The sequence below is a fragment of the Nuphar pumila genome, chromosome 17 (assembly GCF_984573655.1).
Source record: "Nuphar pumila chromosome 17, dmNupPumi1.hap1.1, whole genome shotgun sequence".
NCBI classification, from domain to species: Eukaryota; Viridiplantae; Streptophyta; class Magnoliopsida; order Nymphaeales; family Nymphaeaceae; genus Nuphar; species Nuphar pumila.
In genome coordinates this window covers 76592879-76664967 of record NC_143265.1, presented here as the reverse complement: position 1 = coordinate 76664967, position 72089 = coordinate 76592879, and the positions used below count along the sequence as shown (strand labels likewise).

At 38.5% G+C, this 72089-nt stretch overlaps 3 protein-coding genes across 5 annotated transcripts in view; 1 reads left to right on the top strand and 2 right to left on the bottom strand.

Annotated features, from left to right (window-relative positions):
• Positions 1 to 27300: 27300 nt before the first annotated feature.
• LOC149812297 (ABC transporter G family member 1-like) lies at positions 27301 to 54349 on the bottom strand. Its single transcript, XM_089993024.1, has 7 exons — positions 53851 to 54349; positions 46453 to 46544; positions 41507 to 41593; positions 41280 to 41408; positions 40995 to 41189; positions 40805 to 40891; positions 27301 to 27897 (listed from the first exon to the last, which is right to left on the bottom strand). Exons 1-7 carry the CDS (start codon positions 54347 to 54349, stop codon positions 27301 to 27303), a joined length of 1686 nt encoding a protein of 561 aa, XP_089849150.1.
• An 8432-nt stretch (positions 54350 to 62781) lies between these two features.
• Positions 62782 to 65556, top strand: LOC149812296 (ras-related protein Rab11D-like). 2 transcript variants are annotated; one of them, XM_089992593.1, is made up of 3 exons: positions 62782 to 63123; positions 64670 to 65109; positions 65314 to 65556. In XM_089992593.1, exons 1-3 carry the CDS (start codon positions 62894 to 62896, stop codon positions 65334 to 65336), a joined length of 693 nt encoding a protein of 230 aa, XP_089848719.1. In that variant the 5' UTR covers positions 62782 to 62893; the 3' UTR covers positions 65337 to 65556. The 2 variants fall into 2 exon arrangements, with proteins under 2 accessions (XP_089848719.1, XP_089848720.1); XM_089992594.1 differs by having other exon boundaries at positions 64670 to 65556.
• Positions 65557 to 68809: 3253 nt separating this feature from the next.
• LOC149812294 (uncharacterized) overlaps positions 68810 to 72089 on the bottom strand; it is a 50948-nt gene continuing 47668 nt past the window's right edge. For both annotated transcript variants that reach the window (XM_089992635.1, XM_089992636.1), the window contains exons 13-15: positions 71119 to 71684; positions 69674 to 69905; positions 68810 to 69189 (exon numbers count right to left, since the gene is read on the bottom strand). In XM_089992635.1, the coding sequence (XP_089848761.1) occupies positions 68996 to 69189; positions 69674 to 69905; positions 71119 to 71684 (992 nt within the window). In that variant the 3' untranslated portion in view covers positions 68810 to 68995. The remainder of the gene's footprint in view (positions 69190 to 69673; positions 69906 to 71118; positions 71685 to 72089) is intronic.

The window sequence follows — 72089 nt, the reverse complement described above, 5'->3', positions numbered from 1 at the left end:
ATAATATTTAAAAAATAATTTTAAGCATTTTTTTATATTTATTAAAAAATAGCCGATTTAGGTTAGTATCATATCGATTTTCTGCTGATTCGTAAGACAACATTGGTTAACTACTGCATGGTTTTATACGTTACGTCTTTATCAGTTTAATTACTGACATTGCAGTAGATGACACTAAAAGACATTTGATTTTTCAGGCCAGAACTTAGAAAAGTGATTTTGATTAAGGCGCTTAATTTTTTAGGTGATAAAAGAGCAAAACTATCAAGAAAAAATCAATTATACAGATTTGCCATATTTTTTAATATGCGGCCGATCTCGTATTGTGTCCAAAAGCAGTCCTTTAATTAACTAAATTGCCATTAGTGTAAAATTAAAAAGACCCTACCATGATACAAGATGAGTCGTTTTGCAAGAAATGACAAAAAAATATTATAAACTTCAGACGGATATTTGAAATGCATCATATAAAATAGGCAGTTAAATGCAATAATCCAAACATTGTGCTACCTCTTGTCAACAACTGATATGTTGGACAGCTTTTTGTAATTACTGTAAAAAGTATTTGCATGGTTCAGTCGACAGTAATAGATACCAACAACAGCTTCAATTTCAAAAGAGTCGACATGCAGCTACCAGATTTCTAAATTATGTTTGATTGAACAATAATAGGATAATGGATGGACATGCAGCTACCTCAAGAGTCATTGCTTCCCAAGACTATGTGGCCTCTCCCACACAAGAATTTGCAAACTAAACAAGAAACAAAACGATAGAAAATAAGAGAAGCTTAAGAATCAGAAAATCTGATGATCAGCAAGTTAAAAATGAAGAACTTTTATAAACTTAGGAAGACTCAACGTTTTTTTGGTGATAAATAATTTTAAATAGCCATAAATCCAACATTCTTAAATTTGAACGAACATGACCCTGAAACAGTCATTTGCTTTTGGCCAACGGTCAAGGACCTCCAAAACCACCCAACCATCACAAAGGTTCATAAACACCTTTTAAATAGGACAAGCTAATGTGTGAAAATTGAAAGTCAAAATAGTCAAAGGTAGTTAGATCAATTTTTTCATGGTAAGCTTGGATCAGTAAAATGGATCTAGGCACCTCTGACCCGTCACCGTGAGCATGTGTGTAAGTGCAAAGTGTGCCATCAAAGTGACACATTGCACATCAAACACCCCGAAACACTTGCACATGTGAACGCGTGCGTGGTTAGCGCATCCATTCCTACATGTTGCGTAACAATTAATGTCTCCAAGCCATCCTAAGACATAAGGGTTTTCAAAGTATAAGAATATAGAAAAAGTCTCAATTTAAACCCCTAAATTTTTTTCTCCCCTCTTAGATATGAGATTTAACAATTTTCAAAAGTATTTTGGAGAAAAACAATAAATGAACCATAAATTTTATAAAAGAACATGTGATTTTGTACTTTACCATCATAGAAAAGGTATATTTTGATACTTTTTTCCACAATCTCCTACTTGTTTCAAAATTTTGGTTGGCTTGTCTAGAAAACCTATGAATTAGTAAAATCCTACTTAGCGAAAGAAAATCTAAATTAAGCAAGGTGCCAATTGAAATTACCTTGAACTTAGCTTCTTATATTGTTATATGAATTTTCATTACTATAGGTTTTCAAAGTTTGAATTTATGGATTTTAAGTTAGTACATTTGGAACTGTATGCTTTTCATTGCCAATTCTTATGAGAAGTAGCTCACACTTCTATACTCACATAGGTGAGTCTATATAAGTGTCTTGCAAAACACACACTTGCCATAAAAAGTACAAACACATTAAGAGTTATAAGCTCAGCCGTCATAGTTGTCACAACTCATGAGCATACATCGGGAATGAGTTTCACATAAATGTACACAATACTTGACATTCATAAATTTGTTTTCCATTGAACCTAAGTAAGTGAGATATCCATCGCTCTAGGTTGGGTACCCTTGAATGATGATTTAATTAGCTTAATTTCCATTTTCCTTCATCTTTTGATGATGTATCTCAAAAGCCCTTTTTTGTTAATAGGTTTGTCAAATTTTGGCATGACCTCACAAATTTTAAAGATATAACATTGTCATCAATCATTTATTAGCTAAAATAATATCATAGACTAGTGTGTCTAGACTTTCCATTATATTAAGACAATGTCATAGACTAATGTGTCTAGACTTTTCATTATATTTCAAATTACTTGCTTTACATCTAGTTGATTGACTATTATAGAATATTGAAATAACAAATATAGGCTTCCTCTCTAATGAGATGTCTACTAACATATTTTTAAGTAACTTAGCTGTTTTGCACACATGTTTGTCTCTTAGACCCCATACAACAACTCCTCCACCAAGGATGAAAACCCAGCCATAGTTGATTTATAATACTCAAATTCAGTTTTAACATATGTTATAGTCTAAGTATGCATAAGATATTTAAATACCCAATGCACATCATCCCAATGTTGATGTTTATAATTATTAGTTGTGAATCACAAAATCTTTTAAACCAAAATGAGGGTATTTTGAAAAAAAGAGTTGGATTGAAAAATCAGATCCAAATTTAAGACGAGCCACTCTTTAAGTAGCATACTATTTTTTCTCCAATCAGCAGGAACCAACCACTTCAAGAACTTCAAAATCGTCCAATTGCCATTAGACTCATGTTGAAAAGACTCTTGAAAAATGTCAAGTTTTTTAATTTTTTAATATTTTTTCATTTTTTGAATAAAGATGAGAATCATCAACAAAAATAGTAGAATTGACACAAACTCCTAGATTCCTATCCTTTGACATAAGAAAGTTCTAGAACAAGGAGAAGTTATGGCATTCTTAGATAAAAAACAAGCAGACATATATTTGGGTTTTTCAATTTTTAATCTTTTATATTTTTTAATGGTAATGTACAAGCCTCATGTCAGATTCACTTAACTCGGGTTTTGGGTATTACTACCCAATTTGACTTCTTGGTTGGACTCATGATCAACCCGTGATAGTTCTTTAGCTTTAGAAGAAGGACCCACATCAAATGACACACTAGAGAACAAAATATACAATCTTAAGGTTTCAGATTTTGAATCCAAAGTAGAATGACCCACATCAAGCACGAGGTTAAGACAGAATGAGGACTATCATAGTCATTCTCAAATGGATGTCTCTTAAGTTAGGGCCCAAATTGGTTGGATCTGGCATGGATCAGTCTTTTGGTGTAGTGGACGATGTCCTGATAACACTTGAAGCATATTTGGCATTGTGAGTTCGGATCCCAATTTGATATTAGCATGGTACCACTACCAAGCCAAACAACAGTGTTCAGAAACAAGGTTTCTGCACCACCCGATGGATCTGACCCTTATCCAGCTCAAAAAAACATTTTGAATTTGGTTCCATTCAATAGATATTCATTCAGTCATATGAATCAATATCCAGCCCAAAAGTGCAAATTACCTTTTTATTTTTCAGAATTCTTGTCATAAATCATATTGGGAGATAGCCAGTGTTGAACTGGATCCAATGCATTACTTTTCACCCTAATTCTTGGTTGTCAATGCAGTTCAACTAGAGGCAGATAGGCCCTGCTCAATTAATGCACTATGGACATAGAATCTCATTATCCACTCACATGATCAGATCCGGTCTGTCAATATAGTCTAAGTTGGGGCGGCCATGTGGGCTGGGTTTGCCTGGGTGCAGGTTAGGGCAGCACCATGCATGGTCAGGCATTCTTGACTTGGCCAAGCCCATTTGATTGGGGCTAGATCCAGTCAAACATTGTAGGTCAAAACCGAGTGGGTCAAACTGGGTCCATTCAAATTGATTTCAGAATAGGTGAACTTTCGACAGGTTAATTTAAACCTTGAGAGTTGGGGCCTAAAATAGGTCCCTTCAAACTTTTGAATATTACACGAACATGATAATAGCTCTTAGCATTGCCTAGTTGTGATGCTTGAATATTGGAACTTGAACGCCCACTACGTACATTGGAAAAAGATTGTTTGTGAAATAAATGTAGGAAATAAGGAATTCAAATTCCACAAAAAGGAAAAGGCCACCCCAAATTGTCAAGGAAAAAGCCTCATTACTGACCAACGGGGGCTCTGCTTGTCCGGTAGAAGCTACTAGTGCACGTCATCTTGTGTTGGGACGTTGCAGGATCAAAACCCAATGGTATAGTTGTATTACTAGTAAGGGTCTGCCTAACCCCAATTTGCCTTTACAAAAAAGAAAAGCAACATTACTTACTGCATATTGGCCGTCTTCTAGACTTCTAGTAGGTAATTTTTTTTTTTTTGAGATTCTCCCATCTATTGAGGGTATGTTTGATGGCTCATCCCATGCATCACACAGAACGAAAAAGACATCAAGAACAACATTATAACAAACATTGGATGCGGCAGACGATGTTTCGCGCATCCGTCGTATTCATTAACGTATGCTATTTATGATCCACCTCCCCTCCTGTTACAAAAAGAATAGGAACGAAGGGAACAATTACACTCTCTGTCCACAGTGAGAGTGGAGAGTGTAGCAGTGTGTGTGTGATTCCTTCCATGACAGAGCTTCGCCATTGGTCTTCCAGCGTCCATGCCTCCAATTCAGAGCCGGACCTGTAAAGAGGCCAATGAGGCTTGGGCCTCAGGGCCCCTAGGCCCAAAACAATTTTAGGGGCCCATTTTTAAGACCCGAGCTCCCCATTTGTTTAGAAAAAGTTTGGGTAAAGGATCAAACCCGAATCCTTTACCCGACCCGGATCTGATTAAACATTAAAAACCCATGCACCCCCTCATCTTCTTCAATCTAAAACCCCTGCGCCCTCTCATCTTTTTCAAGAAAAAATCAGTATATTTGAAGTTTCAGAAACGTGGGCCCATATTTAAAATTAGGGGTAAAAAAGTTGGGCCCATTTCAGCACGGTGTAGTCAGGGATACATTGAAAGCCAAGTTCTCGACCCTAAGCGTCTCTTCCAAAAGGAAGCTATCGTTGGTGATCTTCTCTATCTCCTCCTCCAACCATCTCCTGCTCTCTCTCTCTTTCTCTCTCTCTCTCTCTCTAGAGCGGCCATAGCGTTGAAGCGGTGTCTCCCCTCTCAACCGTCCTTCACAAAGATGGTGCTTCCTTGTAATAGCTCTCGATCAGGAAGAATTGTGATGACAATCATTGTGCCTCCCAAATCCAAGTGAGTTTGCATGTTTTGAATGTTGTGTGAGTTTTTTCGTTTTTTTCTCTCCTTTGGAAGGGGTGATGCAAATCATGTGAATTTGTACTAGATGTGTTTGTTTCCACATGAATCCATTTGGGGGGTTTTGGTTTGGGATTCATTTTTTTACTGCCCAAAAGAAGGTCGATGCATTTTCTGGGGAATTTTGTGGTGGGGTGTGATGAAAGTTGTGATTGTGTGATGTATTTTGCTTTTCGGTGCCTATTTCATGAGATTGGTTTCTTGGATTTCTGATTTTTTTTCGACGCCTGCATTTTCAATTTGGGCTCCTCATTTGCTTTCCAGAATTTGAGGTGCACTTTATGAAATCTCCCAAGAAATTGAAATTTGATACTTTTGTATGTTAATTGCTCATTAATTTTTAGGTCGTTAATTATAGGTATTTTTGTTAAATTCTGATTTCTAATTTGTAATTTGTTAATTACAAGTATTCGTGATTTGTGATTTGTTAATTATAATCAACAAATAATGCCTCCTAAGCATAAATCTGGTGCTCAAAAGAGGAAAAGAAAGGGAAGCAATATTAATTCAAAGTCAAACCGAAGCTATCAACAAATATTTTAATGAAATTGTGGAACCAAATGAGGAAGCCCATGAAATCGTGGATCTAAATGAAAATGAGGAAGCTCATGAATTCATGGATCTGAATGAAAATGAGGAAGTCTATGAAACTATGCATTTGAATGAAAATGAGGAAGTAAATGAAATTATGGACTTGAATGAAATGAGGAAGTGGATGACATCTTGTTTCAAGAAACTGAAGATGAAACTCGAACTAAAGAGATTAAAGAATTTGAAGATTCAACTACGAATTTAGGGGATTGTGCAAATTGGAATAACATCGATATGAAACTCCAAGATTTTTTAGTAGAAATGGGTCCAATAAGAGTGGATGACATCTTATTTTTTAAAGATAGAAACAATAGGCATTTTGATTCATCACATTATACACGTGTACTAACAAATGGGCAGACATCTGATAGAAGATGGCTAATATATTCTATTTCTTTAGATAAAATATTTTGCTTCTACTGCAAGTTGTTCAAAACACCACAAATGATGAGCAGAATGGGGCAATTGGGCAATCATGGATACAACGATTAGCATAATACGCATAGAAGTCTTAGAAATCCTGAAGCTAGTAAAGATCATATGGAATGCATGTTTTCTTTGGATTGATTTAGAAAAGAGACTCAAAACAAACCAAACAATTGATCAGAGTGTGCAAGTTCAAATCAACAAAGAGAGGCAACATTGGAGGCAAGTTTTGACAAGAATAATCTCCATTGTGAAAAGACTTTCCAAAAACACTTTAGCATTTCGAGGAGATAATGAGAAACTCTATGGTGAGAACAATGGCCTATTTTTGCAAATAATAGAAATGGTTGCTGAATTTGATCCAGTAATGGAGGAGCACGTTCGGCGTGCTCAAGCACGAGAAATTCAGTATACATACCTTGGACCCAAAATTCAAAACGAGTTAATTTTGACATTAGCCAACGAAGTGAGAAGTGCAATCATTGCGAAAGTTAAACATGCAAAATATTTTTCAGTAATTCTTGATTGTACTCCTGACGCGAGTCATGAAGAACAAATGTCTCTAGTACTACGATGTGTTGATGATTCGATAGACACACCAAAAATAGAAGAATATTGGATTGAATTTTTGAAGGTGGATGATACATCAGGACTTGAATTGTTAACTGAATTGAAAAATGTGCTAACTACACTTGGGCTTGATATTGATGGTATGACAACGACGCTAACATGAGTGGAAGACACAAAACTATCCAAAAAAGAATACTTGAAATGAATCCTAGAGCTTTCTACACTCCATGTGGTTGTCATAGTCTTAATTTGACGATTGTGGATATGGTGGAATGTTGTCCTAAAGCTAAATCATTCTTTGGAGTAGTGCAATGCATCTACACATTGTTTTCTTCTTCTCCAAGGAGATGATTTTTTTTTAAAGATATGGTACTTAGTCTGACTCTGAAGCCATTGTCACAAACACGGTGGGAAAGTCATGTTGAGAGTGTAAAAGCTATAAAAGATCAAACTACACAAATAAGAGATGCTTTGCTTGAATTGGCTGAAAAAGTGAAGATTCCAAAACAAGGAGTGAGGCCGAGACCTTAGCAATTTTTGATTTGGAGAATTTTGAGTTCTTACTTGGAATGGTGATTTGGTACAAATTGTTATATGCAATTAATAATGTCAGTAAGTTTATTCAGTCTGAAAGTATGAATATTGGCATTGCAGTCAACCTCTTACAAGGACTTATTGTATTTCTTGTTTGATGAAAGTGGCAGTGGTGTGAGTTTTATGAAAACCCTTTTTAAAACAATATTTTTAATGAAAATCCGGTGAAAGCCAGACACCAAAAATATAAAAACCGGCTCGCACAAGTGGTGGAGTCCGGGTCGATCTCAGGGAACGGAAAATACTTCGTATTCAAACACACAATCTAACTACTCTTTATTGCCAAAATAAAAAGAATTAATTAAATAATTAACTACGAGAGTACGGCCCTACACAGAGGGCTTAAACAAAATAAATAAATGGTTTTATTACAGACCCAATTAATAAAATAAAATAAAACCCTAATCTAAAAAGAAAAGAAAGGCTTCAGTGCTTCGAGTCTTCTTGTCCCTTCTTGAGGTAATGTATGTTTTCTTGAACTTTTGCTTTTCTAAGGGCTCTCTGAGGACCTTTCTGAGGGTCTAAGGGTCACTTGAGGGGACCTCAGAGGGGTCTTTAGAAGCTCGAGATCAATTCTCTCGCACATCCAAACGCTTTCCTGCAAAACACAAAAACAAAACAAAAAGCAGTACGAGGAAGACTAACTAGGAATTTCCTAACAAATGACAAAAAAATTTAACACAAACAGGATTTGACTTAACTAAACTAAACTAAACATGAACTGAACTATGAACGAACATGTAACAACCTACACTAAAAGCCAGAGTAGCAAAACTACCTAACTAACTAAAAAAAAATCAAGAAAACAATTGTAGTAGCTAAACTTAACTAATTCAAGAAGCAATAGATTAACTAAAGTGAATTAAAAAAAAATCAAGAAGGTAATCAGCTGAACCTATTAACTAATATTAACAAGTAATGACATGAATGAGAACTAAAAATTGGCTGAAGGTAAATTACCCTAATTGGCTAATCCCGAATTGATTAAAACTACTTATTAACTATGTGCAAGATAACAAAAATTATTAACTAACTAATGAATGACAAAATAAACTAATTCAGTCTAAATTCTATGTTGTAAGGAAGATGAATATAAACTAATAGAATCTGGAAATAAAACACAAATATATGTTTGACCCAACTATGCTAAAACATATGTCAATGCAATGATAACATAGCAATCAGCTACCCTGTTTTTTACTACATATGCATGCTCAATAACCCTACAACAAATCACGTGAGTTCAATGTAATATAAACTAACTAAATAAAACTACCCTAAGCTATCGCTACAGGCAATGCACTAGTTGACAAAACAAAACCCGTTAATAGGAAGCAACAAAAAGAAGGCTAAAACATTACTTGAATCTGCCTAAAGTATGATTCACTAACCTATGTAAAAATCAAATAACCTTACCTACATAAAAATCTGTTAACTGCAATTGCTTAAAACGTTGGTTAAGGAATAAATGGCTGAAACATATAACTAATGAAATTAAAAGCTAAGGCACTTAAGCATGTATCGACTAAACTATGTTATTGACTTAAGAAAATGCTGATGTTAAACTGAATCACGCTGTAAAACAAAGATGCTGAACCTACAGAAACAAAAACGTTGAACAAGAATGAATAAAACAAACACAATGAAGCAAAATAAACTACCGGCCCAAAAAATATTGCTGAACCTAACACTATATGCACAGACTGAGCCGACCGTTGAGAAGGAATCAAAATAAAAGATCAAACACGTTGCTACCCTTTTTTTCTCTCTTTTTTTAAATTTTGACAGACAAAAAACAAAGAAACTGTATACCATGTAGATCTAACTATACGATACACACCACACACATTAACCCTAAAGACAAAAGAAGGAAACAATTTACGCAGAATTTAGGATATGATTTTTTTTATTCTTTTCAGCAAAAAAAAAAAATAAGAAACTATTCTGAACACGTAAAAAAAAAAGAGGGGAGAAGAAGTTACCGAGTGGATCGGCTGGACTGGTTGAGGGAAGAACAATCTCTCCCTATATCAGATTTTCACGTTGCCTCCCTTTTGCTGAAGGAAGAAGAGGAACCCGCTGGCTAGAAAGAAGAAGAAGAAGAAGAAGAAGAAGAAGAAGAAGAAGAAGAAGAAGAAGAAGAAGAAGAAAAAGAAAAACCGGCTGAAGGTAGAGAGAGAGAGAGAGAGAGAGAGAGAGAGAGAGAGAGAGAGAGAGAGAGAGAGAGAGAGAGAGAGAGAGAGAGAGAGAGAGAGAGGCGTCAATCCCAAAGAGAGAGGCGTCTTTTTTTTTTGGCTGTAGAAGATTACTTATAATACTAAATTAGGGTAAAAGAAAAATTTCAAAACAAGTCCACAATTTTCCATATTTTTCAAAAGACCAATTTTAGTAAAACAACTTTTATTGTCTAAAAACAAACAAACAAACTTCCTAAAAATTAAAAAACCTAAGCAAACTAAACTATGATTAAAACATTCTAACTATAATAGAAACACTAAAGAAAATATATGCAGGGAAAGCTTTGAAAAATACAAATTTCTGATAAAATTCAATTCAATGCAATTTCTCAGAACTAACAATAAAAATGGTTTTTTAGATCGATTTTAACACGGATCATGCATAAATAATGATTAATAAAATGCAAGTATTATGCATGATCAAATACCCCCATGCTTATCGTTTGGTAGTCCTCGGGCAAACTGAAGCAAAAACAAAAATACTAAACTAGACACACAATAAATACCTAACTCACTTTCGTAGGAATCACGGTTCCATTTAGCATATGCAACAAGCCCTTTCAACCCCTGATTTACCCCAGTGGACGAGTAAGGTCTCGTGAGGGTTTGCAGAGATGCTACCCACAAACATCTGTGTCAAGTATGCATAAGAATTTTAAAACACAAAGCATTAGGCAGTTAAGGAGTTCGTTTCCACAAATATTTCATGCCATTGCATCATCAAAACATGATTAGAGTCATCTACTTGCCACCACAGAATAAAATATTTTCTTTCACTTTTCTAAATAGCATATTCATTTATGTTTCGTCCTTAGAAATTCAAATACATACATATCATTATTTACTTATCCTCACTCAGATGTGTTCTGCACAGGTTTTCTCAATATTTGCTTTTAAGCAATGAACTTTTCTCTTTTACGCTCTTTTCTCTTTCTTGATTTTTAATTTTCCATATTTTTCAATCAAATTTTTTTCTGAGCACTATACCCAATTTCCAGTTTTTGTGACCCGTGTAGCGAGCTTTGGGTCAGTGACTCCCAGGCCAGACGACCTTAGGGCACCAGATACAAAGTATCCCTCAGACTTAATTGCTCGAGTCACTAGACCTTCAATTTTCTATAGTTTACGTATAGTCTACTTCTCTGTCATGTGCAATGTCAATATCTATTAGGCTCTCTATAAAGTCCATGTAACGAGCTTTCGGGCCGATGACTCCGAAACCAGATGGCTTTAGGGCACCAGGTGTAAACACCCCTCAGGCTCTACTTGCTCGAACAAAATAGGCCACAGATATCAACGTAGACAAAGAATTGACTTCCTTCGTTATCCTTTTCAACATGGACTCAAACACTTCAACTTGTGTCTAAGCCCAGCTACTAGGGAGTACGAAGATGTCAAACAACTAAACGTATGCTCGTTTCACTTTTTGAGCTCTTTTGCAACGTTGTTCATTTGCTTAGTTTTCAAAAATAAAACTGTGCATATTCATACTTGTGATTCAAAATAAACTCTAACATGCATCCATAATCATTTCTTTGAAATCCACATAAACAACCATGGTTTTCTAGATTCGTGTTAGAAAAAGTTTTTCGTGGGGCTTAAAAATTCGCTAAAAATATTAGATGTTGCAAAGCAGTCATATAAGTTCAAACTCATTCCCTAAAAGCCTAATTTTAATGAGTTGACATAAAAAATGCAAGTATAAAGACATGAAAAGTTTAGGTGTGCAAACTACACCCTCCCCCATGCTTGAATGACACTGTCCTCAGTGACACTCCCCCATGCTTGTATGAAACTAAGAGGCTGTACTTGAGAACAAAATAATTGGGAGAAAAGAGCAGAAGTCACCTGAGATGACATATGAATGCATGTCCTACGATTACACAAGAATGCATACCTGATCTAACAAAACACTCATGAGATACAAGAAAGCAAAGCAAAATAACGAAAAACCATCTATGATATTTACTAGATCCTACTAAAAATACAACATACAAACCTGTGCTCCCCCTCATGCATCCACGAGGTTAATAGCCTCAATGTCTTGCTGCACCACCATATCAGAAATGTAGGGCTTCAATCACTGCCCATTAACTTTGAAAATGCTACCCGTTCGAGGGTCCAAAAGATCTATCGCTCCATGTGGAAAAACTCTATGGACTATGAATGGTCCATCCCATCTGGACTTCAGCTTCCCTGGAAAAAGATGGAGACGTGAATGATAAAGCCACACCTTTTGACGAGGCTCGAACTGCTTCCTCACAATATGTTGATCATGGAAATGCTTGGTTCAAGCCTTGTATATTTTGGCACTCTCGTAGGCTTCATTGCGCAACTCCTCAAGCTCACTCAACTGCAACTTCCTCTCAGCGCCAGCTTGGGCCATATCAAAATTGAACTTCTTGATAGCCCAATATGCCCTATGCTCCAATTCAACAAGAAGGTGGCATGGTTTCCCAAAAACCAATCGGTATGGGGACATGCCAATCGGAGTCTTGAAAGCAGTCCTATAGGCCCAAAGGGCATCATCAAGGCGCTGAGACCAGTCCTTGCGGTCTGGCCGGACTGTTTTTTCAAGAATCCGCTTGATCTTCCTATTGGAGACCTCGACTTGGCCACTAGTCTGTGGGTGGTACGGTGTGGCAATCCAATGATGTACCGAGTATTTCCTAAGTAAGGAAGCTACTTGTACATTATGAAAGTGCGTACCACCATCACTAATGATCGCTCTAGGGACTCCGAACCGACTAAAAATGTTGTGCTTGATAAATCGAAGCACCTCCTTATGATCATTGGTTCGGGTGGCCACGGCCTCGACCCATTTTGAGACATAATCAACCGCCACTAGAATATAAATAAATCCAAACGAAGGCGGGAAAGGACCCATAAAATCAATGCCCCACACATCAAAAATCTCAACAATCAAAATAGGAAGGAGGGGCATCATATCACGCTTGGCGATGCGTCCTGTCTGCTGACAGCGCAAGCACCTCCTACAAAAATCATGGGCATCTCTATGCAGTGTCGGCCACCAAAATCCTGACTGGAGGACCTTCGCGGCGGTCTTTCGACTAGAAAAATGGCCTCCACAAGCCAAGGAATGACAAAATGATAGAATGGAGTCATACTCCTCCTCAGAAACACACCTCCGAATCATCTGATCTGGGCATAATCGAAACAACTCTGGTTCCTCCCAAAAATAGTGCTTTACCTGCGAGAAAAATCGATCTCTCTCATTGCGGTTCCAGTGCGCAGGGTACTCTCCAGTCACCAGAAAGTTGATGATATGTGCAAACCAAGGCAGATGCTTGACATGAAAGAGCTGCTCATCCGGAAATGAATTATCAATCTGCCCCTGATCAGTAGATGTCTCCATTGTCAGTCTGGATAAATGATCTGCTACAAGATTCTCACATCCCCTTTTATCACGAATCTCAAGATCAAATTCTTGTAACAGAAGGATCCATCGAATGAGACGCGGTTTGGCATCCTTTTTACTCATTAAATATCGCAATGCTGCATGATCTGAGTAAATGATGACCTTGGAGCCTAACAAATATGAGCGGAACTTCTCGAGAGCAAAAACTACGGCTAGTAATTCCTTCTCTGTGGTGGTATAGTGCATTTGTGCATCAGAGAGGGTCCTACTAGCATAATAAATTACATGAGATCGTCGCAATCTTCTGACCGAGAATCGCACCAACCGCGTAATCTGACGCGTCACACATAATCTCAAATGGCACAGACCACTCAGGAGATCGAAGAATAGGAGCAGTAGTCAGAGCCTCCTTCAGGGCCAAGAATGCCTTCAGACATGCATCATCAAACACAAACGACTGATCTTTTATTAGCAGGTTGCACAACGGTCGAGAAATCTGGCTAAAGTCCTTAATGAACCTTCTATAAAAACCTGCGTGCCCTAGAAATGATCGCACCTGCCGCACAGAGGTTGGTGGGGCTAATTTTTCAATGGTCTCCACCTTGACCTTATCAACCTCGATCCCTTTCTCAGACACAATATGTCCAAGAACAATCCCTTGTCTCACCATGAAATGACTCTTTTCCCAACTAAGAACCAGATTTGTCTCCCTACAACGCTGAAGCACACACGATAACTTTTGGAGACAATCGTCAAATGAAGAGCCATAGACCGAGAAATCGTCCATGAAGATCTCAAGGACATCATCCATCATATGTGAGAAGATCGCCATCATGCACCGCTGAAATGTTGCCGGGGCATTGCAGAGCCCAAACAACATTCTCCTATAAGCAAAAGTGCCATATGGACAGGTGAACGTCGTTTTCTTCTGGTCCTCGGGATGAACGACCACCTGATTGTATCCTGAATAACCATCCAGGAAACAAAAATACTGCTGACCCGCGAGTTTCTCCAAGATCTGGTCGATGAACGGCAGAGGGAAGTGATCCTTCCTAGTTGCACTGTTCAACTTTCTATAATCTATGCATACTCGCCATCCCGTGGTAGTTCTCATGGGGACACTCTCTCCTTTTTCATTCATCTCTACAGTGAGCCCAGACTTCTTGGGGACAACCTGGGTAGGGCTCACCCACTGGCTTTCGGAGATGGGATAAATGATCCCAGCATCCAACCATTTGACTACCTCCTTCTTTACCACCTCCTTCATATGGGGATTTAGTTTCCTTTGCGCCTCTCTTGAGGGTTTAGCCCCCTCATCCATGATAATCCGATGCATGCAAAAGGAGGGGTCTATCCCCTTCAGATCTGCCACCGACCATCCAATCGCCTCTTTATGCTCGTGCAAGACTTGTAAAAGCTGACACTCCTGTGTGTCAGTCAGGTCTGCAGAAATAATGACGGGGAGAGTCTGGTCCTTGCCTAGGAAGGCATACTTGAGTGTGGCCGGTAAGGGCTTCAACTCAAGCTCAGGCGGACTCTCTATGGATGGTCGGGCCGACTTTTCTGCCAATTCAGGAAGCGACTCGAAGTGCCAGGTCCAACTCAGCTCACCTGTCTGACTCTCTATTGACCCATGAAAATCTTCTTCGAGTGATTCATCAACCTCCTCCTGAGGTGGTTCACTCAATAACCAGGTATGCTCTGCTTCTACCAGGTCCTGAATGAAGTCGACCTCGAAAGAAGCCTCATCGCCGGCAGGTCCCATCGCCGCATGAAAAATGTTCAGCCTCATCTTCCTGTTGCCAAATGAGACATCCATCGCACCTGTGCGGCAATTAATGCACGCATTGGTAGTGGCCAGAAAGGGGCGTCCAAGAATAATGGGGGTCTGTCGCATATCATTAACTCCCTCCATATCTAAAATAATGAAGTCGACAGGGAAGTAGAAGTCCTCTACCTTGACTAAAACATCTTCCAAAATCCCTCGCGGGACCTTGATTGATCTATCTGCAAGCTGCAGGGTCATAGGTGTTGGCTTCATCTCCTTTAATCCAAATTTGTCATAAAAGAAACCCGGCAAGATATTGACACTTGCCCCAAGGTCGAGCAATGCACACTCGACAGTGATGTCTCCTATGACACACGAAATAATTGGAGTCCCTGGGTCCTTAAGCTTTGGTGGGGTTTGGTGTTGCAGCACCGCACTCACCTGCTCAGTCAAGTATATCTTCTTCGGCACTTGTGACTTCAACTTTCTTTTCTGCGTACAAATCTCCTTTAGAAACTTTGCGTATGCAGGGACTTGTTGAATGGCATCAAGCAAGGGGAGGTTTATCTGGACGTGCTTGAATATCTCAAGCATCTCCTGCATGTTCACTCCATGCTTGCCTAATGACTTCGGTCTCTCTAGCGTCTCAGGAAAGGGGGCTTTGGGAGTATAGGACTTTGAAGGCTCAGTTGGTAGAGCCCTTTCGCTTTCCTAAGGTGGGATGGTAGGGACAGGCTGCTTCTCACTCGTTCTCTCTCTTTCTTCTGCAGCCTCCCTCGCTTGGTATTGCTTCCCATTCCTAAGGGTTATTAACGCTTGAACTTGCTCTTGATGGGCATCTGTCATGTGCAAGCCATGCATCGGCTCCTTACCCCTAGGGTTCACCACAGGTTGGCTAGGTAAAGCCCCCTCACTCCGCCTGCTAAGCGCCTCGGCGAGTTGTCCCATCTGCGTCTCAAGCTTCGCAATATAATGTGTATGAGAGCTCAGGTTTGCCTTGATATCCGAGAAGGCTTGCAGCATCTTATCCTCAAAGGACTGGCTGGATGAAGGCTCCTGAGACTGGGGTTGATTATAAGTAGGCTGAGCTGAAGGGTAGCTAGTTCTCTGAAATCCAGGCGCATAACCGCCTTGCCTGGGTTGGCTTTGGGAAGGGTTGAGAGGTTGGGCTTGTGGATTTCTCCATGAAAAATTAGGATGATTCCGCCAGCCCGGGTTATATGTACTGGAATATGGATTGGGTGCGGGCCTAGCGAAACTCTGCGCCATCTGAGCTTGCTCCTGGACAAACTCAGGTTACTGTGGTGCAACGGGGCAATCAAAAACATGGTGTGCAGGGCTAGCACACAACGCACACACCTGTAGGACTGGAGAAGGACCCGACAACAACTGATCTAATTTCTGAGACAGTTGGTCGACCTTGTTTTGCAACTCAAGGTGCGTCCCTATCTCGAATATACCAGCCTTCTTCGCACCATCTTGCACAGGTGTGGCCCTCTCAGATCGTGAAGCAGAAGCATGGTGCATGGAGTTCTCGCTTAAGGTCTCAAAAAGGGCCCATGCTTCATCTTCACTTTTGAGCATAAAAGTGCCCCCACAGGCAGCGTCAACCATTTGACGGTTCTTCTCAGTGAGACCATCATAAAAATATTGCACCAGTTGTCAGCGGGGCACCTGGTGGTGGGGACACTTGCGAAGAAGATCTTTCATCCTCTCCCACGTTTCATGAAACATTTCTCCCTCGATCTGTGAAAACCTAGTGATGGCTTTTCGATACTGGTTCGTCTTACCAATTGGAAAATATTTCTTTAAAAACTCCCTTTGCATATGTTCCCAAGTGCTAATTTGAACTGTATCGAGGGCCTTCAGCCAATGCTTGGCTTTATCCTTAAGGGAGAAGGGGAATAACGTCAACCTTAACGCGTCATCTCCAAAATTGTTGATTCGCACCGTAGAGCAGATCTCGAGAAATTCGTCGAGATGACGGTATGGGTCTTCGTTGCTAAGGCCATAAAAGAAGGGTAACATCTGGATGACACTGGCCTTGATTTCAAAATGGTTCGCTCCCACATCAGGTCTTGTGATGCAGGAGGCAGGAGTGTATGTGTTGGGCATGAAGTACTCCCTAAGAGGACGGATCAACTGCTGATCTTCAGCCATGGGGCTGGATTGATGGGCTCTCCTAAAGAAAGATTCGGGATCCTCAACAAATTCGGCAAGCTCAGGTTCAAGCGAACGTCGCCCGTGCATGCACCAAAGGGTAGACCGGTGCAGCAACCGTCCTAAATTGGGGTTTTCTACCTAACTAACGCGCTAGCAGCCAAACCACACAAACCACAAAACGAGTAACAAAAACAATTACTGAAAACAAGAAATAACAAGCACCACGCAGTTGCATTCAGTAGAGAATTTATGAAAATGAAATCTATGTGCACGGTACCAATCGTACACAGTCACTTCTACGGGGATCCTAATGGGTGAGCTGTGCAGAAAAGTAAGCTTGTCTCTACGGTATGCAAACACGTGGTTCTAAGCCTAAATGCGAAAAGCAACTAAACAATTCTAATTAAAGAACTGAATTAAACTAACAACCTATAAATACGAGAACAAACACAAGGCAATAAAGTGAATACTAGTATTTCGCCATTCCCCGGCAACGGCGCCAAAATTTGGTGTGAGTTTTATGAAAACCCTTTTTAAAACAATATTTTTAATGAAAATCCGGTGAAAGCCAGACACCAAAAATATAAAAACCGGCTCGCACAAGTGGTGGAGTCCGGGTCGATCTCAGGGAACGGAAAATACTTTGTATTCAAACACACAATCTAACTACTCTTTATTGCCAAAATAAAAAGAATTAATTAAATAATTAACTACGAGAGTACGGCCCTACACAGAGGGCTTAAACAAAATAAATAAATGGTTTTATTACAAACCCAATTAATAAAATAAAATAAAACCCTAATCTAAAAAGAAAAGAAAGGCTTCAGTGCTTCGAGTCTTCTTGTCCCTTCTTGAGGTAATGTATGTTTTCTTGAACTTTTGCTTTTCTAAGGGCTCTCTGAGGACCTTTCTGAGGGTCTAAGGGTCACTTGAGGGGACCTCAGAGGGGTCTTTAGAAGCTCGAGATCACTTCTCTCTCACGTCCAAACGCTTTCCTGCAAAACACAAAAACAAAACCAAAAGCAGTACGAGGAAGACTAACTAGGAATTTCCTAACAAATGACAAAAAAATTTAACACAAATAGGATTTGACTTAACTAAACTAAACTAAACATGAACTGAACTATGAACGAACATGTAACAACCTACACTAAAAGCCAGAGTAGCAAAACTACCTAACTAACTAAAAAAAAATCAAGAAAACAATTGTAGTAGCTAAACTTAACTAATTCAAGAAGCAATAGATTAACTAAAGTGAATTAAAAAAAAATCAAGAAGGTAATCAGCTGAACCTATTAACTAATATTAACAAGTAATGACATGAATGAGAACTAAAAATTGGCTGAAGGTAAATTACCCTAATTGGCTAATCCCGAATTGATTAAAACTACTTATTAACTATGTGCAAGATAACAAAAATTATTAACTAACTAATGAATGACAAAATAAACTAATTCAGTCTAAATTCTACGTTGTAAGGAAGATGAATATAAACTAATAGAATCTGGAAATAAAACACAAATATATGTTTGACCCAACTATGCTAAAACATATGTCAATGCAATGATAACATAGCAATCAGCTACCCTGTTTTTGACTACATATGCATGCTCAATAACCCTACAACAAATCACGTGAGTTCAATGTAATATAAACTAACTAAATAAAACTACCCTAAGCTATCGCTACAGGCAATGCACTAGTTGACAAAACAAAACCCGTTAATAGGAAGCAACAAAAAGAAGGCTAAAACGTTACTTGAATCTGCCTAAAGTATGATTCACTAACCTATGTAAAAATCAAATAACCTTACCTACATAAAAATCTATTAACTGCAATTGCTTAAAACGTTGGTTAAGGAATAAATGGCTGAAACATATAACTAATGAAATTAAAAGCTAAGGCACTTAAGCATGTATCGACTAAACTATGTTATTGACTTAAGAAAATGCTGATGTTAAACTGAATCACGCTGTAAAACAAAGATGCTGAACCTACAAAAACAAAAACGTTGAACAAGAATGAATAAAACAAACACAATGAAGCAAAATAAACTACCGGCCCAAAAAATATTGCTGAACCTAACACTATATGCACAGACTGAGCCGACCGTTGAGAAGGAATCAAAATAAAAGATCAAACACGTTGCTACCCTTTTTTTTCTCTCTTTTTTTAAATTTTGACAGACAAAAAACAAAGAAACTGTATACCATGTAGATCTAACTATACGGTACACACCACACACATTAACCCTAAAGACAAAAGAAGGAAACAATTTACGCAGAATTTAGGATATGATTTTTTTTTATTCTTTTCAGCAAAAAAAAAAAAAAGAAACTATTCTGAACACGTAAAAAAAAAAGAGGGGAGAAGAAGTTACCGAGTGGATCGGCTGGACTGGTTGAGGGAAGAACAGTGTCTCCCTATATCAGATTTTCACGTTGCCTCCCTTTTGCTGGAGGAAGAAGAAGAACCCGCTGGCTAGAAAGAAGAAGAAGAAGAAGAAGAAGAAGAAGAAGAAGAAGAAGAAGAAGAAGAAGAAGAAGAAGAAAAAGAAAAACCGGCTGAAGGTAGAGAGAGAGAGAGAGAGAGAGAGAGAGAGAGAGAGAGAGAGGCGTCAATCCCAAAGAGAGAGACATCTTTTTTTTTTGGCTGTAGAAGATTACTTATAATACTAAATTAGGGTAAAAGAAAAATTTCAAAATAAGTCCACAATTTTCCATATTTTTCAAAAGACCCATTTTAGTAAAAAAACTTTTATTGTCTAAAAACAAACAAACAAACTTCCTAAAAATTAAAAAACCTAAGCAAACTAAACTATGATTAAAACATTCTAACTATAATAGAAACACTAAAGAAAATATATGCAGGGAAAGCTTTGAAAAATACGAATTTATGATAAAATTCAATTCAATGCAATTTCTCAGAACTAACAATAAAAATGGTTTTTTAGATTGATTTTAACACGGATCATGCATAAATAATGATTAATAAAATGCAAGTATTATGCATGATCAGGCAGTGACGATGCAACACTATCAAGTAAAGAATCTTTTAGAGTAGAATATTTTCTGTTTATAATTGATCAAGCTTGATCTTCTCTTCAACTACGGTTTGAACAATTTAAACAATATGAAGAGACTTTTGGATTTTGGTTAAACTTAGAGAAGTTGAAGATTGAAGTTGATCCCTTAAATAGCTTAAAGAAGTATTGTGAGAAGATGAAGAAATTTTTAAGTCATGATGGACGTTCAGATATTGATGGTTATGATTTATCTACAGAGTTGATGACCCTGAGGTGTTATTTAACCACTGAAAGAACAACAATTGATGTACTACATTATTTGGTGAAACTGAATGGTTTATTCCAAAATGCATATATAGCTTATAAGATTTTGCTAACAATACCAATTACCGTTGCATCAGCAGAAAGAAGTTTCTCAAAATTGAAGTTAATAAAGAATTATCTTAGATCAACTATGTCTCAGGACAGATTGAATGGATTAGCTATGTTGTCAATTGAGAAAGAAATGGTTGAACAACTTGATTATACTGATTTGATAAATATTTTTGCATCTAAAACAACTAGACGAGTAGTATTTAAGTAGTTTATATAAATATTTTAGACATTGTTATTTAATATAATATAAATATTTAAAATATCATATTTGTTTAGTAAAAATATAAATCTTATCGTTATTTGAATGATGATACTATCAGGTTGTGTTTTATTCTCTTGACTTTCTTATTTCACTGTAATTTTTGATTTCTAATTTCTAATTTCTAATTTCTGTTAGTAGTTAATTTTTGTTAGTTAATTACTATTAATTATTGTTAGTTAATTTCTGCTAATTGATGTTATTGCTAGTTAAATCTAAAAATAATATAAATATTTGTATTAGTTAATCTCTGTTAGTTAATGTTGAACAACTTGATTAAACTGATTTGATAACTATTTTTGCCTCTAAAACAATCAGAGGTAGTTTATATAAATATTTTATACATTTTTATTTAATATAATATAAATATTTGGAATATTATATTTGTTTAATGTGAATGAAAATTTTATTGTTATTTTGATTCTTTAAAAAAAATTTGGAGGCTTTTCCCCCGAACTCCTACTATTAATAGGGGGCTCATTTTTTCCCTCCGCCTCAGGCCCCATAAAACACAGGTATGGCTCTGCTCCAATTCCACCATGAAAAGCGGTGATGACACCAAGGCCAAGGAGGAGGACAAGCCCGAGCCCGAGCCCTACCACTGCTTTTGGGAGCAGACCCGCTCCTTCGTCTCCTCACTGCCCTACGGCTCCTCTGGGTTCTTCTTCAAGCTATGGCTCCCCCTTGTCTTTGTCATCATTTTCTTCGCCTTCGTCTCTGTCCCCATCATCTGGAACTGCCTCGTGACCCCTCGTTCTTTCTTTCTTTCTCACTTTGCATGATTCATGGAATAAAAAATCAGAACGGATCTGATTGTTTCTTCTCACTTTCTTTGTGAATTCTTGTTTTTTTTTTATTTTTTTGTTGTGATTTATTGATCATTCTTTGAGGTTTAAGGATCAGATTCTTTGTGCATTGCATTTTTGCTCGACAAGATTGTGAGAGATCTTAGTGATTTTTTCTTTTTTGTTAGCGCTTTCTTGTTATTGATGAATGATTTGTACCACCTTGTTGGGTGATCTATATGCTTATTTCTTTATACTTGAAAAAAAAAATAGTTTCATTATTCTTTTGAATATTTTCATGCTTGTGTGATTATTTATTGTTTTGATTCTTTTCTTTTCTTTTTACTATGTGTAAGATGTTTGGTAGGTGGCTTGTTGCTGAAGTGGATGCTATTGGATGGCTTTAATCTTGGTTCTTCCAGCGATTATGTTATTCATAATCACTCATTTTGTTTTCGATTGCTAGTATACAAGCATATTAATTAAAATTATTGTTTAATTAAAATCATTGCTTGTATACAAGCGTTTGATAAGAAATGCAACTTCACTCGATGGTTATTCTATTCCTCAAATCCAAATCCATATTTAGGGCAAAAATTCATGATTTTAGACATAATTTCGTAATTTGATTCATATCCAGGCAAAAAACCATAATAAACTTGTTAAAACATGTAAAATGGTGGATGAATAAGGTCATACGATCCAAAATGAAGTATTTTGACCCATTATTCATGGTTGTCCAAGTTGTCTGCACATCATTATCAAACAATAAACATTTAGTACATATCATTTGAGTACGGTCCAAACAAACGTTGAACTCGGAACCGTTGTGACAGAATGAACAAAACCAATATTATGTTCCATCTTTTTTGTTCATTTCGTCCAACCCTGGGCAAACCATCAAACATACCCTAAGGGTACACCCAACCTCAAGCCTTCAACCTTGTGAAAAGAACACCATGGTGGTTTTCAAATTGTGGTTGTCCCCAGTGTTGTCAGTATCGATGCGTATCAGTCGATACATATCATATTGCCAGAAAATTGATACGATACTGACTTGAATCGGCTATTTTTTAATAAATGTAAAAAATAGCTTAAAATCAAAATTGTAATAGTATTTTAATTGCTTTATCAATGATTTCACATGTACATTTGGCTGATAATCAAGGGATCTTGATAATCCAGGGATCACGATGGTTATGGTTTCACATGTACATTTGGTCGATAATCAAGGGATCTCGATAATCCAGGGATCACGATGGTTATGGTTTCACGTGGTCGATAATTAAGGGATCACAATGGTTTCACATGTACATTTGGTCGATATTTAAGGGATCATGCGGGGATCACAACGACTATCAAGGAAATATCATCATGCATGTATCACAATGACTATCAAGGAAATATCGAGCGTACAATGCCGATAATCAAAGAATCACAACAGAAATTAAGAGAACGATATCTAAAGCATTCGGTTATTGTAAAATGTCCATGTAAATCTATAAATGTATCGTCTACTCCTAGTTAAAAACAAAAAATAAAAAGAGAAAAGAAGGATATTTCTCTCGTATCCCCAGTTACATTTTTTTTATGGTATCAGAGCACTTAGGTGGCATCTCAACATGATGGATAGCGGAAATGAAAATGCATCAAGCCAGAATCCTAAAGAAATTGAGAGCCCATTTTCCCTTCATCACTCAGACAATCTTGGCATGACACTAGTATCACAACCATTAACCGACGATAATTATACTAAATGGTGTCGTGCTATGACTATGACACTATCTGCGAATAATAAGTTTGGATTCGTAGATGGATCCATAAAAAAAATTGTCTTATCTCTTAAAATTTGTTGTTGCCTAAGAATGATGCAACAACATGATTCTGTCATAGCTCCTCAACTCATTGCATCCAAATCTATCCTCAAGCGTCATCTACGCTGAAACCTCTACTGAAGTATGAGCCAAACTCCGCGATCGATTCTCCCAATTGAATGATCCACACATATATCAAATTCAGCAAAAAATCATAAATCCCAAGCAAATGCAAACCTCTATGGCAACCTATTACACAAAAATGAAAGGCCTATGGGGACGACCTGTCCACATACATGACTAGTCCATCGTGCACATGCGGAATAATGAAGGCCATTCATGAACAACAAGACTTGGAAAAACTCATACAATTCTTAATGGGCTTGAATGAGAGCTACAGTGCCATAAGAAATCAATTGCTCTTGATGACACCATTGTTGAATATATCTAAAGCCTTCACACTACTTGTGCAGGAAGAAAGGTAACATAATCTTATGGTGAAAACAAATCAAGAACTGGTGGCAGCTATCATAAACGGATCCAATGCTCAGATTAACATGGATCCAAATATAAATCAACAAAATCATATTCGTCCAAAATGCAATCACTGTGAAAAACTTGGGCATGTGAAAACCAAATATTTTTACCTCTATAAGTTTCCAAATCGATCTGGTACATGCTCCAATGCCTGTCAATGGAGTCAGGCTAGCGCCAACTCTGTGTCTTCCAAAGGCAACAAGTTAGTGTTCGTCCAAAGCACCCAACAACTTACTCAGGAATAACTTGACCAAATACTAGCTGAAATAAATTTAGGTAATCCTAAACCAACACCTGTGGTCAACCTAACAGGTAATCTTGATGCTTCTTTTGTTTGCTCCATATCGTCCAAAAATTGGATCATAGACACGGGTGCGACATACCATATTACTAATTCATTGTCAAATCTAATTTTTTTAAGGCCCACTATTTTTTCTTTTATTATATTACCAAATGGATCATCTTCACATGCGACTCATATGGGTAGTGTTCGATTGATGCCAAAATTTCTTCTCTCAAATGTCCTTTTTTTTCTAGAATTCAGATTCAATTTTATTTCTATGAGTAAATTAATCCAAGATCTGAAATGTGATGTTTTCTTTTATCATGATCATTGTGTTTTTTAGGACCATCTCTCTCTAAGAAGATTGGAGTAGGTAAGCGACATGGTGAACTTTATGTTTTTGAGATTGGTGATAATTTTTTCTTGAGTAGTTTGTCCTTTGATTCTAATATCTAGCACTTAAGACTAGGACATCTTTCGAATACTAGAATGTAAACTCTTATAAATGATAATAGATTATGTGGTTGTGTTCCTCACAATCATTGTGATATTTGTCATATGGCGAAACAAACTCGCCTTCCTTTTTCTAGCGGGTCAATTTTTTTGTCAAAACCTTTTCAATTAATCTATTATGACATATGGGGAGGATATCAAACCACTTTGTTATCCGGAGTACAATATTTCTTGACCATAGTGGACAATTATTCCAGAACCACATGGGTTCATCTCATGTGGCATAAATCTGAAACCATAGTCTAGATCAAAAATTTCTTTTTACTTGTTGAAAATTAATTTAATAGAAAGATTTTGAGTCTCAGATCTGATAATGGAATTGAATTTCTCTCAAATAACATGCAAAAGTTTTTTAAAAAAAAGGGTGTTGAACACCAACATAGTTGTGTTGTGACCCCTCAACAAAACGTTGTGGTCGAGCGTAAGGACAAAGATTTACTCAATGTTGCGAGGGCCTTGAGATATCAAGATTTTTTACCTATTAAGTTTTGGGAAGAATGCGTTTTAACAGCTGCATATATCATTAATTGCATTCCTTCCAAAGCGTTAATGGGCAAAATGCCATACGAGTTACTTCATGGGAAGAACCCTGTTTATGATCATTTTCATATTTTTGGATGCGTGTTATGCCCACAACATACATAACTCTTATAAATTTGATAATCGAGCATTCAAAGGAGTTTTCATAGGGTATACATATGGTCAAGTCAGTTATCGTGTATATGATCTTGAAACAAAAAAGGTTTTTGTTAGTCAAGATGTAAAGTTTTATGAAAAAAATGTGTTTCCTTTTCAAGATCATATCAATCTAGACAAAGGCTAAGGGTGTATCCTACCCATCTCTATATTCAAGCTTCAACCTTATGAGATTAAAAAATCCAATGATATTCAAGTCAATGAGATCACTAACCCTGGTCACCTTGATCCAAATCCTGAATCTCCGAATCATCGAACTCTTGAACCAACTCAAGTTCATCTTCGAAGATCCGAAAGAACCCATCAACCACCACCACATCTCAAAGACTACAATTGTTACACGGTCACTCCCATACTCTAATCGACCGACGCGAGAGAGGAGGTTCACAACAAGGATCATTAGTTATCCAAAGTCATATGTTATAATCACTTTTCCAAAGGACGCCGTGTTTTCTTAAGTGCCATTTCCCAACACTTAGAACCCAAAACTTTTTCCCATGTCATAAAGTTCTAATATTGGTGTGATGCTATAACTTTAGAGATTAGGGCATTGGAAGAGAACAACACTTGGTCGATTGTAGATCTACCCATGGATAAACACCCCATTGGTTGCAAATGAGTGTATAAAATTAAACATCATTCTGATGGCTCCATTGAAAGATATAAAGCTCGACTCGTGGCTAATGGCTATACCTAAATTGAAGGATTAGATTATAATGAGACATTTGCACCTGTTGCTAAGTTGGTAATAGTGCGATGCTTGATAGCTATTGCAATAATAAAGAATTAACATCTATATCAAATAGATGTTAACAATGCCTTTCTTCACGAGGACCTTAATGAAAAAGTATATATATACTTACCGCCATATTTTTCTGTTCAGAGAGAGCGTAAAGTTTGTAAGTTGCACAAATTACTGTATTGACTAAAACAGTTCTCTAGAAACTAGTTTGCCAAGCTTTCACACTATCTACTTCAAGAAGAATTCACACAATCTAAAGTTGATTATTCATTTTTTTTTCAAAGCTATTAATGTGGTACATATTTTTGTTCTAGTTTATGTGGATGACATTATCATTGCAGGAGATGATATTACATACATCGAGAAACTTAAGTCTCACATCAATCAGTAATTCTGATTGATAGACCTTGGAAGACTAAAATATTTTCTCGGCATTGAAGTTGTAAGATCTAAAAGTGGTATTTGCTTATCTCAGTTAAAATATGTTCTCAATATCCTATAGAACATGGGTTACCTTGGAGCCAAGCCAAGTCAATTTCTCATAGAACTACATACCATACTCAGTAATGAAGATGGAGTTTTGTTGGAGGACCTAGGATCGTATGGGCGCCTAGTGGGTCGGTTGTTATATCTTACTATAACATGACCTGATATTGTTTTCGTGGTTAATACTCCAAGTTAGTTCAGTAGCCAACTACGACAACCTCATATGGACGTTGCCATGTAGGTCCTTTAATATATTAAGAGTTTTCCAGGACAAGGAATTCTCATGTCATCCACGAGCAAGATTCAAGTAGTTGGTTACTGTGATTCAGACTGGGCCTCCTGCCCAATGACTCATCGCTCTACATCTTGTTATTGTATCATGATTGGGGACAATCCTGTTTCTTGAAAGACTAAAAAACAGTCTACTATGTCACAATCATCGGTCAAGGTCAAATATCGATCCATGACCCTAGCATGTTGTGAACTCACATGTATCAAATACCCGCTGTTCGACTTCAGGATTGATCACTCTCAACCCATGACACTCCATTGCGATATAATCAAGCAACTCTTCACATTGTCGTCAATCCAGTCTATCACGAGCGTATCAAACATATCGAGATTGATTGCCACCTCGTGTGAGAAAAAATTCAAAGCGGCTTAATTCAAACATGATGCATTCCCACACATTCTTAGTATGCGGATCTATTTACCAATGTACTTGGCACCGATCACTTCTTTCACCTCAAAATCAAGTTGGGTGTACTCAATCCACATGCTCCAACTTGAGGAGTCACAGATTTCACATATTCATCTTCTCTGTGAGCTTGACTATGGTCAAGAACATGACCCTGTAAATGATGACCATCCCAAAGAGAATAGCAAGATCCACCCATTTGGAGTAACCCATCTCCACTTGCCACGTGTTCCTCAGTATCTCCTCACCAGTGATGGTGGGTGGGCCCCCTGCTAAGTTGTTGGAGAAGGTCAGCCCCTCAAACTCATTCTTGTAGAACCCTTGGTTGGCATACCTATGGAAGGCTATGTAGTACATTGGGTACCTCCAGAATGGCTTGGGAAGATCTCCAGGCAACCTAAAGAACCCTCCATTTAGCATCATGATGCCCTGTATCCCTGCTCCAGTGATGATGCCCATCAAGAAATCCGGCACAATGCTGGCCACAATCATCATCAAGCTCTCTACAACCATCAAACACACAAACAGCAGCAGTGCAAAGTAGACAAAATGCTCTACTCCACTCTGGAGACCAACCAAGTAGTAAGCAATGGCTCCCGGGAGCACAGAGATCAAAAGTAGATAAGGGATTGATGAGAGTGTATTCCCTATCACGAATGCAGTGACTCCATAATGCCCATTCAGCCTCTCACGACCAAAAATCTGGAATAACTACAAGGTTAGCTGGCTTACACACACACACACATATATGTATATATAGTCACTAGAATATGAGAAATAGAAATATGGGAATTTCCAACACTTTTTTTGCAAATCCAACCATGGGGATGTGCTTGGCATGGTGAATTTGCTAGGAACCAACCATTGAATGGTGTATTTTCGATGAATATGCATCAAAATCGGATGATTCAAGAGTCTGTTCTTATAAGACCACACATGTAGATCACATCGGTACAGTTAGATTCAAGAACAAAAAATTCATAAAAATCGTGGCACATATTCATTCTTATATTTTCAGTTCTCATATTCTAGTAACTCTCTCTCTATATATACAGAGAGAGAGAGAGAGAGTTGGGATTATATGCAGACAGAATTAGATGCAAACTGCAAACAAACAGGACATTTCCAATGTGTTCAATTCACAACTATGACCCTATAGATGTGTTGGACATGGTCCATTAATTGCTAGGCATCAACACTTGAAAATATATTTTTTTTGTGCCTTGAATATTTATTAAAAATTTTGAGTTGTTGATTTTGAAACCCTATAAAACCTACCCACACGTGACAAATAAATAAACTATAAGCTGATTCCTATAAAATCAAGCATGTATATCACCTGTACGATTAGTTTTTTAAAAAAGTGCAAGACCCCAAAAACACCAATTATTCATTGTTTGCACATATGCCCTACTTTCTATGTCTACTTTTTTGATAAAGTAGATGACATATGTAGGGTCAGATTTGCCAAAAAATAAAAAATACACGAGGGACATTTGCTTTAGTCACAAGTGAAATGATTATTCACGTCCTACCTCTCGAACAGCTTGGTGCCTAGGTTGTGAATTGCCTGACCGATGCACCACAAATACAATCCTCTGTTTAACAATAGACTAACAAGTGAATTTCTCAGGCTTATCAACCTGCTTAACTACGAGAAAATGGGCTTGAAGCTCTCCCCTTACCAACGAGTCGACTTTGGGTTCTTTCCTCCCAGGTAATCTCACTTCAATCTTAAACTTTGCCTTTATATGCTTTAGCATGCATATCAACCAGCCCGAGTCAGTGCTTCTTTCAGGTTGCCTAACAGTCTGAGGCCTCTCGTCTTTCCTCAACAAACAAGAAGAAAGAACTCAAAGCAACCAACTCAAAACAAAACATGCATCCTTGCCTGATCGGTTGGTTGGGTCACCCGACCCCACCTCCCTTGCTTCCATTCGAGCTACAAGTCAAAGAAGACAATTCCATAAACCGGTTTCACTCGAACAGTTGAAACACATGATGCTGCATTTGCTCCATCGATCGGGCTTGCTCTTCCATGGGAGCAATCCCTCACTTCCAAAGTAGGAGAGCAGCAAAAAACCATTATCTTTCTCCTCTCCTGTCGAAAGAAAAAAGCTAGAACCTATAGCCCCTCCCTCCGTCAGAAAGAAAATTGACTTTTTCCGGCGAGTCCCGTATTACATATTCAGACGCCACTCCAACTCCGAGGGCCCTTTCTACCTTTCCTCGAAATTGAATCATCTTATCAAGGGAGTCCACCTGCTTCGGAAGTCTTCTCCAGCTCCTCTTCCCTCAGAGCACCTCACTAGCCCCGGCTACCCCTTCTATGTTTTTTTATTGTCTTTCCCGATAAGCAAGGAGCTGTTAGAATGCGTTTTGCAAGTGAATCAGAAAAGAAAGAATGCCTCATTTTCTTTCTTATGGGAAAATCCGACACGACAGATCAAGACCCATAAAGGATTTGGGCCGATGGTGGGATCCCATATGAGATAATTTATTCTACTGGGTCTGGCTCCTATTTTGGCAAACAAAAGGGTTTGTGCTGATCCTCAATCTCATCTGAGCAGAATTAGAATCAAGATGGTTGTCATCCCTAGCTTGATGTTAGACCCCATACCAATCTGGTATTATCCCTGGGGCGTAAAAAAAGGAAAATTCGCTAAACAACTCGACAATCAAAAGATATTGTCAACCATAGGAACTTTTGCAATTATTTTATTTGAATCAGCCATTGCCATTTATAGAAAGAAAAATAGATTGTTAGTTGCGTACCAGCAGTGAGAGTACAATGTACTTATGCTTGCGAGCCATATGGATCAAGGGCTAGGCTTATAGATAAGTTGATTAGATCAGTGGATGGGCAACCCGTCACACTCCTTTCTATTCGAGAACAATCCCTTCCTATTCATTTTGGTAGGATTCAAGGTTGATGCTTCTCCCAGTAGTAGATCCAGCTCTCAGATGTATCTATTGAAGCAACACAGGCAAACATGGAGTTGTTGCTTGGATCATAGAAAAGAAAGAAAGAAGATCCATCTTATGAACAAACAAAGACAGATGCGAGGTGAGGGAGCAACTTTTCAGGTCTTGTGGTACACTCACTCTCGACCCCAGGGTTGGCAAAATATAGAAAGGATGGCTGATGAGCTAAAAAAGGAAAAGTCGAGACGAGCCATCTTCCCCTCTCACCATTTCAAACCAGAAGTGATGCCACAAAGAAATTCCTCGCAGAAGAAGTGAGGAGATTCTTGATCGAGGAAAATGATCCAATTCCTTCAAAAGAATTGAATGAGGAGCCGTGTGAGGTGAAAATCTTATGTACGGTTTTATAGAGTGACAGTAATAGTGGATTATTTTTCAATTTTTTCGCTATCTCCTTTTGGGCGTGGGCAAGCTTCGTCGTTTGTCGATGATGGCATTTGCCCAACAACTATAGTCTAAGTCAAGTCTTTCCATGTCTAGGATGTGAACAATTTCTGCAAAACAAACACAGAAAGTGTACCTGTATTCGCCATAGAGCGCGTGCAGGGTATTTGGCATTCTCCTCGATCGATCGACGCCCACGATGAGCCCAGGCCTTAGGTCGGCGGTGAGCAAGACCCTGTACCACGTAAACTGGATGTGGAATTTGGGTAGACTTATAGCTATGAATCTCTCATCATCTTTGTAGCAGCCTACCCCCTTATATAATGGGAGAAATAGGCAGTTACGTGAATGTGGTCTCTTCACATTCACGTAACTCCCACCCACTAACCCCATTATGTGGCCCACTAATGGCTATCAAACCGGGTCACCCAGCGGGTTGGACCCAAACTCATTATGTCCAACATTCTCGCACTTGACCCATTGACACCAAAAGTGTATTAAATCGAGGTGTATACCGTTATCTCGATTTAATTCTTCACGTGGGTTCATATGCCACCCTTTATCACAAGGATGAATCATATGAGTCATGAAGATGAACACTCCTTTATGAAATGTCATATTCACATGTACTACATAATAATTTACCTTCAATGCTTAGGCATGTAGAAATTACCTTTATGAATGAGTTGGTCTCTTACCTATTCTGTTGGTCATTTAATATTGTTATTCTGCTATTCTTTCTAACCCATATGAGAGATTCTTTATGCAAAATCAATAATTTACAAAGCTATAGATAATCAAATACACACAAATGTGATCATAAAATGTATTGCCATACATCAGAAGGAATAAAAAAGGGCTCATCCCCTTTACATGTTGGGAATACAATCCTAATGCTAGCCCTTTAGTAAAAGGATCCACAATCATTTCTTTCATCCCAATTGTATCAATACATATCAGATGATTCTCAGTCATTTCTTCAACAATAAAATATTTTAACTCCATATGTCGGCACAATGTTTAGCTATTATTGTTATTTGAAAAAGACACGACTACTTCATTATCACAAAAGATCTTTAGTAGTCTCTCAATAGAGTCCATAATACCAAGACCTATAATAAAGTTTCTTATCCAAATTGCCTGTGATGAAGTCTCGTATAGAGCAATAAATTCTGCCTCCATGGTATGAGCAACAGTGGTAGACTACTTTCCACTTCTCCATGAGACAACACCATCCGCTAGTAAGAAAATGTATCAAGTAGTGAATTTTCTACTATCAATACACTCTCCTAAGTCCGCATCAGAGTATCCAACGACCTCTAGGTGGTCAGCTTTTCTGTAGGTCAACATAGAGTCTTTTATTCCTTATAAATAACACATGACCTTCTTTGCTGCCTTTCAGTGTGCAATGCCTGAATTTGACTAATATCTACTAAGCATTTTTACAACAAATGCTATATCAGGTCGAGTGCAGGTCTGCGCGTACTACAAACTCTCAACTGTCGAAGCATATGAAACATCATCCATCTAAGTCTTCACAATATCATCTCGAGGATAGTTCTTTAAGCTCAATTTATCCCCTTTCACTATAGGTGCTGAACTAGAAGAACAATTCTCTATCTCATATCTTTTAAGGACCTTAATGATATAGGATTTCTGAGAGAGGCCAATGACACCCTTAGTTCTGTAACGACGGATCTCGATTCCAAGGATATAAGTGGTCTCACCCATGTCCTTATATCAAAATAAGAGGAAATAAAATCTTTTGTTTCATGTAATAGACTCAAATAATTAGTTGTAAGAAGAATATCATCAACATATAAAACCAAAATTATGAACTTACTCCCACTAGTGTTTATGTAAATACACTGATCGACAATGTTTTCAGTAAATCCAAAGTTCATAATTACCTGATTGAACTTTTTATACCATTGGCAGGAGGTCTGTTTAAGTCCATAAATTGACTTATTCAATTTGCAAACTAAGTTATTCGAGTCATCTATGCTGAAACCAGAAGGTTGTTGCATGTATACCTCCTCATCCAGATCCCCATTCAGGAAGGTAGTTTTCATATCCATCTGATATAGCTCTAAATCAAAATGAGCTATGAGAGCCATAATTATCCTCAACGATTCCTTAGTTGAGACAAGAGAAAAAGTCTCATTATAATCAATGCCCTCTATTTGTGTGAAACCTTTTGCAAAAAGCCTAGCCTTGTACCTCTCCATATGACCTTTAAAGTCAGTTTTGGTCTTATAGACCCATTTACAACCAACAGGTCTAACTCCATCAGGTCGAGGTACAAGATCCCACACTTGGTTCTTTGCCATAGTGTCAAGCTCTTCTTTCATGGCATTGATCCAATGTATTGACCTTTCACTTTCAATGGCTTCTGCAAATGTGAAGGGATCTTTATCAATGTCTATGAAATCATTTGACTCTTGTAAATACACCACATAGTCTGGATGGATAACAGATTTCCTGATTCTGGTGAACCTCCATGCAGGTGCTATAGGTGGTTCAAAATGAGCCTCTGTATCCTGTTGTTGTTGTATATCCTCATCAACAACCAGATCTAATTGGGATTGATGTTCATTGACCAAACTTTCTCTTACATTATCCAAAGGGATAGTGATAGAAAAAATCAGCTCTTTATCCTTAGCAGGTGAAAAACCTGAATCCTGCATTTTCCTTAAAATCAATATTTTAAGACACATCTATCCCAACCAAACCATTTTTAAGAAATCATGCTTTATCTGTTTTCACTATCTATGGTGTGTGAGATGAATAATAAAACCTAAAGCCCTTTGACCTCACTAGATAATCAATGAAGAAACAACTAGTTGTCCTAGGATCAAAGACTTTTTATATGTGGGTTATACAATTTAGCTTATACTGGACATCCTCATATGCACATATATGATAAAGAAGGTTTCCTACCTGTCCACAACTCATAAGAAATCTTTTGAACAACCTTCGTATGAACCTTATTCAAAATATGCATTACTGTCCTAAGAGCTTCAACCCACAAGGTCAAAGGAAGATTTGAGTGATTCAACATCGCTCGAACAATTTCTTTAAGCGTACGGTTTCTCCTTTCAGTTACATCATTCTGGTAAGCACTACCAGGCATGCTATACTAAGGTATAATACCTTTCTCTTTTAGAAACCGCGCCAATGACCCTTCCTTTTGTCCCATCTCAGTGAAATAACTATAATATTTGCCACCTCTATGAGACCTGACACCCTTAATAACTGCATCAGTTTGTTCCTTTACTTTTTTCTTGAAGTCCTTTAAAACCTGAAAGACTTCTGATTTTTCAAATAATAAGTAGAGATATATATACCGTGAGTAATTTTCTATAAAGGTGACAAAATACTTTTTACCCGTATAACACGGTGAAAAAGGGCCGCACACATCCGTATGCACTATTTCTAACTTTCCATTGTTGTGTTTGACATCTTTCTTATACGTGTTAGACTTCTTAGCCTTTATGCAGTCAACACATGGCTCTATATTCGTAAAATCAAGCGATCCAAGAATTCTCTCTTTCATGAGTATTTGGACTCTCTCTTTTGAGATATGTTCTAACCTTCGATGCCAAAGTAGATACAAACCATCACACATATATGCAAAACCTATATTCATTGAATTTTTCATAATAATAAGTTTAGAATTTTCAAATTTAAATACAAAGCCAAACTTATCAAGATTTAAAATTGAAATCAGGTTCCGACTATAGGATGAAACATAGAATGTATCGACCAAATCCAATATGAATCCTGACTCCAACACAATCCTGCAGGTCCCAACATTCTTGACATGCGAACACATCCTATTTTCAGAAAATATGCTTCTCTTATGCTCTCTTGGTTCCCTCTTGTTCAGAAATGCCTGCAAAGAGTTGACAATGTGAACCGTGACGCCAGAATCAATCCACCAACTATGTAATGGAACATGAATTAAGTTGCACTCATGAAAAATAAATGACTTATTATCTTTATTTTTGAGCCACTTCTTATACTTCAAATAATCCACCTTCTTATGCCCCTTCTTTTTGCAGAAGAAACACTTGATAGAAGAACATTCTGACTGGGATTTAGCATTTGCTTGAGAGTTTGAACTCTCTCCAGTGGCTTTCTTCTGATTCTTCTTCTTGAAAGAGCTTTTCTTTGGCCTCGGCCTCTGTTTATTCTTATGAGAGGCCATATGTGCACTTGGCACCCTCTCACCCTTCAATCTTTTCTCTTCTTCAACACACTTGGCCAAGAGATCATTAACATACCACTCATCATTAAGTGTGTTTTAGAAGATTTTGAAGGGTCCATACTCAATTGGTAATGAGGTCAAGATCAGATGGATCAAGAAGGAGTCAGAGATGAAGAACTTCATGTCATTCAATTGAGTCACAATATTCCTCATTTCTAAAATGTGTTGTCGGATATGACTGTCACCAACATATTTCATAGACATTAATTTGGACATGAGCGTACTGACCCTTGCCTTATTAGAAGTGACAAATTGAGCCTTAATAGCTCCCAAAAATTCCTTCACTGTCCTATAGTGAAGAATGATACCTTGAATATTCCTAGCCACCCGAGATTGCAAAAGCAATAGGCTAAGTCTGTTCGAGCGCTCTCACTTCTTAGAGACAACCTTCTGATCGGTTGTACTCTGGTCTATAAGAGTGGGAGGTTCATCAATTCTAAGGGCCATATCAAAATTAATATAGCCCAAAGTGAATAAGATGATTTCTTTCCAATATGAAAAGTTAGATCCATCTAAACTGGTGATATTACTAGAATCGTCGATAAGGAAGAAACCTGATACAACAAAGAACGAAAACGAAAAGTCCTTACTATTATTGCTCAGTCGAGACTCGAGTTGAAAAGGTAAAAGTGAGACCCTTTATTTTCACCTTTTCTGAGACAAGCATAGTTGAGCTATTATCGATCCACTTTGGTGGAAACGGCAATACTCATAGTGGCTATGTCTCTTCAATTCACAAAAAATTGACTTCAGTTGGTGAAACTAATAGATCATGTAACCAAAAGTAATTTAGCATTGTACCTTTGGGTACAAACATGATTCATGGGCTGAAATACACATCTACTATTACACCCTGCGTGAATTTCAAACACAATGACCTACCTTTGGGTAGAATCGATGTTTCATAAATTTACACACAATCATAATAACGAATCTTAATACAGTCTAAAAAATCCTTAATCAATACGACTCAGATCACTTTGGTGATTACATGAATCAGTCAATCAAGATCTTTTACCAAAAATATATTCGTATTATGGAGCACACTCATGCACACAAGTAAATGCATGTATATCCATGACAAAAATACAAGTTCATGCTTCAACTAATATACATAAACTAACTCTCAAGAATTTAGTCATAATTCATGCTTAAAACCATCATGCATAACTTAACCAACACAAAACACATGAATTAACATGCATAAGTTATGGATGTTAATTAATGTGTTTTGTGTTGGTTAAGTTATGCATGCATAAGTTATGGATGTTAATTCATGTGTTTTGTGTTGGTTAAGTTATGCACACAAGAATGGCGAATGCGTTAGACCTGGGTCTGACCCGATCCAAAATGGACCCGGGTCTGACCCAACAGATCAGACCCAAACCCAGACCCAGACCCGGGTCAGACCCCATGGTCCTGACCCAACAGATCAGACCCTGACCCAGATCTCGAATGGATCTGGGTCCAGACCTGGGCCAGAGCCGTCCCTATAAACAATGGCAGACCCGTTAGGGTTGCCTTTAAAAAAAAAATCGGCTTTCGGTTTCTATAAAAACAGAAACTGAAAGTCGTCGCTCTGAAGAAGGGAGGAAGACGAGCAACTGACGTCGACGAGCAACCAACACCGATGAGTAGCTGACTCCCGCGATGACAAACATCGTCGACGAAGAGAAAGCTTCCCAACATCATCGGTCGACGACCAACCGAATGATCCGCCAATGACGACGTCCATCACGATGCCCATCCATCTTCGGCGACATCAAATCCCCTCCGGTTCAGAGAATGTCACCGGCGAGGATGCCAGTGACTGGTGACCCAACGACGAATGCACCCCCAACGACAGGTAAGGGTTTCTATTTTTTTTTTATGGATCTGTCGTCGGAACAACTGGTAAATCGGCGATGCCGCTGGACAGCCAGCGACGCTGACAAGGCCGCCACTGCTCCTTCACCTCCTCGACAAAAAATCATCGACCAAAATCCCCAACCCGATGACTGAAGGGTTTTGGTGAAAAGGGTTTTTTCAACACTGCTTTTTCCGGTGACCGATGCAACAGGTAAGGAGTTTGCTGCACTCCGCCGACAATCCAGTGGTCTGGCAAACCCCCCTCCCCATGCAACATCCCACGATGATCCTGACACCGACAGACTTCACTGCTACCCAATGGCGTAGGTTAAACTCTCGACCCTCAACCCTCTACATATTATTTTTTTATAGAGGGTCGCCTAAGCCAATGACTGTCAGGAATGGTTGTCGCCTCACGATGTCAGTTGCCATCGTTTGGCAACCAACGTCGCCCCACGGCGACGGGAGGTCACCGACTAGTATGGCTCTGTCGCCGGTGAAGGCTATCGCCCCACGGTGACACTCTGACGAAAATGTTGTCGCCTCATGGCGACAGTTTGTCGGGAATAACAATCGCCTCACATTGACTATCACTGTCAACCTGCGACTTAAGTCGCCCCACGACGATAGTTGCAGCAAAAAACTTGGAAGGACCTACGCCCCCACACACGCAGCATAATGCGTGTTTGTGGGCCCATAACCCAATGTGGGCGATTTCTGTAAAACAAACACGAAAAGCGTTCATGTATTCGCCATAGAGCACATGCAGGGTATTCGGTGTGCTCCTCAGCCGATCGATGCCCAGATGAGCCCAACAGGCCTTAGGTCGACGGTGAGCAGGACTCTGTACCACGTAAACTGGATGTAGATGTGGAATTTGGGTAGGCTTACAACTACGAATCTCTCATCATCTTAGTAGCAGCCTACCCCTTATATAATGGGAGATACCTCATTATGTGGCCCACTAATGTGGCCCACTAATGGCTGTCAAAGAGGGTCACCCTGTGGGTTGGACCCAAAGTCATTATGTCCAACATAGGACCCTGCTCTTGTGTAAAAGAAACTGGCCTACCATCGTCAAAAGCTCGTAGGCGGTGAAAGAAATTGAAGAAAGAAACACTATCCCTTTCTAGAGATGGTTGCTCATGTAGTCTAGCGGATCCTTCTGCAGCAATGCTGGTGCCAATTAATCCAAGCGGGGCTTGCCCTCTTTCACCTCTTCTCCTTGTCTACGTCCTCACTCATCAGGAGCTGAGCGAGAAGAAGGAATTCCGCTATTGATGGACCAATGCTACACCAATAATGGGTGTATGATTTCACTTTAGCTTTGGTTAACCTTGAGTTGTAGCAGGGAGACATGCATATGAATGGAGAGAAACCTCTTTCTTATACAGTCTCCCCTAGAACACACGTTAAACAAAGCCCTTGAATGCAATACATAGGATGCTCCATCTATCACCCAGAAGTTTCTTGGATCTATTCGGCATTTCTCCTGTTAAAATACAAAATCAAGCTACAAACCTTATTTTATGGTTGGTGTATGAGAAAAAGTTGAGGAGGTTTGGAGGGAACAAATATTTCCCTCTACAGTGCGTGAGTTCAAAGCAAGGTTTGTTGAAAGAATAGATCCACCACCCCGGGGAATGAAATAGAAATGCCTAACCCAATGGCCCTACTACACCATTATCGACCATCCAACTTCTAAAAGTTTAGGCAAAACAGAAAGGATTGGCCCGGTAGAAAGAGATTTTCCCAATGTTGAGCTAGAGCATAGGTGGGGGAGTGACGTAGGATACCACATGTGTCAAACCTACAACTGTTACATATGCTATATTAAATGCAACAATTGCTTTCAACGCCTGGAAACCAAAACAAATATTTGAAATCAAAGCAAAGTAGTAGAAAGATATGAGAAAATATTTACTCCAAATCGCTGATGAAGTCCCAACCTTTATCTGCGTATGCAAAGAAGCCTTATTTTTAGTCGCTTGACAACTCATTCAAATCTGTAGGTTACTACGAGCCCCATACCAAACTTTGTCTGTCAATGATTCTTTGGATTCTATTGGTAATCGTTCGTCTATTAGTCCGAAACTGAGTGAGCATCTGTATCCATATCCAAATCTATCACAATAGGAGTGGTTAAGACAATCTAGAGACCTTTTTTAGTTGCTTGCCTTCACTAAAGAAAGACGAAGACGAACCCCTTTTAGTATACTTTCAGCCAATCTTGCTCCTGAACCGATAGTAGCAGCCTATAGGGCCATCATTGCATTTATCTAGTTTTAATGGGAGTAAGAGGAGATCTAGTGTAACAGTAGATGATTCCAGATGACCGAAGCATAAGGTCAACCTTGTGAGAATATAATCGGATGAAGAGGAACCTACTGTGCAACCCCAATGATTAGGAGTCAAAAGAAAAGCGCCGAAAAAGCTTATGCTTCGTTGAATGATCCAAAGACACCAGCAGAAGACTTGAAGAAACACAACAAATCAAAGAAGTTGAAGACACCACAACAACGATTCATTACATAATAGCAATGCCCTTCATAGGATCCTAAACACACATATCTGCTGTCACCCTAAAGTGGACAATGACAACAAAGATGGCACTTGCTACACTATCGATTTGAGTGGGTTGGGACGTGTCTATCACCAAGGAGAGTTACACACCTCCCTCTAGAGTCATTGATGCTTCCAATGTTGTTTGGTCTGGCTCAAGGGAAGGCAAGATGTATTCTTTCTCTAATTGAGATCAAGCCTTCATCCGTTTGAAGTAAGACACCCAATCTAAACTCTCAAATCTCAGGCTACAGGAATTGATAAAGAGCTTGAGAGTGGAGACTCTAAAGAGAGCAAAAGCGATTGTTTAACTAGTCTCTCTTCTAAGTAGAGGCCAAAAGGCCTTCAACTACGTTTCATAGTTATTTTCAGAAAAAATGTTTTCACCAAAGTGACCATGATGAGAAGACTTTAACATCAAAGCGACCATAATGACAAGACTTTTGGACTGTGTATGATATGACTTGGGTACATCAAATCATCTCAGCGAGTCCATTTTGACTTATACCAACAAAATGGACAAGTACCAAGGGCAAACAACCCCTCTTCCAATCAGAAAATGAATACTGGCATAATACAAAATGAATTCATTCTAACCAGTCACAGAAAGATGGAACCTACCTATACCCCATCATTCTACTCATATGTACTTGGTTCTTATATAAGGTTAATATTTGGTGCTATCAAAATTATATAGAAATATTGAGCTGAAAATCATAGGTTTTATATTTCATTTTTAGATTAAATACTAAGGGTTATACAAGTTTTGTTTAGTGGGAAATGGGTTTTGAATCATATGGTTGGGTTGCATGAGCAGGTTGTTTAAGGGCTTCAAAAATTAATGGTCCACAATACACTAAAATTGGATGACTCAAAAATCATATTTTTGGATCAAAATAACACGAGGTTTGATCCTTAGCAAACAAACCATCTTAAACACATCTATCTGGTTACATTGTGTCGATAAAACATGAATCTATCATTTCCACCTCAACAGTTCCATAACATTTTGTGCATTCAATAGCACCAAATATTAACAAACACACACACACACACACATATATATATATATATATATATATATATATATATATATAGAGAGAGAGAGAGAGAGAGAGAGAGAGAGAGAGAGAGAGAGAGAGAGAGACCCGTAACAGTGGACGGGCTTCTCGTCGAACAGGGATGCATCCGATGTGGGGTATTAGCAGCATCTGGCATCATTGATCCAAGCGAGATCAGCGGCGGAGAAGCATCCACTAACAGTGAATGCTTTGTGTGTCCACTGTTACAGGCTTCTCTCTCTCTATATATATAGAGAGAGTAACACTTATTGTCAAACACCTAAATAGTCCGATGTTAAATTGGACGAATGTGTGCCGCTGATGGTGCACACGATCAGCTGCACACATTTTTTTTAAGTTTTTGGACATTTAGCGGCGGTCCTAGACTGCGCTAAAAGCAAAAAACTTTTTTTGGAAAAAACACATACTTGGACGCACTGGGCGCATCTGACAAAACATGTTTTCCTATATATAGGATGCAAGTCAGTAAAAACAAAACCTTCATGTGCTCAGCAAATGAAGGGAATCCACCGATAGCCATGAATGTCAAGAATGCTGCCACAAACATGAGCATGGATCCTCTAGCCTGTAAATTTCAATTTTGACATACAAAGTTTCGGTTCTGGCAATCAATGGCTGACATAAAATAAAGTTGAATGTGGGTGGATCAGCTTTGTTGATCGATATACCTGAATGGATCCAAATGTGTGCCCGACATTGTAGAAGATGGTGCCCACACACAAGCAGAGTGCAATATATATTGCTAGATGCAGCCAGTAGTAACCCAGATCCCTATACATGTTCACAAATGATCTCTTTGTAAGAACTATAGCTTGTGTGAAGAAACTTGATTGGCTTCCTTTCTTCTGTAATGGGACACCTTCCTACAAAATTGAGTTAACAAAATTTAGTAAAAGACAAAAGATTCAAAAGCAAAGACATGACTGTAATATAGTGTGCATTTCTGTTCTTACGCTTTTGTTGATCTCTGCAACCATCCTTGACATTTTCTCTGCTATATGGGACGAACTGTAGGAAGTAACAAGAGTCTTGATTGCTTCTGCAGCTGTAATTACCTTTGCATCCGTCCCTTGGTCGATATCCTGAAATAAAGATTTAATAAGTGACCGTTTATATGGAGTTTCTATATATGTCTATCATGACGGTGGACGTCAAAGGGGGAATGTTCTACAAATCTTACCATGTCAAAATCAGAGTTGATGGTTCTAAGATAGTGATCCGATGGATTCCTCAGAGATGGACAAGGGAAACCATTTGCTGCAAAGAACTGCAATCAATGTTAATTTACTTGAAAGAGAAAGGATGATCATGGTGTTTGAGCTATCCACTTGAGGTTTTGAGGCTGCGTTAGTTTGATTCTTGACAAAAAGTTCTAACGCTTCAGGTTTGCTGAGAGACATACAACATTATTAATAATCGATCACCTTAAAAAATAGCAAATGGAATGGCTAAAAGTGAGGGAGGATCAGGTGCAATGTGATTGTACACTTTTTGTGCTGCTGCTGCATTTGGTCACCCACCATCTGCTGTATCCCAAAGATGGTGGTTTATCAGGTGCAGCAGCACACTTAAAGTGTGCAATCACATTGCACCTGATCTGCCCTCGCCGAATTAAACCAGAGGTGGGCATCGGGCGTATATATACTTGCAAAATAAAATATGCTAAATGAAAAGTGCTAAATGGGTTTTTCTGCTCTTTGGGTGTTTCTTTGGCAGTTTGGACCCCACAAATGTGTTGGGCATGGTTGTTACGAAGAATCCACACTTGAATCATGTATTTTTTATGAAAAAAATGATACTTGGATCCTAAAAAATTTATAAAGATTTTGGACCATTGATTTTTTGAATATTATAAAAACACACTCATGTATTGGAATCAAACACTTAAAGAGCTGATCCCTATAAAATCAAGTACATAGATGTGTTAGAATTTAAAAATAAAATAAAAAAACCTGAAAAACTCATTTAGCATATTTCATTTAGCACGTATCCATTACTCTCTATATATTATATATAGAGAGTAATAGTGGGTGCTAAATGATATGTGCTAAATGAGTTTTTCAGAATTTTTTGTTTTATTTTTGAATTCTGACTATACAGATGTGATCTATGTACTTGATTTTATTGGGATCAACTATTGAAGTGTTGGATTCCAACACATGGATGGGTTTTTATAAGGTTAAAAAATTCAACGGTCCAAAATCTTTATAATATCATTTTTTCATCGAAAACACATGATCAGGTGTAGATTTCTTGTAAATCGACCATCCCCAACACATTTATGGGGTCAAAACTGTGAAAAAAACATTGAAAGGGCAGAAAAATCCATTTAGCATGGATCAATTTCGTACCTACCCATTTCTCTATGTATAAGGAGAGACTAAAAGTGCAGGTGCTTAATGATACATGCTTAATGGGGTTTTTAGGTTATTTTATTTTATTTTTAAATTCTGACATTACAAATGTGATCTATGTACTTGATTTTATGGGGACCAGCTCTTGAAGTTTTTGATTCCGATACATGGGTGGGTTTTTATAAGGTTCGAAAATCACAGTCCAAAATCTTTGTTAGTTTTTCAAACTCCAATTTTTTTTTTATCGAAAACACATGATCCAGGTGTGTGGATTCTTTGTAAATCAACCGCGGCCAATACATTTATGGGGTGGGAACTATAAAAAAACACCCCAAAGAGCAGAAAAACCCATTCAACACTTATCATTAAGCACATACACTGTATATTCAGCCTGGCCAGGCCATTTAGCCTAATGGGCGGACCATGGGCCAGGGTTTTCCTAATGGGTTGGTTGGTCAATTGACGTGCCGGCCTGGTCAATTAGCGGACCAAGTCGGGCCGTAGCCCACCCTTATATTAAACTGGCCCTATTTCAAATCAAAGGTTAAAAAGTGACATCTTATATGGGTGTTAATTTACAAAGAAAGTAACTTCAGGTATCTATTTGACAGTGTAAATAAAAAGTCTGGGGTCTTAAAATATTTTTCAGAAAGTATGAGTGCTTTTTGAAATATTATACAAAAGGTGGCTTTTAAATGAAAATTTGTCATTATATATATATTGAGAAATATTATAAAATACAAGTTTGGGCAAGAAATAAAAAACACGTGTTTTCTATATTGTTAAAAACACGTACGTACATTTATGCTTTCTAAATGAAAACACATTTCTCTCAATTTAACTTAGATTATCATTAAACCAAGTTGAGGGATAGGACCAACGGGGGCGCCACTTGTCTGGTAGGAGCAGCTAGTGTACGTCACCTTGTGTTGAGACGTTGCAGGTTCAAAACCCAATGGTATATTTGCATAAGTGGTAAGGGTCTGCCTAACCTCTGCTTGCCTTTAAAAAAAAAAGTCGAGGTAATAGGATAATGGTACTGATTTACCCTTTGAATTTTTTTTTTAAGAAAAAAGTTTCAAAAACACACATAAGCTTTTGGTGACAGTCAAAATTACACCCAAGCTTTGGTGATTGCAGCACATTTAACGGAAACTTTTACTAAACCAAACCTTTGTTCATTTATCAACCATAAATAAGGTTAGGTGTGTCTTTAATTAACCACTGCTTGACATGAGGACAGTAGGTATGGCAGGTAGGGATGGCAATGGACCGGGGCGGGGGACAAGGTCTCCACCCTCGCCCCGTCTCAAGATTAGAACCTCCATCCCCACACGGGGATGGATTTTAAAAAAAAGTTGAGGTAATAGGATAATGGTACTGATTTACCCTTTGATTTATTTTTTAAGAAAAAAGTTTCAAAAACACGTGACAGTCAAAATTACACCCAAGCTTTGGTGATTGCAGCACATTTAACGGAAACTTTTACTAAACCAAACCTTGGTTCTTTTATCAACCATAAATAAGGTTAGGTGTGTCTTTAATTAACCACTGCTTGACATGACGACAGTAGGTATGGCAATGGACCGGGGCGGGGGACAAGGTCTCCACCCTCGCCCCGTCTCAAGATTAGAACCTCCATCCCCGCACGGGGATGGATTTTAACCTCCACCCCCGCCTTCATCCCCGTTTCATGTTCTCCATCCTCGGTTCAAACGGGGATGAGGCAGGGCAGGACCCCATTTTCCCGTAGTCTATTGCCATCCTTTAGAAGGACTGGGGATGGGGATGGGGATGGGGATGGGGATGGGGATGGGGTGGGGCGGGGCGGGGCGGAGCTAGGCGGGGATCGTGGCAGAGTAGGGAAAATTGTAAGTCCATCCCCGCCTCCATCCCCGAACGGAGATGGATTTTAACCTTTGTCCTCGCCTCCATCCCCATTTCATACCCTTCATCCCCGGTCCAAATGGGGCGAGGCGGGGCCCCGCTTTTTTCCGATCCACTTATTCCAAAAAGGAAAAGAGCTCACATTTTCTCCATTTGAATTCTCTCACCTTATCTTCTTACACCCAACATTCCCCCACAAATTCAAAGAATGAAAATGGGAGGAAACCTAGATGCAAGATGAGATAATCTGCAACAAGACATATCATGCTTTCAGTAATGATACCTTGCAGTTTGAACCACTACCTTAGTTGACTAACATTACCCTCACAGGAACGAAGTGAACTGAAGTCTTGAACTTGAACCTTTGGTGTAGGAGTGTCCATTAGCAACAACACGATAAAGGTTCTGGTTATAATCTTTAGGGGCAGCACGTTAAAGGCCATGCGCCCGAATCCTGTTTTATGAGTGACTTCAGAAATAACCCCATTTCTTAAACTGCGTCCACACAGTTACACTCACATAGGTGGACTTCTCCAGAGATGCACTGCTCACATGTCACGTAGAAGGCTTTGAACCCATTCAGAGTTTTAACTCTTCCTTAACTTGCAGCTACAACACCTTTCCAGAGTAATCAGGGGAACAGACACAGATACATAGTATCACATTAAGAAGGTGCTATCCAGTTTACCCTACAGCTTGTTATTACCACATTGAACCTACTATGTGGGATCTCTACTTAGATAGGTTGGGTTGCTACTGTAGATGAACTACTGATGAGTTTCAGTCTCATCACCTCTCTAGATTTCAGAACTAATGACTTATCTAGTCCTTTCATTAATGGATCAACTGTGTTATCTTTGGATCAAACATAGTCCACAACCACCATCAACTGAGACACTAGTTTCCTTACAGATTTTATTTTGACTTGGATGTGTCTTCTCTGCTTTTGATTATATTTTGTGCTTTTGACTTTTGCAATTGTGACCATATTGTCGCAATGCACAGATATTGCAGGAATTAGTTTGCTCATTAAAAGAAGTTCCTCAAGAAGTCCTTTTAACCATTCAGCTTCCAATCCTGTGATATCTAAAGCATAGAGCTCAACCTCAAAAGTAGACCATGACAAGATGTTTTACTTTACTGATCTCTAGGCGACTGCGCTGCCACCCAAGGTAAATACATACCCTGTTACGCCATAACTCTCACAGTTAATGGCTATCTAGCTCACATCATTATATCTCTTAAGTACGATAGAGAATCTCTTGTAATGCAAACTCAAGAAAATAGTTCCTTTCAGGTATCTAAGTATCCTGCCCAATGCCTTTCAATGAGTGCGATTTAGACAACTTGTGTATCTACTTAATTTTGTCACGGAGAATGAAATATCCGGTCTCGTGCAATTTGCAAGATACATCAAACTTCCAATAATCTGAGAATACCTTAATTGAGACATAGGGACACCAATCGTATTCTTATAAAGATGAATAAAAGGGTCATATGGAGTTGCTACAGATCTCCTTTGGTTATAGCCAAATTTTGTAAGTACTTTCTCAACATAATGAGATTGAGAAATAGCTATATCATCAGTTGAACGAGTCAGCTTTAAGCTTAAGATCACATTTGCAACACCCATATCCTTCATATCAAACTTACTACTAAGAAACGACTTCGTCTCATTCATAATTCTCATATTAGAACAAAACAATAGAATATCATCTACATACAAGCATAAAATAATACATGCATCACTTTTAAGTTTGCAATAAACACATTTATCAGATTCATTGACAACAAAGCCAAATGATAAAATAACATGATCAAACTTCTCATGCCATTGTTTAGGGGCTTGTTTTAGTCCATATAATGACTTAAAAAGTCTACAAACTTTATTTCCATTATCAGGAGCCATATAACTCTCAGGTTGATCCATATAGATCTCTTCTTTAAGATCGTCATGCAAAAAGGCAGTCTTCACATCTATTTGATGGATCGAGAGATCATAAATGAAAGTCAGTGCAATAAGCACCCCAATTGTGGTCATCCGAGTAACCGGAGAATAGGTGTCAAAATAATTTATTCCCTCATTTTGTTTGAACCCTTTGGCAACCAGTCTCGCCTTGTATTTATCAATAAATCCATCTGGTTTTAACTTCTTCTTAAATATCCATTTGCACCCAATAGTGGAACTACCACGAGGGAGGTCAACCAGTTCCCAAGTGCCATTAGAGACAATGAAGTCCATTTCACTCTTTATGGCATCTTTTCAATGCCTTGTTTCAGGTGAATCCATTGCATCTCGAAAAGTGGGAGGATCATCCTCGATAAGGTAAGTGATAAAGTCACTTCATAAATCCTTGGTAATCCATGGTCTCTTGTTGCTTGTTGGTTCAACCACTTCCTCATACTCAAATGGTCTAGGGTAGAAACAAGATGACTCAACCCCCACATTTGTCATCCTTTTCACATGTTCAGGAATGAAACCAGCAGTTGAAGGTATATTTAAAGAAGAAAGATCCTGATGTACATCAACTTTTATGGGAAATACATCCTCAAAGAATGTAGCTTCTCGAAGCTCAATAATAGAGTTTACATCTATGCCAGATATTTCAGACTTAATTACAAAGAACTTGTAGGCATAATTGTTCTTTACATAACCCAAAAAGACATCATCTACAGTTTTATGACTCAGTTTCTTCCTGTTGTGCTCTAGGACAAGTACCTTTGCAAGGCACCCCCACACTTTAAGGTATTTCAAGTTAGATTTTTAATTTCTCAAGAGTTCAAAAGGGCTACTATTCTTATGCTTCTGAGGAACTCTATTCAGAATATGGCAAGCTGTATTCAGAGCATCCTCCCACATATAGGTAGGTAATCCAGAACTTCCTAGTAGAGCATTTATCATGTCAGTAAGGGTTCTATTCTTTCTTTCTGCAATCCCATTAGATTGAAAAGAATATGGAGCAATAAACTCATGAATTATGTTAACAGATTTGCAATATTCAGTGAGTTTGTTAGAGGTACTATCAGATCTCAATCTTTTAAGTTTTCTATGAGTTTGTGTTTCTGCTTCATTCTTAAAAATAAGAAACTTATCAAAAAATTCATCTTTTGATTTTAGCAGATACACATAACAATATTTAGTACCATCATCTATAAAAGTGATAAAATACTTTTTATGATTTCTAGTTAACACTCCATTAAACTTACAGATATCTGTATGCACCAGATCCAATATTTTAGAATCTCTAACAATCGTATGGAATGGTTTCCTACATTGTTTTGCTTGCACACAAATTTCATATTTTTTAGTTTTATCTATGAAATGCTCATGAATCATTTTTAAGTTCATCATGCGTTTCACAGAATTGAAATTCATATGACCTAATCTATTATGGCATAAGTCAGATGATTCTATATTATAAGCAACATTAGACAATGAATCAAAAAAAATATCATTCTCTAATTTATTACTGCAAACATGTTCAACTCAAAGTTTAAACAAACTATCATCTAAATACCTCTTGCCAATAAAGGTTCCAGAATGTAAAATAATAACTTTATTACATTTAAAGTTAAATTCATAACCCTCTCTAACAAGACATGGACCACTTAAAATGTTCCTTCTAACTACAGGCACATGGTGCACTCTGTGTAAAGATAGAACTCGTCCTAAAGGAAACTTTAGATCCATGGGTCCAATCCCTAACACCTTTGCAGCCGTTGAATTGCCCATAGTCATGAATTTGCCTGCAGCAGCCTGGTATGAGACAAAGACAGACTTATCAGCACAAACATGCACATTAGCCCCAATGTCAACCAACCACTCAGTTGACTCATAAACGTGATAGATTTGCGGGTTAACAGAAATGTACCTAGTACTGGTCCCAACGACCTCAGTCACCATATGGACTTGAGGCATTCCATCTGTGATCCCATGAGCCTTGGCCTTCTTGGAAGGACATTCCTTAGCCCAATGCCCAACATATCCACAGTTCCAGCAAGGTTTGTTCTTTGCCTTTTTTTTTTATTTTGGTCTTAGGTTTAAATTGGTTTTTCATTAGAGATTTCAGTTTATGTCCCTTGCCCTTAAAAGATCCGGTCATCATGTTCACTTTATGTTGTTCAGTTGGCATCACAACCTGTTTTTGGCTCCTATGCTCTTCTTCAATGGCTATGGCTACCATAAGATTATCAAGGGAGATCTTCCCTCTATGGTGCTTGAGTGACATAACAAAAGTCTACCTAAGACTTAGAAAATTTCTCTACGATGGTCATAACTTGAAACTTCTCAGGAAGTTTTATATCAGCCTCAGCCAAACTGTGGAGCAACAACAAAATTTGTGTGCCCGCTCAGTGACCGACTTGCTCTCTGCCATCTGATATTTCAAAAACTTGGCAACAAAGTATTTCTCAAGACCGTGGTCTTCGGTATTGTACTTTTTATCAAGTTGATCCCATAAGGCTTTAGCATTAGTAGATGAGGAACAATGTACATCGAACAACGTGTTGGACAAAGCCAACAACATGCAACCACGACATATACTGTCATTATCTTTCTACTCTGCAACCGCATTGACCGCAACATGATCGGGGTAAGTTTCAGAAACGGAAGGGCAGTCGTGTTTCAGAATAGATAACATCCCTATCGTAGTGAACCAAATTTTCATGCGTTGTTGCCAATGCTTGAAATTTTGTCCGGCAAATTTTTCTAGCATACCGAACATGTCTACTTTTGGTACAAAAGCAAAAGAAGTCGACATGCTTAGAATCTTCTCTAAGTTTGTTGGATCGTATTTTAGTTCACAACGTTCCACAATCAATAACATGATATAAAACATGACATAAATCAACATGAAAATCATGATAGACAGTTGATTGAAACATGAACAAGGAGCAAACATGTCGGTTTTCGCATCATACCAAAATCTAGACAAAAGCAAAACAACAAACAATTGCATAGAACACAATAAAAACAACCAAAGCATGTTAATATTATGTAAAAGGCTAAGGTGTACGGAAGTACTCTCCTTAGAGAAGATTTTCTCCCACATACAGTACAAACAGGGTTCGACATCCTTCCCCCAGGATACAATAGTCTCGATGATCAGGATCGGTGCACTCCGATGGATCGTCTTTCGAAGACAACTTCTCTGAACCGATATTGTTGAAAACCCCTTTAGGGATAACTCGGGAGAGAGAGAGAGAGCAACAGGGAGAGAGAAAATGCAGGATCAAAGACTTCCTCAGAATTCTGTGTTTATAGCATATGCATAACCCCAACCCTAACCACGTTTTTATAACCCACGAACGGTTACAAAAATGTGGAAGGGACTCGTTACGAAATCTGAGGAGAGTCGAGACCCATTAACGGACACAGACTACGAGGAGTTGTGACCCATTATCATTTCTCATAACCCATTAATGAATACAAATAATTGGAGCAAAATGTATATTGGTCTTGATTGGATATAGCCCTAAAGGTCCAATTATCCGAACCCGACACAACGTGGTAGGCAAGCGCGTGCGTGTGTGTGGTAGTCATCCCACTCTCTTGTTCTTAGAAACAGGGGTATGAGTTTTCATATAGGTTATAAAGCCTATAACTTTCTTGAAACTCTTCAATACGAGACTATTCCACATCATCAAGTCCAAACTTATTTCAAAAAGGAAAATATCCCACATTTTCTCCATTTGAATTCTCTCACCTCCTCTTCTTACGCCCAACATTTATAAGGTCAGATACAAAACAGTTTGCATCATAAGATTTAAGAGAGGTATGAAGATGAGAGATGACATAAGGAATGAGTGGAACCAAACTGCCCATCTTTCCAATATAGCTTCTGAGCCTTGGGGGTAAGGCTGGTAAATAAGCTGAACCAGATGAGCTTGAAGTATTCAAGGTTGGCGCATTCTTGTGGTGAGTTAAGCCGCTGACTTGTTTATAAAAAACAAATTATTTTAGAGCTTAAAGAAATATGATTGCAACATAATACTTGAAAAATATATCTAAAACATATATCTTATTCTCTGACAAGAAAATACTAGCCCCTGTTTGGGTAGAACACCATAACACTTGATCTGTTGTCGAGTACCTAATGTTTATATTCAGCGTGGGAGTTTTTTTGCGAGTTTGAATGAGCTCTTTGCAAGTGGCTCAACTCTTAGTTTATGGTGCATCTGCGTCTGGTCTGCGTCGAAACACACTCAAAATGATGTGGTTTGTGGGTCTCACTGCGACAGCACAAGCCTCGAGGTTCATGTTTAACCCCATAAACTAGCCACACTTTTAATGTGTTGTTGGTCCCCAAGTAGGGCTGAGAACAAGCTGAGCCCCTTGCAAAGAGCTCATTCCCAGCCCTACTTTTGGGGCCCAACAATACATTGAAACCGCGGCTAGTTTGTGGGGTTAAACATGAACCTCGAGGCTTGTGCTGCCGTAGTGAGACCCGCTAACTACATCATTTTGAGTGGAGAGGGTGGTGTATGTTCTCCCCCGATGATTCACTGAATCCCACGTCTGTGTTCGGGGGTCTGAATGAGCACCACGTATACAAGCACATGAGGCTCGTATTTCTGTGTATGTTAACATCACTTAGCATTGGAGTCTGGTGTGGTTGCAAAGACTTAAGTACCCTTTCTTGCTATTCTTGCCATAAAACGACGGTTTGAGAAAATGACAAAAATATCCTTCATTCAAAAAAAGGAAAACAAACAGTTCAAAAAAAGGACAAACATGTCCTTCACCCAGAAAGTCGAGGATGATGTTGACTCTTCAAAGTCTACACAGCGAAACAAACCTTAGCCGACGATCCGATGGTGATCCGGCGAAACGATGGTGAGCCGGCGATCCGATGGTCATCCGGCGATCCAATGGTTATCCGGCGAAACGAACCTGAGCCATAAAAAATGTCTGTTTGAACTTTTCATCGTCATCTTCTTCTTCTTCCTTCTCCGTAAAACACTGTAACCCCCCCCCCCCCCCCCCCTCTCTCTCTAGAGAAGAAATGAAGGGAGGTAAAGAGTTCCCCCTAGAGAAGGCCATGAACATCAACCCTCTCACTCTCTCTCCCTTCTCTTTCTACTTCTGTGCACATCCAGCAGACGATCCTACATTGCTCCATCAAACACTGACTGTAGCATCGTTCAATTTGATTCATTGTGGATCCTGATTTAGAGTTTTTGCCCTTATAGGAGGGGGGTCCGGGGGCTCCCCCCCGGCGCGGGTCCCGCTGACTATCGAAAAAAAGCAATAAAACGTTTTGTTAAATCATGTGGCTCATGTTTCCTTCGGTTGTTTCTTGCTCGAGGTTTTTGTAACACCCCTTTCCACGATTTTTCTATTTTTCTTTTTCTGTTTCTTTCCTACGATTTTTTCAGTGACTCCCCTACAGTGATTTTTAGTGTTGTCGGGTCTCCAACGAGCCCCACAATGATTTATAGTGTTGTCCGGTCTTCTAACAATGATTTGTAGTATTATCGGGTCTTCTTACAACAATTTATAGTATTTTTGGGTCTCCAACGAGCCCCACAACGATTTATAGTATTATCCGGCCTTTCAATAGCGATTTGTAGTGTCTTTCGCAAATCACTATAGCGATTTATAGTGTTTTTGGGTCTCCAATGAGCCCCATAGCGATTTATAGTGTTGTTGGATCTCACTATAGCGATTTGTAGAGTCTTCCACAAATCACTATAGTGATTTGTAGTGTTATTCAGTAAGCAAATCGCTGTAAATAGTGGTGTGAGGGTCATATCTCCCTAACCGGAGGTCATATTCCAAATCCGTAAAAAGTGGTGTCTTCGTTATTGAGTCTAGTTTATTCCTGTAAAATTTTAGTGACTTCTATTGTCATTTCATTCCCCATTTTAACTAAAAAACAAACCCCTATTACAGTATTTTCGGGTCTCCAACGAGTCAATAACGATTTGTAGTATTGTCAGGCTTTCCTACAGCGATTTGTAGTGTTTTCGGGTCTCCAACGAGCCCCACAACGATTTATAGTGTTTTCAGGTCTCCAACGACCCGCGTCGGGGGAGAGCCCCCGGACCCCCCTCCTGTAAGGGCAAAAACTCTAAATCAGGCTCCACAACTCATCAAGTTGAATGATGCTACCCATGCTGGGAAGAGCCCTCAGACCCCCCTTCTGTAAGGGTAAAAACTCTGAATCAGGCTCCACAACTCATCAAGTTGAATGATGCTACCCACGCTGGGAGGAGCCCTCAACCCCCCCTTTTGTAAGGGTAAAAACTTTGAATCAGGCTCCACAACTCTTCAAGTTGAATGATGCTACCTACGCTGGAAGGAGCCCCCAGACCCCTCTTCTGTAAGGGTAAAAACTCTGAATCAGGAACACAACTTATTTAGTTGAATGATGCTACCCACACTGAGAGGAGCCCCCAAACCCTCCTCCTGTAAGGGTAAAAACTCTAAATCAGGCTCCACAACAATCAATGTGCAGGTTGAATGATGCTACCCACGCTGGGAGGAGCCCTCAGACCCCCCTTCTGTAAGGGTAAAAACTCTGAATCAGGCTCCACAACTCTTCAAGTTGAATGATGCTACCCAAACTGGGAGGAGCCCCTAGACCCCTCTCCTGTAAGGGGTAAAAACTCTGAATCAGAATCTGCAACTCATTTAGTTGAATGATGTTACCCACGCTGGGAGGAGCCCTCAAACCCTCCTCCTGTAAGGGTAAAAACTCTAAATCATGCTCCACAACAGTCAATGTGCAGGTTAGTCGGTGCTTGATGGAGCAATGTAGAATCTTCTGTTGGATGTGCACAAAAGCAGAAACACAAAGAGAAGAGAGAGAGAGAGAGTGAGAGGGTTGATATTCATGGCCTCCTCAAGGGGAGATTTCTTTCTCGGATAATGCTGCAGTGCAGAGACTAAGTCTTAAATAATCATTTTCGGAACACTTAAGTCTTTACAACCACTCCTTTTCTAGAATCGTCATTTTTTTTGCATCAATGAAGGAGAGGGTACTTAAGTCTTTGCAATCGCATCAAACTCCAACGCTAATTATTGCTGACAAACATGGGGATACGAGACACACATGCTTACATACGTGGTGCTCTTTGGGACCCCCCGAACATGAGATGTAGCTAACTGTCCTGTTCGGGGGGGGGCATATAACCTGCTTCGTTTTGAGTGCGTTTCGACACAAACCAGACACAGATGTGCCATAAACGGAGGTAGGAGTTAAATGAGAGAGAGAGAGAGAGAGAGAGAGAGAGAGAGAGAGAGAGAGAGAGAGAGATTCTGTTCTGGTTTATGCTTCACCTGCTAACGCATCAAGAAGAGTAGATTTGCCGGAGCCTGAAGGGCCCATGATGGCCAGAACCTCACCGGGCTGAGCGTACCCAGTCAGCCCCTGTAGTATAGCCCGAGTCCCACCTTTCCCATCTGAAGCAATGACCCACAAATCCTTCCAACTCAGATACACACCAGACCTCTCCTCTCCCACTAGAGCACCACCCTCCCACTTCCCTTCTCTTACTTCTTCATCTCTGCAAACCACCATTTCTGGTTCCAGCACTCTACCCATCTGCGGGTTGGCCCGTGTAATCGCTTGTGCCAATACTGACATTTCTTCTTCTTCTGAATCAGAGGCATACATTGTTGCCTGCTTGGTGGTATGCCTAAATGGATTCAGACTAAGGCTACAATCGGCGTCATAATCCGTACTGTCCTTGACCTTCATGTTGGTGGGCTCAGGTCGAAGCGATCTCGATGGACTAGGATTAGGTGTCCATCGGGGGACAATGATTTTGGTATCCATATTCTGCAGACTTCATTAAAAAATTAACCAATGTTGTCAGAATCGATTTCAGACCTGTAAGCATGAGTTTCAAAATGATTCAGAGAATTGGCCGATTAAAACTAGAAGTGAATCGAGCTGAATCGGTCAATTATATTTTTAAAATTAAAATATCTTTAAAAATAAAGAAAGAAATTAAAACAGGCTGATTCAACACTGATTCAGCCAGAACCAGTGTTGAAACAGCCTATTCAATACAAATGATTAATTCAGGCCAATTTGCAATAATTCTTACATCGTTAACCCTACCTGCAACTGTACAAAGCAAAATTTCTTTATTAGTAAATGACAGAACTGATGCAACAAAAATGATCTATGACGATGTATACTTATAGGGGAACGGTTCCACTCATCCCCTATGTCATCCTCCATGTTCACATCTCTTGAAAAGATAACGTGATCACTTTACGAGATCACATCGTGATGTTGATGATATGTCGCCAGCTTCACCAGATGCTATCTATAAGTTTGATAGATTCAGTTGCTGATATATCGCCAACTTCCCCCCCCCAAGGCGCTATCTATCAGCTTGTTATCCTCTCCTTCAGTTACGGTGCACCCCCACCGAATTTATTGTGTTACGTATCCCTGATATCACTCAACATTATCTCTATTCGGGACCCATCACTCCTTATAAATACTCGTTATAACCTGCGGACACAATAGACTGTGAATATATGATACCACAGGCTTCATCCCGTGGACGTAGGCTTAATGCCTGACTAGGGATGGCAGTCGACCCGGGCAGGGGCGGGGGACAAGGTCTTCACTCTCGCTCCGTATCAAAATTCTGCCCTCCATCTCCCCCTCCATTCTTGCATGGGTTTTGATTTTAATCTCCATTGTCCCCTCCAACCCAGGTTCAAACGGGGCAAGGCGGGGCGGGACCCATTTTCCTTTGATCCACTACCATCCTTAAAGAATATTTTAGCATTTTACTGACGGAGATTGGAGACGGGGCAAGGTGGGTCAAGGAAAAAGCGTAAGTCCATCCCCACACAGGTTTTGATTTTAGCCTCCATCCCCATTTTATGTCCTCCATCCTCAATCCAAACGGGGTGAGAGGGGGGCGGGGTGGCACCCTTTTTCCCCTGGTCCACTGCCATCCCTATGCCCAACCACGTTAATTCTGGTTCTCACTTCTCCCTCTCTCCAATTTCTTCTTATTTTTATCAACACCCCCTCTTAAATGTCAATTTTCATTAAATGAATGATGTAGATTTAAACAACTTACATCAATGAAATCTCAAGAAGGGGTAGGAAGATAGGAATGACTTTGAAAATGAGAGTGGAACCAATTTATATTTTATAGGCCTTTGAGGCATTGCTTTACCGAATGTCATTGCTATTAACTAATCAAGGCAACTTGCTGCAAGGCTCTACGTGAACATCCCATGTGCCTCGAGAGACTTTAGGCAGCCTAATTAACAGCTTAATTAATGCTGCTCTACGTGGCCACCAGCCGGGCCTTTTGTTTCCTCAACTTTGCTTGGCCATTCAATGAACTCTCAAAATGCAAGTTGTATCCAGTCAATTGTCCTAATAAATGTGTTCGACATGGTTCACATGCTATGGATCATTATCATACATTGGCTCATCTTTTTTTTTTTTTGTGATGTAAAAGTACTATTTTTTGAGCAATGAAATTTTGGTAGATTGTGGGCTGTTGATTTTTGAAGCTTTTGAAAAACCAATGTACATGATGTAAACCTACTAAAAGAAACTATATAGATCACATTTATGCACTTACAAAATGAGCGAAAAGAACAGAAAAAAATTAGGTCTTTTTGGCTAGATTGCATGTACAAACGACTATATATATATATATAAGCCAAAAATAAATCCTACCTTAACTCCTTTTTCAAAAGCATCCCCATCATTTTAATAACCCTACCAAAACGTTATGTTAATGCAAGTGACCACAACATCCATCCTTTAGGTAAAAGATCAATTTACCCTCGAAGGAGATTAGGAAAACATTTATTTATTTATTTATTTTTGATAGGCAAACTGGGGTTAAGCAGACCCTAACCAGATATGTCATAAGCCCCATGTGGCAGAGGGATTCAAACCTAGGCCTTCGGCCTGACATAGGACTCCGCTTACCGCATGAGATACCACCTCGGTGATTAGGGAAACATTTATTGGAGCAAGGTTTGGTATTTGATTCTTTTGAAAATTTTGGACTTAAATGTTATCAGGATCTATGACTTTTTTTTGTTCTTTTTTTGAAAGGAAATGGGGTTAGGCTTAGGCAGACCCCTACCAGATATATCTTAAGTGCTTCCATGTGGCAGAGGGATTCGAACCTGGGCTTCCAGATTGGCACAGGACCCCGCTTACCGCATGGGATACCACCTCGGTTATTATTTGTCAAGTAGTCTTGTAAACTTTATGAATTAGTTAAAATTTCAAGTTCACGGCAAAATAGGAAAAAACAGGAAGCACGAGTCATATCAATTGACCCTTCATCTGCCATCAATTTCTTCTGATGAACAGAATGTCTCAAACAAACTGATATGCAAAACCAATCCATCCCATCTTCATCTAGGATTCAAGGGCTCTCTCTCTCTCTCTCTCTCAAGTTTCATGTGTTGCTGCCCCATTTGAGTCTCTTGTGCTTTTCTCACAGGCAAAGGCGTAGGTAGGGGGGGGGCAGGACTGGGCTGTAGCCCAGTCCTGCCTCCCGAAACAGTTAATTTTTTTTTAAAAGCCCAGTCCTAGCCCAGCCCTGCTTCCATATGAAATAGATTTTTATCCATTTTTGTAGCCCAGCCCTGACTGCAGCAAATAGTTTGATTTGTCCATATGAAATAGATTTTTATTAATAATTGTAGCCATTTTTTATTTTTATCTCAAAAAAAAAAATTTCGGGGCCGCTGCCCCCGAACCCCCGACTATCACACAAATAAATTTTTTTTTTGCTACACCCCTGTTTGCCCCACCCCCCACATGAATCCTAGCGACGCTCCTGCTCACAGGTAGTGCCACCCATGTCTTCACTCAATGAGAGTAGTCATGGAAAATCTTTTGAAAAAATACAAAAGGAGTAATTTGGTTATTTTGACAATATCACTAACCATGATCTATCAGCAACCATGTTTTTTTTTTTTTTTAAATTTATAACCCAAAGAAACTGCACCAGCCATGAAAACCTGATCACACTGGCTCAGACTGCTATACCTATGGTTGTCATGCTGACAGTGTAGAGAAGCGATGCCCCCTTAAGAATCAAACCTTGACTGTCTGTCTAGAAGCCAAGGCCCTGCTCCTACGCCAACCCCCCTTGGGGCAATCAGTGACCATGGTTAATTCAATAATTGTTTGACGGTATGGATGAATTTGTCTTTGGCTAATAAGTTAGGGAACAATATATAAAAGAACTCTAAAGTAACTTTGTTGATAAAATATTTACATTTTTATATCAAATGAAATTGAAGTAATGATTGTTTCTTAGTAAATAAACATTGATAAACATTGATAAACAGATCTAATAATTTAGATTGAGCAATAAATACTTGAACGTAGGATTTTTAAAGGGTCCTACAGGACCTAACAAAAAAAAAGGATAGGGCCTTATATATTTGTTATTTGTTATTTATTATTTATTTAATAAAAAATGTTTTACATGAAGACTTTATGACATCTAGATATGTAATCCGAACTCGAAAAATAGATGGCTCACAGTGCATTTAAAACTTTAGAATACACAATATTGTGTTGTTTTTTAATGCTTAAAAAAATGCATCTAAATATCTAAAACATGTTACTTACTGAATAAATGATAAACATACAACAAACAACAACAACAAGTACGCCTTCATCCCAAAATAATTGGGGTCGGCGATATGAACCAAAAAAGAAAATCATTCTGGGTCTTCCACATAAATCCTTCTCCTCCAATCATTTTTATCCAATGCCATGTCCCCAGTGAGGTTCAAAGCATTCATATCCTTTCCTATCATCTCCATCCAAGTCTTCTTAGGCCTACCCCGACCTCTTTTAACTAATATATTTCCCCATTTCTCCATCCTTCTAATTGGAGCATCATTAGGCCTTCGCCGAATATGTCCAAACCACCGTAAACGATTCTCTCTCATCTTATTTTCATTGGATGCAACACCTACCTTCTTACGTATCTCCTTATTTCAAATCTTATCTTTTATTGTATTTTCACACATCCATCTAAGCATATACGCATCTCAGCTACACTTATTTTTTGAATATGATGTCTCTTGGCAGCCCAACATTCCGTTCCATATAGTAAAGCGGGCCTAATTGTCGTCCTATAAAACTTTTCCTTCAACCGCAATGGCATTCTACGATCGCACAACACTTCAGTTGCACTTTTCCATTTCATTCACCCAACCTTTATCCTATGATTTACATCTCCATCAATTTAAATTCAATCAATAAAAAACTTAATTGTTAGAGAAGGAACGTCGTCGTCGATCACCATTTTATTAGAGAGAGATAACAAATTAAAAGAAAAATAAAGGCACAAAAATAGGTTAAAGACCCATTGAGCGTTTTTTGTTTTCCATGAGAAATTGCTTATAAAGTTAAGGAAGAATAACAAACTCATTTAAGCGATAAAATTTTGATCTTATCTATGCATCATGATCTTGTTGAAGTTTTCATTGTTCATGCAATTTCAACCTTTTCAGGATATTTTTAATAATATTGCTGTATTTGTCACCATCATAATAGTACATATGGATTTATTACCGTGTAAATCTTATTAAGCATGGGTCCTTGATGCAAGGGAGCCAACCTGGCTTTTTAAGCCAGGCAATCCAGGCCCACTGCACGTATGGTTTGCATTTTTTTTTGAATTTATAACTGGAAGAAACTGCACTCGGCATAAAGACCTGGTCGCGCTGGCTCAGCCTGTCATACCTATGGTCTTTGTGCCAACAGTGTAAAACTCCGAGGCTAGGACCCCTTTACCCGAAGCCTATGTTACACATTGGCTTGCTTTGAGGGGCGACACATATGAGAATCGAACCTTGACTGCTCGTCTAGCAGCCAAGGCCCCCACCCCACTAAGCCAACCTCCCTTGGGGCAGCGCGACTAGGTTTGGCAGGCTACTTTATAAGCTCAGAGAATTTTACATTTAACAGCCTTAACTACTACAAAATTACTTTTAACTGCCTGTGTTTCAAAACTTTTGGAATAAGCCCTTAATTTCTTTATACATAATTTTTCTATATTGACAGTTTAACAAAGTCACATGTAAAAAAAAAAAATCTCCTAAAAAACAATGCCGACAATTGTGCAGAATGAGGTGTTTCTTTTGGCCAGAAGAGGCAAAGAAAGAATCTAAATGGGAGAGTAGATTCAATAATCGATACTCGGCCTAATGGCGAGACTTTATGCGCCCCATGTTAGATTCAGGTACCGGATCCAGTGTGGCCATAGAGTCTCTCAAGAAGAACCCTATGCGCCACATAAATTGTGAGCTTATTAAGTCATTTATGTAATTTAATTATTAAATTTAATAGTATTTAATGGCTGCATGCAAACTACTTTACATGGGTTATGAACCTGGTTACAGGATTAAAAGGTTATTATCTTTAAGTTAATAGTGAAGTTAATTTCAATCCTCCATGGTTGCCTATATAAAGGTTCATAACCATGGCAAGATGATAGAGAGCAATAATTGAGAAGCAGATCAGGTCATGCTGAACATGAGCTTTTTGCTCATGCCAACATCGTGGCCGTCTGTTTGCATTTTGGATGAATGCCACGTAGCATATAACGGTTCGATTCTGCTTCGCAATAACTGAGTTTTAATAGAGGATTGTGAAGTATCCCATACTTGGAGAGGCACTAGATTAATAAAATACTACAGAACGTGTGGCTTCACAAAGTTAAAGGTTCAACCCTTCCTTTTATCTCATGATTGATTCAGTGATCCCAGATCCAAATCGAGTCTAAGAACCTAGCTATTGGTCTCAACATCCGATCCTACACCAAGTTCCTTGCAAGGTACTCAATCCAATCAGTGTATCTCCTCTCTCTAAATTGACCCACTAAGATCAACAAAAAAAAAAACTATCTGCTCAGTGATTGTTATTCTTAAGTATCATGTGTCTTTAATATGTTGGGTAGTGATAGCCTTTATTAGCTTAAGATGCATCACATTCACTAGTGCATTACAAATTACATGTTCATTTTTTGTTGCTTCAATAGTTTAGTTTCCTTCATGATGTGCATCACCAATATCAAAAGCTGTTTGCTTTAAACAACTCACAAATTGCCCAAGTGCTAGGTCAGCTTGACTCTTGTGTGCCCCCATCTACTTTAAAGCATGCATGGTAGGCAATATCAGCATCACAAGCTCAGCCCTGAATCACAATTCAATGCTCAAATTGAACATTAAATTTTTCTTGAAGCTAAAGAACCAACTTCACCAAACCTCTTTTGAGTTGGAGTGAGTGTGACCCACAAATTCTTGTGGTAGTTGTTGCAATCATTCATCAAAAGCCCACAAGCGCTCAGCTCATCTGGCTAGAAGGCAACTCATCAAGCCTCAAGTTGAAGGAGTGTCATGAGTTAGAAACCAAGAATGTGTCTCTTGCCGCAAGGTTAAAGCTGGGTGTACTTCTAAGTGGGCAAAGGAGATTTGAGGGTTGGTGGGTCGGGTTGACCCGCCCGCCTAACCCATTTATTAAACGGGTCAGCCAGGTTGGCGGGTTGGCATACCCCTAACACAAACCCGACCCGTTTAATAAACGGGTTAGGCGGGTCGATCCGTTTATTAAACGGGTTAGTTTAAGCCCAACCAGAACCCGCCTAAGAGGCGGGTTGGCGGGTCGTGTCAGGTTTTGCCACCCCTAATCATATTGCAATTAAGCTGGGAATTCGGGAAGCTGAATATGAACACTAAGTATTCAGCCTGACTTGGCTCTTATAAATTGCTTAAGTAGTAATAAACACATTTTAGATATATGTTACATTATATAAATAGAGCAAATGATCGAAGCATTTGGTTTGCAAGCGATCGATATATTTGGAGATAAAATCTTAATGCTTTTGTAATCTTATTATTTGCTGTTTTGAAACGATTTTTTTTAATTTTTTCCCTCTAAACAAGCTAATTCAAGTTGGCCTTGTTTAATTTGGTTTCACTATGAACTCCAGCTTGACTCAACTTGCCACAAGAATGAAACAAGCTTGAACAAGTTCGGCTCATTTACTAGTTCTGAACTTGCAACCATACTCAATAAAATAATATTTTTTATATTGCAAAATCATGGGTCTTAATCAAAAGTCGGGTCGGGCTTGAGCTTAGTATGAAATTTCACAAATTATACCCGGCTCCATATATTAATCTGACCCTTTAGGTCTCCTTTTCTTTATCACCAAAGGTGTTTGGTACAGGTCGGTCCGGGTCAAACCCGACCCAAATGACTCCCCTCCCCTCTTCACAGCTACTGTGAATTGTTCATATAGAACAATTTACCGTTTTTTTTTTTAATATAGTATATAGGGGTGTCAATGAGTGGGGTTCGGTTTGGACCCAGGTAGAATCAGACCTGGCCCTCGAGTACGGATCCAGGTCTAATCAAACCCATCATAAGAGAAACCATATCTGGACCCGATAGGAAGTACATAAACCAGACCCGAACCATACCCAGTAAAATAATATTTCTTATCATTTTTATATTGAAAAATTACTGGTCTTTATTGAAACTCAGGTCAGGTCTGATATAAAATTTCACAAACTATACCCAGCTCCATGTATTAATCAAACCTTCTGTTCCGGACCTCGGTCTTAATAGGGTCATCTTATTTATCACCTGGACTCTAGGGTTTGGTATGGGTCAGGTCCAGCTAAACCCAACCCGTTGACACTCCTAATAGTGTATAGCATACGGATCAGGCTTCATAATCGTGCCCCAAAGGTAGTTGGCATAGTGGGTGGAGCCTTGGCTGCTAGACGAGGAGTTAAGTTTCGATTCTTATGAGCATCGCCCCTATGCTCAAGCCAACGCTTAGCATAGGGGGTCTTAACCTCTGAGCTTTACTCCTCCAGTACGACGACCGTAACTATGTCCGCGTGACCAAGTCTTCCTGCCGGGTGTGGTTTCTTCGGGTTAAAAAAAAAGGCTTCAGAACCGTACAATGATTAAGATGCAACGGAGCGTCGTTTCGCGACATCCTGGGCACGGGTACGCGATTCCATAATGCCGAGGGCTCGGCGAGGGGACACGAGTCTTCATTCTCCACCGGTGATCATTAGAGACACGAGACGACCGCTCCGTTTCTTTCTCCTCTTTCTTTATTGCGTCTCGCTCACTCTCCAACAATCGGCCCTTCAATCTCGCTTCGATCCCGATCTTCCCTCCAATCCCTAAATCTTAGGACACTCTTGTTTTGCCTTCTAACCACAGAACGCCTTCCTTTTCTCTTCTCTTCTGTGATCTTCTTCTTCTTGTTTTGGTACTACTACTACTACTACTACTACTAATAATAATAATAATACGGTGTGTAAAGAGATGGCGAGAAATGGCTACGGAGAAGCCGGCCAGAAGATCGACTACGTCTTCAAGATCGTCCTCATCGGCGACTCAGCCGTTGGAAAATCTCAGATCCTGTCTCGGTTCGCCCGGGACGAGTTCACACTGGAGTCCAAGGCCACCATCGGCGTCGAATTCCAGACAAGGACGCTCGTCATTCAGCACAAGAGCGTCAAGGCGCAAATCTGGGATACCGCTGGCCAGGAGAGGTAGCGTTTCTCTTTCTTTCTCTTTCGCTTCGTTTTTTTCTTTATTCTCGCGCTCTAGCGTGAAGAAATGCCGGGAAGAAGCTCAGATCTGGCGTTTTCCCCGTTTTTTCGGTCCTTTTTTCTCATCGTTTTGGTTTCTTGACCTCATTTGTTTGATCCTACTTGTTTTTGTGTTTCCCCGCTCGGACGATAGTGTTTTCCCTTGTTTGTAGTCATTTCTGCTTAAAAAAGATATTTGAGCTAGGTTCTCTGAGTGAATGAGTGGAGGATGTGAAGAACTGATGCTTGTAATTGCGCCTTTTGAGTATTTTGTGTGATGCAAGATCTTGCATAGTTCGTACATTGTTGATTCGTGTAATATTTTCTGCTCTCCTGGATGTTCAGTAGTGAGATTAGTGATGATAGATCTAGTCGTTGAGATTGCAAATGATTTTGCTTGCATTGCATTGATGTAAAATTACTGCAACGATGATAGAGGAGCCTCTGTTTCTATTAGCATATTTGCTGGAGTTGTATTACGTATATCTTTGTTTTACATTTTCAATTTTGATTTGAATTGCGCTTTTTTTAGCAAGCATTGTTCCTTGCTCCTTGAGATGGATGGTTCATTAGAATACTGCTGTGATTACTGCATAAGAGATGATCTCTTTACTAAATAATCTGCTTAAGTTGTTTTTAGGATTTGGATTTAACTGTAGACTCCCCCTTCTTAGTTCATTCGTTGCTGACCTATTTTTGACTGAATTAAGATGCATGAGTTATGAATTCTTGTTCCTTTAGACCGTCTAGCATGTGGATTTGTAATGTGGGATTATATGGACCTAACTTAACGCCCCCCAAAAAAAAGTAAGTTGTGGTTCAGTTATCTCATAAGTTTGGGATCCAACATTATTTATATGTATAATTCTTTTAACATTTGCAGATGCATAGAGGTCTCTTACTCGTTTTTATTAACATGATATGTTTGATCACCTGCTAGACGATAGGATTTTAAAGACATTGAATAGGGAAGCGTGCTTTTGGGGTTTCTTTGGTGATTTATTGTCTATTCTCTGGACATCACTTACAATGCATTGATCAATCAGAAATTTGATGCCAATATGTACTTTTAGAGGGTATTTGCACTTTCTATGTATTTTGCTTACTTGATTGCATAGATAACAACAAGAATAATCAGTTGTAACATGTAATCAAGTATGTAATGTTCAAGAAATCCGGTAATTCTCTTACAGGTTTAGCTTAATGACCTCATGTTTCTCATACGGAATGCACATTACCAGAAAAATAGAAAGTATACTTGTCATACTCAGCTTTTCATGCATCAACTAAGTAATGGCTTGACTGTGAAAAGCGGAGATATACCCTGGTGAGGGTGTATTTTTGTTTGACTACCAAACAGAGATGCTTGCTGAAAAAAAACTTGTAACATCATAGTTTCTCTTGCTTCTTGGTTTTAATCATGCAGTGGCGTAAGCAAAAACAAATCATCTTAGATAAATCTATGTCAAGCATGCTTTGCACCTCTGATAGTCCACCTTTCTGTCAGATACCGAGCGGTCACAAGTGCATATTACAGGGGTGCTCTTGGGGCCATGCTAGTTTATGACATAACCAAGCGCCAAACTTTTGATCACATACCAAGATGGCTGGAAGAACTGCGAAGCCATGCTGACAAGAACATTGTTATAATGCTCATTGGCAACAAATGCGATCTGGAAGATCAGAGGGTTGTGCCTGCAGAAGATGCAAAAGAATTTGCACAGAGGGAAGGCCTATTCTTTCTAGAAGCCTCTGCACTGGATGCAACAAATGTAGAGCCTGCTTTCTTAACCGTGCTGACTGAGATTTTCAAAATCTTAAACAAGAAAAGCTTGGCTGCTGGAGAGGATCAAGCAAATGGCAATCCTTCATCGCTCGCTGGAAAGAAGATTGTCATCCCCGGCCCAGCACAAGAGATCCCCATCCCCGTCAAGAGCAAGATGTGTTGTAGTTCATAATTCCTCTCTTTTCCCTTTTGATGTGCTTCTTCTTCAGTTTTGCAGCAACGTTCTTAGAGGATTTGTGATTCTTGTATTTGATGTATATTTCTATTTCTTATATGTTTGTCTAGCCATCGATCTGAACTGAGAGGGAAAATGTTGGATAAAGAACTCATTGGCTTAGGATTTTGTTTCGGATTTGCTTTTCTAGGTAAAGGGTGTGCAATGATATGATTGCCTCTTTATGAGTTCAATTTCGTGGGAATGAGTTGGAGCTCCTTGTGTCAATGAACTGATTTGGAACAGGGCGGAAGGGGAAAGATTCTCAAATGAGGAAAATGATTCAATTCTTTTAAAATATTCAAATGGCTGTATGAGATGAAAATCTCACTTACCTATCTAAAGTGACAGTAAGGGTGATTTATCTGTCAAAATTTTCATTATGACTTTCATGTTAGTAAACTGTGTTTTATGTTGGAATAACAAAAGTTTGGTATCATTATATTGATAAAACTCAGATCCAAACGTTCAGCTTCAGATTCTGATCCAGCAGTAAGATGCATCAATCAAATATTGACCTGAATCTGATCCCCAAATCTGGGTTCAGGTCAACTTGGATCAAGACTGCCTCATCCTGCTGGAACCCAATCTATCAACAGCCTTAACTCTTCAACTCTTACCCTGGTACCAGCTCAAAGCAAAAATTATCAGTTCAAAAAACATGACCTCTCTTTGAAAATGTCATCTAGAGGTCTCAAGTACTCTCGTGCTTATTAACCAAATGGAAAAAGAATCACTTGCTAGCTTCACGAATGGCATCCCCAACACAGTCGATACTTTTGGTTTGAACAACTTGCTATAGGTGCTTTAACCCAATGCATCACAATGAATGTGATCTACAAGGCCTATTTTAATAAAAAATGAGTTTTAAATCATGTGATTGTGACATGTAAGCAGGTTTTTTTTTAAGAGCTTTAAAAATCAATAACCCACAATGCATTAAAATTTTACAACACAAAAAATCATATTTTTAGATTGAAATAACATGATCCAAGGTTTGATCCTTAGCAAACAAACACATCTATATTGTGAGATTGAGTTAATATAGCTTCAAGCTATGATTTTCAACTCAATAGTTCAATAGCACCATATATATATATATATATATATATATATATATATATATATATATATATATATATATATATAATGCATTCCATAGGCTCTCTTTTTTGTTAGATCTTGTTATGCCCCTTAAAAAATCATAGTTTTAAATTATAGATCTGTAGGTTTTGTTTAGTTAAAACTGGTTTTTGGATAGCCGGAATCAGACCTGTATACAGGCAGGTTTTTCCGGTGATCCAAAGTCGATGGCTATGAAGGTACCAGTTTTTTTTGGCTCAGAAAAATATGTTTTTTCATCTAAAAAACATGATCCAAGAGTCGATTCCCACTAAATAGATCATGCTAAACACATCTAGTGGTTCATATCTATCATAAAACACTTAAAACCTATGGGACAGAAAGAGAAATAGGGCCTAATATGTTCAGTTGGATATATATATTATAGTCACTGGAATATGAGAAGTAGAAATTGGGCATTGCCAACACTTTTTTTGCAATTCCAACCATTTGGATGTGCTTGGCATGGTGAATTTGCTAGGAATCAACCATTGGATCGTGTATTTTTTATGAAAAAATGTGATTTTTGAATGCTTGAATATTTATGAAGATCATGAGTTGTTGATTTTAAAGCCTTAAAAAATCTTGTTTATGCATCAAAATTGGATGATTCAAGAGTAGATTCTTATAAAACAAAGCATGTAAAATTCAAAAGAAAAGAACAAAATTCTTTTCAATAAAATTTTTATGAAAATCACGGTTCACAACACATTAGTTCTCATATTTTAGTGACTATATATATATATATATATATATATATATATATATATATATATATATATATATATGATTTTTAGCAAAATAGTCCCTGCCTTGTTGACCAATTTACAAAATACGAATAAGAGAGCTTAATTTTCAAAGTGTGCCATAAATGCAACAGAATGACTGTCTTCAACACATAGCAGTGCTCTCGGCAGCCATGACCAAGGTGTATCGGAATGCAGCCGCATCGGCGAAGTAGGTGAGAGTTGAGATCTCCTCCTACTCCGGCCGATCGGAGTCGATGACCTTGACCGTATGGAAGAAGTCGCTGCTCTTCAATTGCAGCGGCTTCACGGCGTTCGATTCAAAGGGGAACCTGCTCTTCCAGCTGAACAACTATGCTTCGGAACCCAAGGGGGAGGTCATTCTCATGGACGCCTCCAGCAAGCCACACTCCTCACCCTCCGCCAAAAGGTTGACTCACTAAACCCTTCTTTATCTTCCTCTCTCTCAACCATCAATTTTTTTTGAGAAGGGAAAAGAGTAGGCATATTCTGATTGACATATGTTGGCTTACTGATCTGCAGAGGCTGAGCCTGGGGGACTAGGGTCATAAGCACAGTGGTGCTGCCCCATCTACGACGAGAAACAGAGGAAGGATTAGATAGAGGGTTAGGGACAATAGGGTTAGAGAAAGAGATTGGGGAGAACAGGATTAGAGAGAGGGTATAGTTGTAAATTATCTTGACATCTAACCATGGTCAATGTCTGACCACGGTTAGTGTGACCCCTGACCCCATCCTATAACGGTGAGAAAGGCAGGGACCTATTTGCAAAATGCCCCAAGGCAGGAACTATTTTGTTAAAAAACCCTATATAAGGAAATGAAAACCTACTTACTAAAAAGCATGCCAAACCTATCCAAAATTCTGACAGTACAGATGTATTCATGTTCAACACTTGATCATGAATTTTGGATAGAAAAAATAGTATTTAAAGCCTTGAAAATTTATGAAAATTATACCCCATTGATTTTGAAAACTTATAAAAACCTATTCATCCATCATAATCAAATGCTCCAAAAACTGATTTTTGTAAAAGCAAGTATATATATCACAACTATAAGGTCAGAATTTTGAAAAAAACACCAAAAATCCAATAAAATGTTTGGTGGGTAAGTTTGGCATGTTTTTTAGTGGGTAGGTTTTCAATCCTCTCTCAAGAAATATGAGCATTTCCAACACTTTTTGCAAATGGGCATAATGAATTTGCTAAGAATCAACCATTGGATCGTGTATTTTTTTATGAAAAATGTGATTTTTGAATGCTTTTGATTTTAAAGCGTTAAAAAAATCTAGTTTATGTATCAAAATTGGATGATTCAAGAGCAGATTCTTGTAAAGCCAAGCATGTAAAACACATCCGTAATAGTTAGATTCAAGAGAAACGAACAAAATATCCATGAAAATCACGTTCACATTAGTTCTCATATTCTAGTGGCTATATATATCAGTATTTTCTATGAAGACTGTATTGAGAGCTGTGTAGTTAAGATAATTTGGCTAGTTTAGTATAGCACACTCGGATGAGAGTCTAATGAAACACGAGCTTCAAGTTTGAGAAACTCAGACAAGGGTATCTTGCATTCTAGAGTGATGAAATGAGAGCTATTTTACTGCCAATGCAATGCTCGTTACATCTTATATCAGAGCTCAGGCCCCTGGGCAGTAAAAAACCCCAAAGGCAAAAAAATAATCACCACCAAAACATTACAAAGTGCGACGCCGTAATTTTGTCAAAGTTTTCATGGAACAAGCTGGCCATGGATGAAGCATCTACAAATTCCATTTCAGATGGATCACGATAGAAGTTCAAGCACAAATTACAGGTATAATTGGCATACCATCGAAAAGCACTTTAAATATAGAAACGCCTCGTGGGGCCTCCATCACAGAAGAATTAATTTTTTGTATTCCGAAACTCTCTACTTGCCATGGCTAGAAGTTCATTCATTGGCTAATACTGGCGTCGTGGTTCTCATGCTTGGTTTCTTGCAATGATGAAGACTGTATTGAGAGCCTTTCAAGCAATTCCTGACATTCTATCTGGGTTACCATGATGCTTAAATTAGTTATTCCCTTCCAACATCCAACAGCAATAGTCGACTCATCAACAAAAATATCATCGGGAATAGGATCCTCCCCTGCAAGAAAACCAAAGTGAGGGTACACACCATAGTGACAAAAGTAAAAAAAAAATGGTAAAATCTCGGCAGCCAAAAACTTTCGAAAAATAAAAAAAATTGTAAATCTAGCATGATTTTCGGCAAAATCTCAGCAATAAAAAATAAAATTTCACAAATAAATAAATAAAAAATATGTAAACAAAAAACACGATTTTTCTACAATAAATAGCCGATAAAAACATAAATATCGTATTTAAAACATGATATTTATATTTCTGATAAAAAAATGCGAGAAATTGAAAATATCACAAGATTGCAGTTTTTAACTTATCTCGCGATATTTTCGCAAGATTTTCATAAATCTCGTGACTATGGTACACACATAATTGCACTGTTAGCACCAACAAACTCCTTTATCAAGTAGTACAATAAGATTTCAAAGTCCTGACGGTTAAGCAGAAGCAGAAGCAGAAGATAATTCCATATAAGACATGCATGTTACCTTTATGCAATATAACAACACAACAGCCAGCTGACAACTTTGAAGCCTTCTCACCAAACTCAGCATCACAAAAATCTGCAAACTTGATTGTCCTATATTTCAAGAGGTGCTCAAAATCATTGAGTGATGAATAAATCTGCTGTTTGGTCATATATGGCAGCAGCAGTGGTAGACCTTCTGAAGATATTCGAAAAGCACATGATGTAGAAGAGTCTTTGGATGACTGTCTTTCCTGATAAAAGAATACACATATTGGAAAGGGTAAGGAAATATATATACAATATCTAAAGATCAGGCAATTTAACTTAGGGAACACTGGTTTCTTTCATCACAATGCCATTGATTATATAAAAGATCCTCCAGTGAACAGATGGGCCCAAACTAAAAAATATCCATTCTTTTGGTGAAAGTCAATACTCTAGCCTGCACACCCAGCAGACCTAGAAATTAGTTATATCAGCATATAAAAAAAATTAGTTGCTGCTTTCTTCGCTATCAGATATTCAAATATTTCATCATAATATGCAGTTGGTAGAATAAACTTGAGACCCTTCCACGAAGAGATTCAAGGACAAAAGCTCATTAACATGTATGATGAAAACTTCTCAACGAAGGTTGAGGTTTTAAAAGCCTAAAAGAGGCAGTGTAATGGTGCAGTCAGAGAAGACAAGGCATGTGACAAGTAATAAGCAACCATCACAAAGTGTAAGGTACTAACTACTATTACACCTAATAATGATAATCAATCACCATTAAGTAAAAAATGCTAACAAATAACAAATAACAACCAAAGAATAATAAATAAGCACAACAATGTACACAAATTTATTAAAATCATCATAAAGAAACTAAATAATAAGAAAATCCATCAAGTTTCAATGCAGGCTTTCAGTTTAATAATGCAACAGGAAAATTTTAAAATTCAAAGTCCAAAAATTCCTAAAGAAAAAAAGAGATCCATCCATGGCATAAATAAAATGCGACATTTTCTTGCCATGTTAGCAAATGAGCAGGCAACCATAAATTAAACAAAACCAAGGCTTCCAATATAGTCTTGTGTTTTACCATTAACCATGCTCCATCTGTGATATGTCCTTTGAGGCATTATCCTGGACTAAACATACAATGCTGTCTTTTCCAAAGTCTACCAGCCTCACAATTAGGAGTTCAGACAATACTTCATGCATCTATAAATTGGATGCATCCACAGAAACAAAAGCCCTAGATTTATCATGTGCATGAACACCTTTTGTTTATGTGTACGCACCAAATTTAAAGGATTCCCAACAAAAATTATGGAAAGGAAAAGATTAATTTTTCTTCATTAGGAAATTTGTCCACTGATTTGGAGAAACTACCATAAAGAATAACAATAGAGCCAATGCTTACCCGCTACAAGTGAAAACCAGTAAAATGATAGAAAAAAAAAGTGAAAAAGAACTCACGAAAATTTTTAGTCCAAGTGACGTTATCTTGAGCTGCTGACCAACAAGAAAATTTAACTTGAGGACATCTTGAACAGACCGTGATATATAGTATATCCTTTTCACATGGTGAACATCTTCATTTCGTGTCACAAGATGTCCATGAAGGGGCAACAATTCATCAATACCATAAAAATTTCTTAGGCTATTAATTATGTTGTCATCCATGAAGAATACGACAGGGTCAACTCCTCTCCACTTGCCATGGATCTGCAATTGTCCTCTTCCACCTTTCTCCCTGTTCAAGTCAGTCATGCCACCCTCACATTCTACTGCCTTCTCCAACTCATCACCTTCAGCACAAATCTCAGAACAGTCTACTTCAGAACCAAATTCTACAGGTTCTTGTTCATCTGCAGAATCTGAGGCCACACTCCCCTCAGCTAAATTAGCATGATCATCACCAGGTGCATCTTCAAATACACTTGTAGTACTTGCAAATGAAGTTTCAGTGGCTTCCTTCGATAGCTCTCCAATTTTATCAATTTCACGAGTAGAATCTACTTGTTTACTTGGTTTATCTGCCACTGTTCCAAGCAAAAATTGAACCACCTAGTGAGTAACAACAAACAGGCATTCATATGGTATCTTCTCATAAATATGTCAGAAAGATGATACATCATTATACAATACTACTTTTTCAAAGGTATGCTTACATCATTATATAACACTACTTTTTCAAGAGCATGATTGAATTTACTTGAGTATTTCTTTCCAAGAAAGAAGAGATGGAAGTGAGCTACACTTTTTGAGCACTTTAACTGAAGCAACTAACTACATCCAAGGCATCAGTACAAAAATTCCAACATGAACAGTGTTCAGTCAGAACAGTACATCAAAAAAGATAACCCACAAGCCCTACAATGATATCAACATGAAAAGATCCCATGAAAAAGGACATTACTGACATATACGGGGTTTGTTGTTTAGTT

Bases quoted from the DNA above. Each gene is read 5' to 3' on its own strand.
- LOC149812297 (XM_089993024.1), bottom strand. From the start codon at position 54,349: ATGGATACCAAAATCATTGTCCCCCGATGGACACCTAATCCTAGTCCA. The intron at 46,545-53,850 runs GTGAAGCATAAA...TCCATCAAATAG, and splicing joins TCTTCTTGATGCGTTAGCAG to ATGTGAAGACTGCCTTTTTG. The intron at 41,594-46,452 runs GTTTGTAGACTT...CATTGATTGCAG, and splicing joins CTCCTGATAATGGAAATAAA to TTCTTTGCAGCAAATGGTTT.
- LOC149812296 (XM_089992593.1), top strand. From the start codon at position 62,894: ATGGCGAGAAATGGCTACGGAGAAGCCGGCCAGAAGATCGACTACGTC. The intron at 63,124-64,669 runs GTAGCGTTTCTC...CCTTTCTGTCAG, and splicing joins GATACCGCTGGCCAGGAGAG to ATACCGAGCGGTCACAAGTG. The intron at 65,110-65,313 runs GTAGTTCATAAT...TTGCTTTTCTAG, and splicing joins CGTCAAGAGCAAGATGTGTT to GTAAAGGGTGTGCAATGATA.